General features: G+C 36.7%; 2 protein-coding genes across 3 annotated transcripts; both read right to left on the reverse strand.

Moving 5' to 3' along the window:
* Positions 1-18,097: 18,097 nt before the first annotated feature.
* Positions 18,098-42,293, reverse strand: papola (poly(A) polymerase alpha). Of its 2 annotated transcripts, none has more exons than XM_067417319.1 (23): positions 42,107-42,293; positions 40,507-40,677; positions 37,045-37,111; positions 36,870-36,951; positions 36,665-36,774; positions 36,529-36,582; positions 36,307-36,418; positions 33,813-33,902; positions 33,328-33,466; positions 33,142-33,214; positions 27,624-27,744; positions 26,981-27,065; positions 25,096-25,149; positions 24,843-24,962; positions 24,644-24,753; positions 24,412-24,536; positions 23,478-23,611; positions 21,994-22,073; positions 21,079-21,314; positions 20,842-20,904; positions 20,658-20,711; positions 20,525-20,560; positions 18,098-19,661 (listed from the first exon to the last, which is right to left on the reverse strand). In XM_067417319.1, the coding sequence occupies exons 1-23, from the start codon at positions 42,112-42,114 to the stop codon at positions 19,566-19,568; spliced, it is 2,220 nt and encodes a 739-aa protein (XP_067273420.1). In that variant the 5' UTR covers positions 42,115-42,293; the 3' UTR covers positions 18,098-19,565. The 2 variants fall into 2 exon arrangements, with proteins under 2 accessions (XP_067273420.1, XP_067273419.1); XM_067417318.1 differs by having other exon boundaries at positions 21,079-21,317.
* Positions 42,294-46,245: 3,952 nt separating this feature from the next.
* ak7a (adenylate kinase 7a) lies at positions 46,246-59,267 on the reverse strand. The gene is made up of 18 exons (XM_067417320.1): positions 59,181-59,267; positions 58,947-59,099; positions 56,434-56,542; positions 56,137-56,231; positions 54,988-55,098; positions 54,797-54,880; positions 54,595-54,683; positions 54,394-54,484; positions 53,909-53,986; positions 53,677-53,826; positions 53,290-53,418; positions 52,183-52,288; positions 51,938-52,066; positions 51,792-51,857; positions 50,735-50,932; positions 50,376-50,578; positions 47,150-47,308; positions 46,246-47,047 (listed from the first exon to the last, which is right to left on the reverse strand). The coding sequence occupies exons 1-18, from the start codon at positions 59,259-59,261 to the stop codon at positions 47,012-47,014; spliced, it is 2,067 nt and encodes a 688-aa protein (XP_067273421.1). The 5' UTR covers positions 59,262-59,267; the 3' UTR covers positions 46,246-47,011.
* Between the last annotated feature and the right edge of the window lie 1,681 nt (positions 59,268-60,948).

The raw sequence follows: 60,948 nt of genomic DNA on the forward strand, positions 1-60,948 counted from the left end.
AGTTATATGAAGAACCTTTAAAGTGGAAAGTAGGCAGGCAGTAAAGTTAAAGGTATAGGGTAGGCAATTTTCAGATAAACTAGCAATAGCATTCTCACTATCTATTCACAGCATCTCTCCCTCGTCTTAAAGGTTTGGAACGACATGAGGGTGAGTAATTAATGACAGAATGTTTGGGTGAAATAACTCTTTAATTGAGTGATTTGCTATTGTTACGAACCCCTCTTTAAATTCAACAGAAAGGGGAACATAACAAGGAAACGTGAAACCAAATTACGAAGTGTAAACATTTATTTAAATCACAAAACTAACTATAAAACAAAAGGAAATGCGTATTGTAAAAACAAACACATCATCTAAAGAACAATAACAAGATATAAATAACTCTAACGTATTAAGACAACAAATTTAAAGAAAAACCCACTTAAGAAACTGATAAGGGAAAAATATTATACAAAAGTAATACACAACAAAAACACTTGTTTGCTAGTGAATCTCCTCTCTCCTGCCATGCTCCACTTCAGCGTCCTTAATAGCCTAGTTAATCAGCAACGACCTACAGGGGTGCAAGGCAGACCTGTATGGAGGACCAACCCTGCAAAAATTAAAAATAAATGAATGAATGAATGAATGAATGAATGAATGAATGAATGAATGAATGAATGAATGAATGAATGAATGAATGAGTAAATAAATGAATAAATAAATAAATATACACATATGTAAATTAATAAAAACATAAATAGATAAATAAATGTGATAATAGGAAAATAAATAACAGAATAAACGACTTGATAAAAAAAATATGATTCATTTTTAATCAAATACAATTTTGTATTATCTTTCCCTTAATTTATTATTTTCTGCTTTTATAAAAATATATCTTTTAACTTTTATTTATTTGTTAATTAAATTTAACATATTTTTACATTTATTTTTATATTTATGCGTTCATTTATATTTTACATTTATTTTTCCCTCATGTATTTATTTTTACATTTATTGATCGATTGATTCATTTCTTTTTCTGTGTGCAACATGTAAATGAGGAGGGTAGTCCTTGTGTAGCTTCAGCACATCATTGGTTGAGAGCTCACCACAGTCTATGAAGAGAATCAGACCAGTTCTTTCCATAGACAGTAAAAGAAATGGACCGAGCGATCCCATTGACGTCAACGGCGAAATAATGAAGTCAACCTAGGAGCTCTCACTTCCTGATGGCTGAGCGAACTGCGCAGGCTCAGACTGAGCTTTACGACGTAGATGTGACGTGAGCCTCCTGTCTGACAGCTGTGAGTCATCTAGTAGATGGGGAAAGTGAAATCTGAATCACGTTGTTTAAATATTTTCTCCCGTTGCTTTTGGCTCACTATGGGCTTCTCCCCATTCTTCCCCCTTTACTTTATCAGACTTTATGTCTCCACGTCCCCCCAACGGTCTCATAGACAGTAAAAGATTGCCTGCGAGTGTCTCCTCGGGTCTATACGGTAATTTCTCAACTGTGCGACAGAGTCGCGTTGGTTATGACGCAATCGTTAGCCTATTTTTACAAAAACAGCTTCTGCGGGGCGATAGTGTAAGATACAAGGTAATGGAGCCTTTTATACATTGTCGTGTTTCTTTAGAAATAAACAATGGACAAATGGAGTCTTTAAATGTCTCAGATGTAAAGTTATTCACTGTCAAAGTGACTCAAAAATGAATGGGAGTCAATGGGATGCTAACAGCAGGTGATGGCTTGGTTAGCAATGGCAGCCCCTAGGGGTGGAACGCTTTCCGAGCGCGGTTCTTTCACTAAACAAACGTACCGATGTTTCCAACAGTTTGACCCATTGAGAGATACGTTTCAATGGTACTTATCAGAAGAAAGTGCGATGGTCGTCCCACCTTACTACCATCTGACTCACGGGTTTTGAATGTGCTGGGACATACAGTGTTTTGCAGCGTGTCTATTAATTATCGTGGCAACATTTCAGTCTTTACTTCCACATCCATATCGGAATATAACCCTCCTAAAACATTGATAAGCACATCTAGTTTTAACAACAGTAATTTGATGCGTTGTTTTCGACTTCATTCGCTAAGTAGCGCAACTCTCTAACTAACGTTAGCTGTTTGCGAAACGTCCGCCATAGTATACACACGCAAGAGCTGAACTTACAAGCTGTCGAGTTCAAAATCACTACTATAAAGACCACTGGAACTTCTCTCAATGGGTCAAATTGTTGGAAACATCGATACGTTTGTTTAGTGAAAGAACTATGCGGCCGTCATTTACTGACAACTCTCCTCAGCTGGTCTGATTCTCTTCATAGACTGTGGTGAGCTCTCAACCAATGATGTGCTGAAGCTACACAAGGTACATAAATATAAAAATAAATGTAAAAATAAATATAAAAATAAATGTTAAATTTAATTAACAAATAAATAAAATTTAAAAAGATATATTTTTATAAAAGCAGAAAATAATAAATTAAGGGAAAGATAATACAAAATTGTATTTGATTAAAAATGAATCATATTTATTTTATCAAGTCGTTTATTCTGTTATTTATTTTCCTATTATCACATTTATTTATCTATTTACTTTTTTAATAATTTACATATGTGTATATTTATTTATTTATTCATTTATTTACTTATTCATTCATTCATTTATTTATTTTTAATTTGTGCAGGGTTGGTCCTCCCTAGACCTGCAATCAGACTCAAACGGGAAAAAATTGCGTCTGAGTCATGACGTCATGAGCGAGGACAACGCAGACAAGTGCTGCGTTCCAATCATAGACCGTAAAAAAATATGGACGACTCGACATCATCCGTTTCCGCTTGGCAGATTTGAAGCTTTTAGTCGGCCTTGCATGGCGCGGACATCTTGGGACCGAGTCTGCGCAGTAGCGATTTCGGGACCGGAGTTGCGCAGTAGAGCGCAGGAAGTAGAGCAGGAAGTACAGTCGCGATATCAAAAGCCCGCCCACACTCTCGCAGATGTAGAACAATTCATTATGTTGGTGTGAAATAAACAGTTATGGAAATGTAGAAATTAAAGCTAAAGCTCCAATCTGCTCCCAAAAATTTCGAAAAAAGTCCGTTAGTGCCTCAGTGACAACTTCACTAAGAAGACGTCAGTCTCAGCTGTCAATCATGACGTCACACCCCCCGTTTTTATAGCATCAAATAACTAACTCAAACTAAACTTATTTTTAAAACGAACACCAGAAATGAAATCATTGTGATGATAACTGCCTTCAGTGACATAAACTAACTTTGGGGGAAAAATTTTGAAGTGTAATTTTATTATTTAGTTTGCCTCGCGTCCATTAGAAAACACAGAGGGGCGGCTATACTGGGACCAGTCACCGGGGGGCGATCGAGGCGCGAAAGCTTCAGTAAATGAGAGGGAGACTGTAGGCTTGGTTCCACTCATACCCTGCGTCCCAATTCGCATACTATCCATCCTAAATAGTATTCGAAAATAGAATTAGTATGTCCCAAATCGTAGTATGTTGAAAAGAGTATTCCAAAGATTCCCGGATGGTTTACTATTTCCGGTCTGAATTCGAAGTATGAATCGATGGGCACTGTCACTACTCGATCCGTACCGGAAACACGATTTGTTCTGCGCATGCGCAAAAATGTTTCTACTTCCTGTTTGACATGGCAAAGCAATTTACGGCAGTTATTTGAATTACTACCACTCGATCCGTACCGTGATAGTTTTTTATTTATTGCACAACTATAAATCAATACAAAATAAACAATAAAGAACAATGAATATGTGATTTTTGAAGAGTTGATAATTGTTAATTGTTGTGTTTGTGTATTTGTCAGGAGATGGCGCTATAGTTCACATGTTGTTACCTATAAAAAGGGTATCGTAAGAATGAGAGTTGTTGCACCTGTTGTTGCAACTTTCTTGTCCTCATGCTTACCTGGATTTAAACATAACATTAATTGCCATGCACCCCCACCACCTTATTTCGGTTAAACATCACATTTTTAATAGCAATAACTAAATACAAATATCCTCTGTATATAAGAAGAAGAAAAAAATCAACATTTCAGTTGTAATATATATACAGCATAGAGTTAGGGGGGTTCGGGGGCATGTTCCCCCGCAATTTTTTTTTAATTTTCTGATCTACATATGAGCATTCTAAGATATTTGAAAGACAAAAAAATTATGAGAAATAGCTTTAAAACTAAGTCAGTGGGCAGTAAATTATTTGTCAATTCCTGCTCTCTCCTCATCTCCATCACTCCTTATTTTGCCTCTTCCCCTCCTAATGCATTCAACAAAACATAGGATAAATTTATAGTTAGAATATTTTTTTTATCTGAAGAAAACATATTCATTAATGTTTCTTGTCATCTCACATTGACAGTACAGTATAGTATATCACATTAAATCACATTATAAATTAAACAAAGGTTTATTAGTTTGCCTGATTATTTCTATCTGTAATTTAACATTTTAATCCTAAAACAGCTGCCAAATATGAAATGCTTAGTTTAGCTACCACACCATACCTGGAGGAGGTCCATATTCCACGAGTAGAAATATAGTGTGGCCCCTTTAAGACATGCGCGTTCCCCATTGAACTGCCGGAATTTTGTGTGTGCGCCGAACTGTGCCGCAATTCACGTAAACAGTGAGAGAAACGCGGACTCGAGAGCACTGTTGTTCAGAAAAGTAACCTATTAGTTTTAGCCGATTGTAATGTATTTAGTTCAATAAAACACATGTACTGTAAGCGGTGATGTTGTTAATTATTTACCTCAGTGAGAATGAGCTTGCAGTGAATCGCGCTCGAACTGCAGAGATTGTGCTCAGTGAAAAAAATTCACTTTTCTTTCGACCTAAAATAAAAAGGGCAGGGCTTTGACGCAGACGCGCTTGTAAAATTAAAAGAAAATATGATTTACTGTAATTTACTAGCTTGTAATGTGACATTTTTATTTATCAATAATACTCTGACATGTGAATTTTATCCAAGTTAGATACGTAAAATAAAAAATAAAAAAAGAGACATAATAAAATAATAAAAAGCATAATAAAAATGAACTGGAACAGACTTTTAACCAGCATAACAAACAATTCTGGAGCAAATTGGCACACAAATTGCCAATACAACACAATACAATGTGATTTATATAGCACATTTAAAACAACCGAAGTTGACCATAGTGCTGTGCAGGGTATAAAAAAAGAACGCAACAATAAAAACAGTAAACAGTAATCATCCGTTGTACACTGTTGAAAAAAAAAGGTCTCCAAAAGAAAATGTTTTAGTTGGACTAATTAAATTTCTGTGAATTAAAGGGTTAGTTCACCCAAAAAGGCCTCCAATGTCATTCAGTATATTTCCACTGACCCAATCACAAGACCCATAAAAGAAACTAAAGACGTCGTTACAAAGTCCATCTCACAGGGGCTGTACAATAATATTACGAAGCAACGAGAATATTTTTTTTGGGCAAAAAAAAATCTAAACAATGACTAAATTTTTCAGTTGAAATTTGGCCAACTAAAGAATTTAGATGTGATCAATCACTAGAAAATTTTCCATTGGAAACCTTTTTTTACAGTGTAAAATGGATAAGGTGCTAGATGTAAAAACTCAAACACAGCGAATCAAGAATTATTATAGATACAGCAATGAAAAATAATGTTTTAAATGAAGATTTAAAAATATAGTTAAGCCAGTTTTAATGTAGGCCAGTAGACTATTCCATAATTTAGATCCAAAGACTGCAAAAGCAAAATTAGATTTTGTCCTGGGAACATAAAGTAATTCAGAATCACCAGATCAAAGTGATCTCGAAAGTGTGTTGAATCAGGTAGTACCTGGGTTGCCCACACTAAACCCTCATTGGGGCCCAAACGGGCAGAACCGCTATGTGCCCCACATTGGCTAACCCACCCGGGGCCCGTGAGGGTTTTCTGTGGGAAAGCCCAACGGTGGGCTTGCCCACAGTAAGCCCACGTGGGGCCCCAAAGGGTTTGCCCTTGCCCACACTGCCCCACAGAAAAGCCACACTTACCCACAGTGAGCCCACACTGGCGTGTTTGCTGGGTGGGTGCCTGTCTCTGATTTAAATACAAATAGCAAAACTTTAAAATCCATTCTATATTTAAAGGGAACAGGGATAAAACATTGTTCTAGTGGGTTTTTGGATATTTGAATCCAAAAATCTTATATATTGTGCTTTAAAACAAGATGTTTTGTATCCAGGTAGCTGCCATCTTTCAGTACTACAACTGTTATAGTGACATCACGGGGTTTGTTGTTGCATTCAACAGAACTTGTTGGTAACCGTGTACAGCAGTGGAGGACAGATAGTGAAAGTCACAGGGCACCAGAAGACTAAAGCATTGCCTTGAATTGAAAAAAAGAGAGATTTTAAGTGTAAAAGAAAAAGGGCAAAGGAGTACATTTTCATCAACTGCAGCTGAAACGGATAACAGTGCAGATTCAGTTCCCACTGAAGTCCCACTGCCTCAATTTCCATACTTAATATCATGTTACCAAAAATTAGTGTCAGAAATGGAAATGAACCACAACCACTACCGCTTGTCAGTCAACATACAGAGATCAAAGCTGATGCAAACCGCAAAATAAATATTTCTTATCGTGACTCTATCTGTTGGATAATATTTAAATGTTATTCCTAATCCAGTCATCTTCCTTGCCATCATCTTTTTCATCCTTTTGCATTCCATGCAACAAAGTTTTAAACTACTTTTGCTTTTCTTTTACTTGAAAAGCTGTTTTGGAACAATATTGTACAAAACGATATAAATAAACGTGACGACCACTGGCGGTGTTATTATTTTTCGCCTATTTTTTGTCAGCCCGGAATTGCCTTGCAGATAGTACTGGCGCTCTCTGTTGGTCAAATTTAATACTTGCGACAGATATTATGAGAACGATCACAGCAACTACAGAGAAATAAAATAAATAACAGAATAAAATCAAAACAATCTTCATTATTTTTATTTTTATAGAGTTGGGAGGGTTACTTTAAAAATGTATTATTGCTTGATAAAAAAAAAAAGGTATTCCAAGCACCACAATATGAAAGTAATGTAATCTGATTACTTTTGGATTCCTTCAAGGTCACATATTTAAATAAAGTAAAATAAAAAATTAAATATCTACATACAGTGAAGTCACTTTTTTGTGCTGTCATGTTTCTACAGTAGCCCTAAACAGACAAACTGCCCTACAAGGTGCTAGCTACTCTCTGCTGTCTCAGACAATGACATCTTTGTCTTGTGTAGGCCACCTTCTCAATATGCTTTGAAAGGCAGGGGTGAGTGGTGGACAGTTGCAATTCGCAAAATTACCGTTAGACAACTTTAAATGAATATTTATTTAAAGTAGCCGTTCTTCTTTCGCAAAGTTACATTTCCCTAAAAGCCTAAACACAGGTTTCCACATGGTTTACTTGAAGAGATACGTTGTTTAAAATGAAAGAGTGACATGTGTTTGTTGCATTTTAATGTGAAATGAGAGTTCTGTGTCTTTATTGAAAACCGCATGAATGATTTATCTCATCGACCCGCGATGCCCCTGCAATTAATTTAAATGTTATTATTTTATTACTTGGCCGGTCTGACCCGCAGATTATCTGCAGTCTCCATGGATATAAACGTGATCCACGCATCATTACTGTCAATACAGCATAATTATGTAAAAAAAACTAATTTATTTAGTTAAGTGAAATTGTATTCCTATTTGTTACAAAACGTAACTGTAATCTGATTACTTTAACAAATTAGTTACCATATTTTTGTATTCTGATTAGGCTACATAATGTGTTACATGTACAGTGTTTTTCTTTTTCTCAGGTAACTCCCAGTGACCGGTACCACCTCATGCCAATCATCACGCCAGCATACCCTCAACAAAATTCCACTTACAATGTCTCAGCATCTACTCGGGCCATTATGGTGGAAGAATTCAAGCGGGGTCAGTCTCATTTCTGAAGATCCCTAGAATCGCATTCTGGTAGAATAAAGAAGCGTGCTTTGAAAAATGTCAACATTTTCTCACCATTGTGTTGTTCAAAATCTGTATGACTTGACTTTCTGACTTGAAAGTTCACCCTGATTGTTTCCATACTCTGAAAGTGAATGGAGAAAAAAGGACCATATAAAACACCCACATGCAACTTGTGTGCTATATTCAAGTTTTCTGATGCTTGTTTTAAGGAAAAGAACATTTTTATTCAGAAGACAGAATCGCGATTGTAAATCGTGGCAAATGACACAACTACATCTCGGGAAAAGGAGAATTTTTTTTTTTTTTACCGTGAATTCTGATGGAATCGGCCGATAGGGGGTTTAGGGTAGTGGAGCCAGGAACTGCCAGAAATGCCGCCCATGCTGATAAACTGTCAACAAAATGGAGGTAAGACAGCTGTGTACACCCTGTTTTGTTGATTAGCTGAGTACTCTCCACCTGTGTCAGCTCCTCCCAAACTTATGTAGTAGCCTGCTACAAGGTTGAAATCCATTTACTAAATAATATTAAGTTGACTGACTGCTTCCTTTCCACTTTAACATCTTTGGAATCTTTCCATTGCACAGAAGATTATTTAGAGTCGAAAAAAGATTCTTTAGATTTTTCAAATGAAAAAAATAAATAAAAATAAAAAATAATTTGGTGACATGTTTTGCACAAGTAAGCATCCTTTACTCCAGAAAATGTCAAAAGATAGCTTTTTTTAAATGAATGAAAATATGGTACACATGGCCCCCTTCAAGAAAATTCTGTCTGGTCCCGAAATGTGTGACAAGTGATTGAAAAGAAGATTGACAGAATAAAATGTATGTGGAAATAAAATGATTAAAGGTTGTTAAGGTGGCCTTAAAAAAATCAGGTGTACACAAATAAATCATGGATGAAAAATGGAAGATTAGGCTATTTGGCTGCATATACTTCAGTACTGGTGCTCAAGTCCTTAACTTCATCACTCTAAATGGGTATCTTAGTGTAGAAAAGGCTTAAGCTAGTCTCAGACTAAAATGTATGTTTGAGCTGTTTAAACTCAAAGCAATTTGCACTGATATAACGTAAAATATGTCAGTTCCATTGTTTTGTATCAAAATGCACATAGTAATGTTTTTCAAAGGCATGTTTATAAATGTAACTTAAATGTCATAATTCAACAAAGGTCTAGGCCTGGCTGTGAAACCAGGCCTATAGCAGATATTTGCTGAGTTTTACTATCCAAATCCAGTCTGTAAAGTTAACTACATTACCTTGACTAAACACATGGCACTATTTTAATGTGTCATTGTTACATTTACTATATTAATAAAAGTAAATTATGCATTATTTAATTACAAACAATACCAAAAAAAAAATTCTAACCGTAACTCTGTAAGTGCATGATGCTAGTTAATATTGCATGTGTAAATACTCTTAAAAAAACATTTCTACTGTCATTTCCCAGAACAAGATATTTAATTCAACACACCCGAAGTCCAAAACAAGCCCTCAGCAAGCCACAAAAGTGCTGGAAAATATATGCAAATGTGTTACACGGCAGTTGGCCGATAACTTTATGACTGTTTTGAGGACATGATATTACTTTCAAATCACAAAGGCTTATATCTGAATACATCTATAGCAGGTCATACAGAAATTAAGAATACATGTCTAATAATAATAAATAAATATATTTTATATATGGAATTTTTATTTATTTATATTAGACATGTATTCTTAAAGGGTTAGGTTAAATTGTCATTAATGACTCACCCTAATGTCGTTTCACACCTGTAAGACCTCCGTTCATCTTCAGAACACAGTTCCCAGATATTTTATATTTAGTCTGAGAGCTTTCTGTCCCTCCATAATGTATGTGCGATATACTGTTAATGTCCAGAAAGGTAATAAAAACATCATCAAAGTAGTCCATGTGACATCAGTGAAATTTTTAAAGCATTGAAAATACATTTTGATCCCAAAATAACAAAAACTACGACGTCAAGTCAAGTAAGCTTTATTTATATAGCGCTTTTACCATGACAATTGTTTCAAAGCAGCTTCACAGTGTTAAACAGGACAATATTGCAACAGATTTTGATTTGGCTGTACAGTCGTTCTGGAGAAAACAGTGATGTTATCAGCTTATTTTAATTTATCATATAGCGACAATGTTGACAGATAAGTAGTTTATACAACTAACTTGGACCTAATACATTTATTTTGTTTGAATATTTAGTTGAATATCTTGCATCAAAATTTTTGTGTCCCTAAATGAGCAAGCCAAGCCAAAGGCGACAGTGGCAAGGAACCAAAACTCCATCAGGGCATGATGGAGAAAAATAAACCTTGGGAGAAACCAGACTCAGTCGGGCTGCCAGTTCTCCTCTGGCCTATTATCAAACACTGTATGATTATTATTCTCGCAACGTTACAAGTCAGAAATCATATTCAGCATTGTCTTCTCTTCCGGGTCTGTTGTCAATCCGCATTTACGGCTCCTGATGTAAGACGCTGCTGAAGTGTTATCTTGTTTGCCAGTGTATTCGGGCTCAAATAATATGGCTGAGCAAAAAAATGCAAGTCTTCCTCTGTTTCGAAATCCTTAGACATGTTTGTAAAGGTTGTTTTGTTTACAGCGTGCATCTCCCTCAGACCATTAAAGTGGTTTGGCTTTTAGCTGTGTTCATCGCCATAGTAAATTTCGGCTAACTTTCGGCTAACGTTCCACGACTAATGTTCTGGATAACAGATCTCAAACTGAAATTGGACCAATCAGCTGTGAGTAAAGTGACACACTTCTGATGCAATAAAGTCACTCCCCCTGTTTCTACTCCAAATTAAAGGTCATCAAATGTTTTTAAAGGTGACATGAACTTGATTTATTTATTTTTTTCTACTGTTGTCTGAGGTCAACTAATGATGTTTGTGTGGTTTTTACATTCAAAAACATCATAACTAATAAGTAATAGGCTATTTTCTACACTGGTTTTGAGGCTGTCTTCTGAATGCTGGGTTTTGATGGGCGTGCCGCAATGGAGACTTGGAAGTAAACGCCCACGGCTAGGATTAGATAAGATAAGCATATTTAATGAGCTTCAGCTCCGCTGTCATATCTATGGCCCTGTCAGTTCACATGAGGGAGAGATTATTAAAGCGGCAACTGCAATGATTCTCTCAACCACAGGGCTTGTAAACTAGCCTGGCTCTGCCCTCCTACGTACTTCCGCTCAATTTTCATTTTCCTTCAGTACTACGTCTGGGACTGCGGTGTATTCTTAGGTTTTCTCTGAACATATTTTTACCGGTCCAATCAGCGAACAGAGAGAGTGGCTGAGAACGATGAGGTTGATGTTGTGCGCTAGTTTGAGTTGTAGTTCAGTAATGGTGGGGTAGAAAGATGCAAACGAAACTATTCATTCCGTTGTGGCACCGCTGCCGAATATCCAGAAGTTAAAGCCGGAGCAATAACAATCTTTGCTGCGGTTTGTTGGTGACCATGATGTTGTGGCCCTTCCCCCTTACAGGGTAAATTCGGCAAAAGTTTAATTATCCAGCTCGCTCCGTATAATGATGAAGGAGTTGGCTGAAGCTATTCGGATGGTAATTGTTTCTCGTGGGTTCGGAAGGTATTGCCATCATTTAAGTTACAGGTGCTAGTCAGTTATTTTATTGCCATCCGTCTCTCACCACCCATGTAAAAATCCCTGGCCAAGTTACTGCATTTGGCAAACGCAAGATCGTGTGGTGATGTAATAGCCGTCCAAATACACATGAGTTTTCAAGAATATATCATTTAAAAATTTCCTGTTCATAATCATTTTTGACCACTGCAGAGCACCGTACGGTTAATTGCGCTTTGCTCTTATTTGGATGCATTTCTAGACTTCCAGACTTCATTATCGCTCAAACTAATTTAAATAAAAGCACGTAAACATTTGAAATGGTCTGTTATTTATAGCAGCATTTATTATTATACCAAGCATATGACATTTTATTTACAGTATACAATCATGTTACGGACCACGTGACATGTTACGGCGTGTTCCCGATCACAAAACTCTCCCCTCTACCGTGGCGTGCATAAATCACAATCCGAATGCATGAGTATTAGGTTTTATCCTATTGTTTTATCACTGAGGTGGCATGCACAAGTGCACATTATTTTGTCGGATTTCCATGAGTGAAACAGGCGAAGGGCGCATGACATACGTCACAACCAAACGTTAGCGATTGGTTATGGCAGATCCAGAGTGGCTCAGGGCAGATCCAATAGTTTTAAACCTCAACAGAGTGCCCGCCTTCGCAGAAATAAACCCTTGTCAATGGAGAGTGGCCAGACTCTATGTACAAATAAAATGTACAAGAGTCTGGTGAGACCAGGCTACTCGTAAACGTCTTTATCAAGCAAACACAATGATTTATTTCTCATTCACCCTCGATTGATTGGAATATTATTTCTATATTACATGGCCCCCACGATCGGTTGATAAGCACGAATGACCACACACGTGTGCGCCAAGATCAAGAATTAAAGAATTTCTGCCGATGAGTGTACGTTTTGGTAGCCAATCTAGAAACCACACAGCCCCGGGACTACTATTAGCCTACATATAAAAAATATGTTTTAGTCACATCTTCTTCCACATGTTTATTGCTACTGGCTAGTGATCGACCGAACAGCTCCATGAGTCGGTGGGCGGGGTTAATGAATTAGACGTGCTGTGTAGACGCGTGTTTTGTAGCGAGATAGTTTAAGGATGAAGCCCACGGTTGTTTTCTGGGCCTGGTGTTTATAAAAGCTTTTCTTTGACTAAAAAGGAAGTTTTCAGCTCTGAAACTTACAGGATAATGTTATATTACCATGACCTTTTATATATCAAAAGCTCAAGGGAAAGGTGATTTCTCAATTCATCACCCCATCTAATTTTGTTGCAATATTATCCTGTTTGACACTGTGAAGCTGCTTTGACACAATCGTGATTGTAAAAGCGCTATATAAATAAAGTTAATTGATTGATTGATTGATTGATTGATTAAAGACTAAAGCGTCTGACTTTTAAAAATGCTTATTTATAATAATAGTAATTTTAAATGATATAGATATAATTTATGTAATTATACCCTTAATCAATTACACAATTATCATTTCAGTTAAACAATTATTAATAGGCACTTTTGCAAAATAAATATAAATAGCCTAGTCATAAAAATCAATAAATAAAGCTATTAAAAAATAAGCGTACTGAGCTTAAATGTTTGATTCTAAACTAATTTCATAACTTTTACTTGCATTGACATATATTTTTTTCTTTAAGTTGTTCTCTTTCATAGACAGCTCTTTTCTTCTTCCAGTGTAAATTGTTTTAAATTCTTAAAATTTTTCAATCATGTAATATTCTGCAGAAGAGAGAAATGAATCTCCGTTCCACTGATCCACAGCGTGTGATTGGCTGTTCACAGCCTGAGTTGACTGAGAAAGCTGATGACCAGCATCATGGTACCAACAAAGTCTGAATAGATTGGTTTGGTTTTGTCAACTTGAAACTAAACCTGTAACTCAAGTTTGTTAAACTATCATGTTATCATGGTACAGGCCCCAGATAACCCGTCAACAGCATCACTGTGGAGTCGTGAACGCAGATTGAAAACAGCCCCAGAAGAGAAGACAATGCAAAGTCGTAGTTTTTGTTATTTTTGGACCAAAATGTATTTTCTATGCTTCAAAAAATTCTAACTAACCCACTGATGTCACATAGCCTGACAAGCCAGACCCACATCAAGATGTTTAATCTGGAAACTCATTGACAGGGCTCAATCTAAGGGGCGGGATAAAGGGTTGTCTTTCACACTCCCTCTGCACGCGACTGGATAGAGCTACAACCAACCAGAGCAACGTGAAGCGGAACTAGTTGACAGATTAAACATTCGCTGTATCCGGTCGGCAAAACTCTGAACACATCTTCCCTTTTTGAGAATGACTTCAGTGCCGTTTTTTGTTCTTTTCTCAGAGAAAATCTGCACTAGCTGCACACTGGATAAAGGTGCACTATGTAGTATTATTGCAGTAAAATATCCAAAAACCACTAGGTCAGTGTTATATATTTTGTTCAGTTGAGTACTTACAATTCCCAGATGTTTCCAACTATTTGTAAATCGTGAGAAAATTGCTCTTTTAACTCCAAGTCTTCCACAGTTGCGGTCAAAGCTGATTCGAAAGACTGTGTTTACTAGTAGCACGCAAGCGCAACTCTGCCGTCACTATGTTAAGCCCTGCCTACCTATACACGATAATAATAATAATATATTTTATTTATAACACACTTTTCATTCCGAAGAATGTCAAAGTGCAACAAAGGAAAAAAATAACAAAAAAATATAGAATAATACAAACAATCAACCAACACATAATAGTTAAAAGCTTGTGATTGGCCTGACTAGTTTGGTCTTTACAGCTCAGAAGTGTATTGAGTTGCTAGACAACACTTGTGGCAGATAAGATTTGCTGCCGCTAGGGTGCGTCTAGATTTCTAGGCTAGATGTCACATGGACTTCTTTGATGATGTTTATTACCTTTCTGGAAAGGGACAGTATACCATATATACGTTTTCAACGGAGGAACAGAATGCTCTCTGACTAAATATAAAATATCTTAAAGGGTGTTCTGAAGATGAATGGCGGACTTACGAGTGGGTGTGGAATGACATGAGGGTGAGTCATTAATGATAATTTTCGTTTTTGGGTAAACTAACCCTTTAATTTCTGTATTTTCATTCATATGAAAACTAGATAAGACAGGAATACTATCAATAAAGGTTAAAACATTAAATTAATAAACAGGAATCATTTACAATAGATACAGTGCCTTGCAAAAGTATCCAGCCCCCTTGAATTTTGCAAACTTTTGCCACATTTCAGGCTTCAAACATTAAAGATATAAAAAAAATTGTAATTTTTTGTAAAGAATCAACAACAAGTGGGACACAATCATGAAGTGGACCGAAATTTATTGGATATTTCAAACTTTTTTAACAAATCAAAAACAGAAAAATTGGGCGTGGAAAATTAATCGGCCCCCTTAAGTTAATACTTTGTAGCACCAACTTTTGCTGCGATTACAGCTGTAAGTCACTTGGGGTATGTCTCTATCAGTTTTGCACATCGAGAGACTGAAATTTTTGCCCATTCCTCCTTGCAGAACAGCTCGAGCTCAGTGAGGTTGGATGGAGAGCGTTTGTGAACAGCAGTTTTCAGTTCTTTCCACAGATTCTCGATTGGATTCAGGTCTGGACTTTGACTTGGCCATTCTAACACCTGGATATGTTTATTTTTGAACCATTCCATTGTAGATTTTGCTTTATGTTTTGGATCATTGTCTTGTTGGAAGACAAATCTCCATCCCAGTCTCAGGTCTTTTGCAGACTCCATCAGGTTTTCTTCCAGAATGGTCCTGTATTTGGCTCCATCCATCTTCCCATCAATTTTAACCATCTTCCCTGTCCCTGCTGAAGAAAAGCAGGCCCAAACCATGATACTGCCACCACCATGTTTGACAGTGGGGGATGGTGTGTTCAGGGTGATGAGCTGTGTTGCTTTTACACCAAACATAATGGTTTGCATTGTTGCCAAAAAGTTCAATTTTGGTTTCATCTGACCAGAGCACCTTCTTCCACATGTTTAGTGTGTCTCCCAGGGGGCTTGTGGCAAACTTTAAATGACACTTTTTATGGATATCTTTAAGAAATGGCTTTCTTCTTGCCACTCTTCCATAAAGGCCGGATTTGTGCAGTATACGACTGATTGTTGTCCTATGGACAGAGTCTCCCACCTCAGCTGTAGATCTCTGCAGTTCATCCAGAGTGATCATGGGCCTCTTGGCTGAATCTCTGATCAGTCTTCTCCTTGTATGAGCTGAAAGTTTAGAGGGACGGCCAGGTCTTGGTAGATTTACTGTGGTCTGAAACTCCTTCCATTTCAATATTATCGATTGCACAGTGCTCCTTGGGATGTTTAAAGCTTGGGAAAACTTTCTGTATCCAAATCCGGCTTTAAACTTCTCCACAACAGTTTCTCGGACCTGCCTGGTGTGTTCCTTGTTCTTCATGATGCTCTCTGCGCTTTAAACGGACCTTTGAGACTATCACAGTGCAGGTGCATTTATACGGGGACTTGATTACACACAGGTGGATTCTATTTATCATCATTAGTCATTTAGGTCAACATTGGATCCTTCAGAGATCCTCACTGAACTTCTGGAGAGAGTTTGCTGCACTGAAAGTAAAGGGGACGAATAATTTTGCACGCCCAATTTTTCCGTTTTTGATTTGTTAAAAAAGTTTAAAATATCCAATAATCATTCCACTTCATGATTGTGTCCCACTTGTTGTTGATTCTTCACAAAAAAAATTCATTTTTATATCTATGTTTGAAGCCTGAAATGTGGCAAAAGGTCGCAAAGTTCAAGGGGACCGAATACTTTCGCAAGGCACTGCTTAATTCAAAGTATAATAGGGTTTTTAATGGCTTTCAGCTTAATTTTAAAGGGGGGTGAAATGCTGTTTCATGCATACTGAGCTTTTTACACTGTTAAATGCCCATCCTAAACATTGACAACGTTTCAAAAACTAATGTTGGACGTTTGATGGAGTATTTCTGTGTTAAAAATACTCCTTCCGGTTTCTCACAAGTTTCAGAGTTTTTTTCGAGTATGGGTCGGCTTGACGTTAATAGATCGGAAGGTCCTTGTATGGGCCGTACGGGCTCTTATCCCGGTAGGGTGCGCGCACGCGTGTGACTAGAGCGAGAGAGGAAATGCACGCCCATAAACACTCTCTCAGGTGCAGATCCAGTTGTTGTTATAGTCCGCGCCACGCTCCACTTTATTCCTATAGGTGACATCAAGCGACTTCAACGCTTAAGCACAGCATTCCGGGAAGGCAGCGCTGCATTTGAACCGATTTGAACGCAGAAATGACAGGAAGCGTCACAACATCGCTTCAGTCGCATCACAAAGTGGATCTCCACCGTTCACTGCTGTCAGGACTTTACCAAATGATACCAAAGAAGTGTATTTTTGACGGAGCGGTCCCAGCAATAAAGGTTCGGCCCTGCTTTGGAAGCAGCCGGTGAGTAAACTGCTTCAAATGTCTGTGCTGTTGGCTATCGTCAAACATCAGTAAACGACACGATCGCGTGCTTCGTCATTCAAATGTGCTAAAGGTTAACGTTACTCCATTGTTGTTCTATGTATAACGTTACACTAGTCTGATGTGCAAAACCGTTTTGCTTGCTACTGCTAAGGTTTAGTCGCATACAATAGTCCATAAACCGAATCATGTCCTCATAAACTGCGAGTAGACACACAAATGTTGACAGGCCACTAAATACAGTACATACCACAGAGACGGACGTCCTGATGTTGCTGTTTCTCCTGTTCACTTTATTCCAGCCTCCGAATGATTCAGGATCTTATATTAGCTGAGATCGATAGCCATGAGTTTCTCCACGCTTGAGGATGTCACCGCTTTGCATGCTCATCATTCTTTAGCTCCGCCCACACGATACGCCTCCAGGCGCTCTTTTTTTTTTCGGAAAGACTCGGTACAGCCTATATTTCTTTTATAAATATAATAAAACTAAAGACTTTTCAGAGATATGAAGGATTCAATACTACTCTATAGGTACTCAAGATTGACATGAGATTGACTGAAACTGAGTGTTTCACCCCTCCTTTAAACAATTATGGGAAACTTTAAATTTTTTTGTTAATCAAGACATTGCTTTGGCCTATAGAAATAGTCATGGCTTGTGTAAAATGACAGCATATAAAACATGAAAAACTGGATAATTTTGAGAGAAAAATATTTTTCTTTAATTCCAGTTTAGAATCCCTGTATTGTTCATTTAACCAAACACTTTCACTATATACATTAGTTGATATATTTATTATTTTACATTAAAAGTTCAAAAGTAGCATTTTTACAATTGGACCTTAGACTCAAGCCCATAACAATTTTCTGGTTTTAATATGTGCAGTGTGAAGAAAAGCATTAACAATCACTGTTAACCGGCGATACAAAGTAAAACGACCACACAGATTTCTTTTCGCAACAACGTAGACTTTTATTTGTGAAAAAGTACAATACCTTGTCCTTACAAATAAGCGTATGAAAGAACTGAAAGAACATTGCAAGGCCATAGGAGGCGTTTCACAGGAGTGAATCTGTGCCGAGACGAGTGTTCCTGGGGCGGCAGCTTTACCGTTACACGAATCCACAGTCAACACAGACCATCAAGACAAAACACGGAGTAAGAAAAGTTTGTACAGATTTCAAAAATGAACAAAATCGCTCTCCTACCCCAATAAACCATCATTCGTTTGAAACTTAAATCAATCTTTTATCGTCATTACGCATTCGTGTCCATATCCTCAAAATCAGGTCAACGGAAACAAGTTGACCTGCCATTTTAAATCACATTTGAAATGCATCCACATTAGGAAAATCCCAGCATATAACAGGAAAACCAAGCAGTTGTAAGCAAATAAAAGTTTCAATATTGTTGTCTCTCTCTATATATATTTACACATGGTAAAACAAGCTTAAATGAACGGCCAGCACTGGTCTCCTCAGAGCACGAATCAAAGCATGCTGGGAATACTAGCTATTCCACTCCTAACAACACCCATAATTAATGCCCTGCTAAGACGGCGGAGCAAAACGATGGTGTTTACACTAATCTCAGACTGATTTGGTTAAATTACAGCTGCATTAGTGAGCTAGAATCATTTGGATGAGCTAGCCATGTCCTCTGCTGTCAGATTAGTACTGTCATTAGTTCAGGTTGATTCAATGCATCTCCACCTACTGAGCACGGTTTGATGCTCATCTGCACCTTCAGCTCTGTACAATATGGTGGATTGGTCTCCAATAGACCAACTGTACCCTGGAATATAATTACATGCCTCTTTATTGATTTACAAAAAAAAAAAAAAAAAAAAAAAAAAAAGCAAGAAAAGCAAAGCGTCACTGTTTTTCTGGTCAAAACAGTCAAAACAGAAGGATATGACCGGATTTACAAAGCATGTTCACCAAAATCACACAAACACATTAAATCACATTGAGGTTTTTGTGTATGACATCTTTTTTTTGCAGTGTACGGAAAGTGGAGGAAGAGAGAGGGAGGGAGAGCGAGAGAGAGAGAGAGAGGGATAGCTAGCGAGAGTGTGAGAGAGAGAGAGAGAGAGAGAGAGAGAGAGAGAGAGAGAGAGAGAGAGAGAGAGAGAGAGAGAGAGAGAGAGAGAGAGAGAGAGAGAGAGAGAGAGAGAGAGAGAGAGAGAGAGAGAGAGAGAGAGAGAGAGAGAGAGAGAGAGAGAGAGAGAGAGAGAGAGAGAGAGAGAGAGAGAGAGAGAGAGAGAGAGAGAGAGAGAGAGAGGATAGAGAAAGGGCACAGGGAAGTTTGTGGAAGAACAGAGCTGCCCCCTTGTGGAGAGCCGCGTTGCACATGGGCAGGAACCGAGGGAACTTTCACCCCCTGAGTACGAGACAGGCAACTATTGGGCCGCTTCTACCTGCTGAGTCTTAGCTTGATAGAATTTTTGACCACTGCGATGGGGTTGGACGGGAGGATCTGGACGTCTGACAGATCAGTGTTGGATATTTTCTGTGGAACATGAAGCACAGATTGTCAATGGAATAATCTTAATTGTGAAATGGACTGGAATCATTGTAAAGGCCCATTTACACCAAGAACAAAAAAGATATCTATATGAGTGTCCACACCAATGCACAATATTATTGTTTTTTCTAAGCAGATGCTGCGGTTTATGTCGTCTGCCACTTTAAACGCTCTTTAAAGCTGGAAGGATTCTGATGTTTTTGTCATTTATCAGCTGGAAGAAGAACAAAACACTTCGAAAGTGATTCCAACGATATAGTTTCTCAGTGTCATTATTGTTATAGTTGCTATTCTTTTATATTTGTAATGATTTTTAGAACTACATCTATCATTATCGTCTTTGTTGTGAATGTGGGGCCTAAAGTGACACTAACTGACAAGTTATCATCATGTCTCTTCTATGATAAAACTTTTTGTTTGAATCAGCCATGTCTTCAAGACAATTCGTTTTTTATGTTGCATTGCCCTGGGCAATCAACAGTGAAATATCATCGGCCCAAAATTCTGTTTGTTAACCTTAAGAAGAATATGACTTAAATAAAAGTGTCCCTTAATATATACGTTTGTAATTTGCTCAAATTAAAGCCTCTCTCTCACCAAGGCTGCATTTATTTGCCTCAAAAATACAGTAAAACCAGTAATTGTATTGTGCATCATAACATTATAGCTATCAATGCATAAAGATATGTTCAATAATTCAGTAATTATTGGTTAGTGCTATGTGGAGTATCAAGCTGAAGCTATCATAGAAAACAGATAAATGACTTGAGTCGTGGACATGGTAGAAGGATAATAATCACGCAATAATCTTCTTATGTAATAAAAAAATCAATTAAACATGTCCTGACCTGGGTAAGTGGCATCTTCTCTGCTGTGTCCACCACCTGAGAATGACAGTGAATAACATCAGCATTTAAGTTCTCACAAATTCACTCAATTTATGATTATAACTAGCATAACCTATTTTTATTATTAAGGTACCGTTATTTCGGTCTCCGTTTTCAATTCACCATCTGAAGGAATCACTTCTACGATCTGTAAAAGAAAAAAAACAGAGACCGACACACTGAGCGATGAACAACAAAGATTATAGACAAACTGCCTACAAGTTCAAGGATGGAATGGGGATAAAAATTGTGGCATTTTTGTAACAAAGTAAGAGTACCTCTGGATCCACAGCAACATGGCCATCAGTTTCACCTGAGGACTTTGCTTCTGGGGTTGAGAACTGGAAGAGTAGGATTTTCAATTTTCAATAAAAACATTTTTTTTTATTGTACACAACATATGTACTGTTTTGTTGTAAGTTTGCAGCCTTTATTGTGCATGCCATGTGAAATTGCTCAATGCTGAAAATACATTTTAAAAAGGGCTTGACATAGCTGAAAGAGCGTTGTCTTACATCCTCTACTTTGGCTTTCTTGGACGTCTCATTCCCAAGTGGCGAGGCGGGTCTCTTACTGGCAGGGCTAACAGATAAACATGGACTAGTATGAGGGTTCTGTTGTACACTTTCCACTTTGGCTTTCTTCTCCAAATCTTGCTGAAGGGGTGAGGCAGGACTCTTCAGTGCAGCTGCCTCTTTTTGCGAGGCATTGCTGCTGGAAGTCCCAACATTATCAGGTTTAGCTCCATCCACTGCTATGACCAAAAAACAAAAACTAATCAGTAGTAGTATTAAAAACTTAAATTATCAACAACAAAACTTTCCCTTTAAGTTAATTTCATTTGTCTCTGTATTATATTGTATTTATCTGTGCAATCATTTGCAATTTGTTTATTTGTTCTTATTTGGTTTGTCTTACTTTTCTTATATATTCAGTTCAAAGTTTCAAATAAACCCCCCCTGTGCTGTCAACTATTGCAACCAATTTAAATGATTAGATAAAGATAAATCTAAAATGCTATTAAATATCAATATTTTTCAAGGTATTGTATTGAAGTTAGAAATTCCAGTATTGTGATAACACTAATGAGATCTAATGAGAACTGATATTTATATGCATTTTTTGTCACATTATTTAGATCTCCAAATAATGTACCGCAATACACAGTGATGACAGTACAAATTAACGTTCCTCGAAAGCCTGATGCATAATTTTTGATACTAATGTTAACATGATTTTCCTAAAACATGACATACAGAGATAATTAAGTAAACCTAAGCTGCTTCAGTCCAGTAAGTTTCCTTTGTGAAATGTAGATATGCATGTAGTTGTTGTTAAGCAAAGTTGACTATGTTAATAATTTAGACGCCTTAATGTCTATCAAATATAATACAGTAAGCTTTATAGGGTTGAGATCCCAATGGACATACCACCAGCCAGGAGCGTGCTTCCACTTGAAGTGTCTGTTTTTCCCTGCAAATCTGAGCTGTTTGTGGACGTCCCAGTGGAACTACGCTCAGGGAGAGGAGAAGAGGAGATTAGAAAAAAAGCATGTGTGTACAGGTATTCCCAAAAGACAAGAGTTACAGTACGGTAATCGGCCGATAATCACATTCTATGACTCGATCAGGAGTCACTAAAATGGGCCGATCTTACCAACCGATCGCAAATTGGTGATGTCAAACTTTAGCGCAGCAGTCATGTCATAACCAGTGTGGCGTTATTACGTAGTCTCAAGAACAAAGTGGGGTTTTTTTTTTAGCCTAGTGGTTTAAGAACAAGTGATTTGAAACCGCTCACACACAGTAAGCAGCAAAAGTGTTCATTAGATATGCATGCGTAGTGTCTGGGAGACGGGTTCTGGGCGCAGTCAGCGCACACACCTGGAACGCACGCATATAAAGCTGCTGCTTGCGTGAGTACTTATCTTTCTGGGCTTGAATGCTCAAATACACACACTTGTGTCAAGATGCCAGTTTTTGCGAGAATCTTTGTAAACAGTTGTTTATGTCTTAAGAGAACACAAACAGTGCATTCTGTGTTAAAGTGAAAGCAAGCTAATAAAGCTGCTGCCATCCTTGCCAATCATGTCAAATCAAACAGTCTCTCACTGCTCTTAACCCAATCCCTTTTGTGAAGATTATGCACTGTTTCTGGACATTTGATTACTTTATACAATTTATGTTGTATTTCTATTTCTAGTGCTTTAAGTTTAAGCGCTTAAGTGTTTAGGGTGAGCAGCTATTCCGTACAGCCGCATATGTTGTGGATGGATAGAAGAATAGCCCTTCTCAAAAAAAGCTTGAATTTATAAAGAGAATCCAGCATCACCTACTTAAGTAGGATGAAGGACGGAAAGACAAACACTTAGCACTTGCAGAACAATATTCCTGATCGATTTTGTCTCAGACAACTCATTTTGTTAATTTAGGAGTTGCAATGTTTTTATCCTCAGTCACATAATGGACAATGTTTAATTATACCTTTCGGGATGCAATTATGTTCAGTTTGACATTAAATCTAGAATAAGCCAGAGTATCCTAATATGGATAGTGTTTTGCATACGCCCTGCTTTTAAAGGCCTATTAAAATGTTCATTGTAAAATTAATATTCGTTGTGCTTATTTGATTCTCAATTAAAACAATCTATAACATTACTGGAAATAGCTTATATGGTATTATCTGGAGAAAAAAAAAAAACACTGACATTAATTTCACTGAGCTTAATTTAATTATATAATGCTTGAATGATTGGGAACGGTACTGGCCGATCATGATGACAAAAAACTGAAAAAGGTAATCGATATTGGCTGCAAAAATCCTAATCTGAACAATTCTAATCCTAAATTACAGAAAGTCATACAAATGATGTAAGAGAAACAGGTGAACAGGTGAAAATGGTTTGCTGTTTTACCCCTGAGGGCTGGAGGCAAGGGCGTTCTTCGCAGCTGAAGGGCCCGTGGGGGAGGGCACTGACATGCTGTTGTCACTGTCAACTGATAGGTCGAGACTGCCTTCATTCATCACACGAAGGCCATCAGATGAATGCTACAGGAAAAAAAGAAATAAAAACAAAACAGTAAACAAAACAAAAAAATAGTACATACTATTGAGTGACATAATGCCGTATTTTTTGTAAGTCTGTTAAGTCACCACTAGTGTCACAAAAAAAACGACATACTTAATCATTAAAGTTAATTAAAATGCACATTTTCCTTAGTACGTTTTTTTGAAGGACATACAGAATGGTAATTAAATATACCAACAGTCCCAGTTTCTGCTTATAAGGCTTGGAAACAAGCAGCATTGTTATAATTACAAGCATATGAGCAAATATGGTGGGTGGGCCTTTAAATACTTTAAGTCAAAAAGATTGAGAACTTAAGTTCACTAGGAAAAAAAAGAAGAATCTAGCACAATCTTTTAGTATATTAAAAATAGGCATGGAGGCTTTGGTCCACTAAATCCAAGTCACTGTAGTGTAAAAAACACTATCAACCACAAGACAAATCATCAAGACAACAGCATGATTTAAAAAAAAAACAAAAAAACAACACATTGTTCCTTAAAAATTAACTATTAAACATGTACACTTGATCCTTACACCATGAAAACATGAATTCAGGTTGATTGGGACACTTTTTGCCATTGAGAGGACTGGGAAAAAGTGTCCCATACAAACTAAATTAAACCCATGTTATTCCTTGGATACACTGGACATTTAGATCTGTTACAAATCAATACATTTAAAAATAGATATACATGAAAACTACATTAATACTAATTTTGGCACATGTCTTTTAATGTCAAAGCGATTGTCTATCTTGTTTGCAAAGAAACAGACTTGCCTTTCTCTTGCCCCTTTGAATGGCGACTTTGGGAAGTAGTTGATGCAGTTGTTTCCTCTTCACATGCATGGCTGTGATTTTCATATCTGGCTCAAACATTTTGCTAGTGATCGCCTGCCGGTAAACTACGGCCATTCAAAGAACACATGTTGATTACTGGAGACACCCAAAGAACAATGTCGACCCTGCCTGTGTGTACTCTTTAGAACTGCCAATAGACAGGAAGTCTTACCTGTGTCTGTGAAGGACTGGATGTCAAACGTCAGGTCCACGTTAAGATTTTCTGATCCCTCCATTTTTTTGAACACAATACCTATTACCCACATTGTGCTGAACTCCTCCCTGTACGCACACAAAGGTAAGAGCGAGTAAAGACTGAGAATGGGACTATTGACTATTCTTAGGGAAGGACAAAAGCATCTTAAACTCACTTGTCAGTTCCCTCTTTTGGTCCCGGGAATGACTGTGGATTCACATGGGCAAGTGTGATGAACTCATTCTTCTCCAGGTTTCCCACCAGGATTCGGATCTTTGATTCCACGAGGCCCACCCTGTCAGATAAACAGTATATTTAGTCCTAACTTAGTCCACCACTTTTTTTAAACAGATGCAGGGGAAATGAGCAGAACATCGGTCCGATAAAGCATGTGACAGTGCTGGATGAAGACTGTAAGCTGTACTCACCACTCTAAGTGCTGCTTCTCTGTCTGTGCGCTTGCTAGCAACACTATATAATGCCTTGGGACATAAAAGACAGAACAATGCCATTACATCCTTTAGACTAGAGCTTTTCAATCAAACCCGGCAAAACTTACAGGGCCGACCCGCCTCCATCTCACTGAAAATGTACTGCTACACCTCTCTCCAAAGACAAATATATCTTTACAAATTTCAATCAAAAGAGCAGGGATTCCTCTAATCATATCCAGCCATGATTGTTATTTCACACACTAAAACACTCATCTTTAACAGTAGATTCATAGCACTTTTTACAACTAATTAGCAACACGAAAAGATCTAGTCCTCTTATGCTGATCAATTATTTCAGACGGTCTCAAAAATGTGTTCTTAATATTTTTCATTCCATTTCCCAATTCATAGTCACAAGATAAATGTATTTGAATCAAAACTGCATCATTTTGTCCAAAGTGACTGAATATGGGTTACATTTATTGGGTGTCCTTTAAATAGTTTGAATCTGTCTAACAGAATAGTGTACAAACTATTTACCGGTATTCTATTGTTTAAAAAAAGGAAGTGGAATAGCTCCCCATCTCTCAGATTAATCAAAGGACCCATGTAAAACAAAGATGTGTGTATACTTTGACCTCAACATAAAAGTTAAAAGCAGCCTAAAAAGTTCACACTTTATCATTTGTCGATTTTTTTTTGTTTGTATTTATTTATTTTTTGCAGAGCACCACACTTTTGACATTTGACATTTCGGGGCTTGCCTGGACAGAAAAGAATGAGAAACCGCAAATGAAACATTTTTAATTCATTCTTTGAAACCAGCTAATTGCTACATGTAAGAAATAATGGTGGTTATGAATTGAGCACCACAATGAACTGCATGCAGTCGCTGCATCCTCTTGTGGGGTGGGAAGATCAAGTCGTAAAGTAAAAGGGTTTCCAAAACATTTAAATGAGCTAAAATTAGTTTTTTTTTTTAACCCCACTAAAAACCCCCAAAATTTAGCAGCATCAGGTTTCAAGCACAATGGATCTTCAATTAATAGATGGCAAACAATGAGCAATTTAAGACAACTATTATTCATAGAAAATATCAAAATGTTTTCTTTTTTCAGCCTGAATTCTGTATCCTTTGACTGGTGTGCTGGACATGAAGCTGCTTTGCTCAGACCGATCGGCATATGACATCAGTGTACCGTGGGAGAGATTAGAGGGCAGTCGGCTTTGCATGCTTTCGAATCACTCTCACGGTACTATGACGTCATCGGTTTGAGCAGCGCCGCTTCAAGTCAAGCTCACCTATTGACCAAGTCATAAAAATGAATTTTAACTAAAAATGAATAAAAACACATAATACAGACTAAATGCTTAACATTGACGGAAATTGAAAAAAATTAAATAGAAAATTAGGAACACTATGAAAACACAGACTAACAAGAAATACATTGTACGAATTGTGAACTAAAACATTTTATTTTTGAATTGTACACAAATTAATATAGCACAAGAAAACCATGTTAGAAAGCCACTTTAAACTGAAATACCTACCTTTGAAAAAAATATAAATCGAACTCTCTCTTACATTTCAGGCATGCTCTACAGTTGTAATTTGATCAGCAGGACTATCACACATTTTAATTGTCAAAAACGTTGAAGTGCCATAAAAGCCATTGCGTTATACTCCATATGTATAAACTGATATGCAAATCGATGATATGCTTTTATTTCAAATTGATGACACTGATTACAGTACAAGTAGTACTTGTGAAAGGGCTATGTGTGAATGTGCGTGAGTGCAGTTTTGAAAAATAAATCTTTATTGAAATTATTAAATCTCACCATGAGTGTCCAACAGGATATGCAGCTTAATACATACTTGTATTTCTGAAAGAAGTTTGGTGCTTCAAATAGTTTGGACCAATCTGCTTTATTCTGCAATATTTCATCCGTGATTGCAAGACCTGTGAGGAGTTAAACAATTGGAATGTGAATCAAAGAGTGGCATAATAGCCTTGCACGGTATCTTCAACTTAAAAGGAATTGCTCACCCAAAACAATAACATTGCTGTTATTCGAAATCTGCTGTTATTCGAAATCTGCATGATTTTTTTTAAGCAGTGGAGCACAAAAAGGCATGGGCACTGTTGTTAAAGGACACTAAAAGTACACTATACAAGTGGTGCGCTATATTTCTTTTTTGACGACCTGAATCCCTATTTAAATCTACTTAAACGCAAATGAGATAAGAGCTTTTCACTGAATAAAAATGTTCTTTTCCTTAAAACAAGCATCAGAAAACTTGAATATAGCACACAAGTTGCATGTGGGTGTTTTATATGGTCCTTTTTTCTCCATTCACTTTCAGAGTATGGAAACAATCAGGGTGAACTTTCAAGTCAGAAAGTCAAGTCATACAGATTTTGAACAACACAATGGTGAGAAAATGTTGACATTTTTCAAAGCACGCTTCTTTATTCTACCAGAATGCGATTCTAGGGATCTTCAGAAATGAGACTGACCCCGCTTGAATTCTTCCACCATAATGGCCCGAGTAGATGCTGAGACATTGTAAGTGGAATTTTGTTGAGGGTACGCTGGCGTGATGATTGGCATGAGGTGGTACCGGTCACTGGGAGTTACCTGAGAAAAAGAAAAAAAAAAACGGAAGAAAAAAATAGCCTGAAGTGAATAAATGACACCGAAAAAAAAAAGAAAAAAAAAATGAATTTTTATTTTTTCTTCTCAGGTAATAATCACTGTAAATAATATGCTAAATATGGCAGTCTAAGAAGTCTGTGCAGAATATATGTAAACATAATTTATGTCTGATGACAGTTTTTGATAGTGCGCGCTAAAAAAAAAAAAAAAAAGATTTAATAGAAGCAATTAGAGAACAATATCAAATTAGAATTAATTTTAAATCATTTTGTGAAATAAAAGTGCTGATTTTAATGTGTTTGTTAGATTAACATTTCCTCATTATCTATATCATGAAGCAAGCCATTTCGTCTCTTGATCCTAATCTGAGGTGCTCTCAAAACATTGCTTGCTTTATGTATACCGAGTCACCTGCCACATTAACAACCTGTTTAAAAATCATTTAGTTCCCCTTTAGTATTACTAGCGCCATAGATTATTCATTTCAGCCAATAACCCTCAGTACCAAAAAATGCTTTGAAGTTTGATTAATTTTCACAATTCTATAAATATTTTTGTAAAGTTTTATTATATAGGTTAATACTGTTGTTTATTAATATGTACCCCATTATGCTGGTGCATATAAATATAATTAAATCATTCTTCCTTCAGTTCATTACCTATATTTGAACTTCTAATTTTAAAGGGTGTCCATTTTGGGGTGAACTTACCCTTTTAAATACTTAATTTACTTGCCAAGAATGGATTTTTGGTTTAAATAATTAGCTTGAGGCAATCACATTAAGCCAAATCAGACCAAATACATTCATGAAAATACTGAAGATTGTCAAAATATTAGGATTGTCAAGTGATTTTAATTAATTGAATGAATTACACAATGTGGTGATTAATTAATCTGGCTGAGAAATGAATTCCCACAAGATACATTTAAAGTCAATATTGTGTTACACAAGAAAACCATCAAATATACATTACAAAAAGTAGCTTTAGAAAAACAAAATATTTTATTTGATTTAACATAGAAGTTATTACACAACCTTTTACCCTTCAATGGCCATAAGGGTGAGTAAATGATAGAATTTGTATTTTTGGGGGGTAAACTAAACCTTTAATCGTTTTTTATTAATATGGAAATGTGAAAATTCTTTAAAGAAATGACACTAAATAATAAACTAAAACTGCCAGTAGGTGGCGGCATGTCTAAATGAGAACGGTAAAGTAATTTATTTATTTGATTCATTCAAACGGCTGATTTATTCAGGAATTATGTAAATGGCTCTCTTTATGAATGGGCCATTGAATTATTGGATCACCCGATTGATTCACTCAAAACGCAAATTCAGTCAGAAATGAAACTGCTGTTTTGCTGCTATGAGAAACTCATACACGGGCATTTTTGTCCTGATATCTTGAATTTCAGGGGCGTTCTCACTGCATTCTTTAGGCTCCATGCAGTGAGCTGTTGCTCTGCTTCATGTTTATCAATCAACTGTATGAAATGTAAGATGAACTAAGTATGTCTGGGCGGGTGCGTTAAATGCATTAATTATTCCTAGAGCTGGGATGGTATGGATTTTTTTTACCGCGGTTGAAAAGCAAGAAATTCCCGCGATGGAGTGGTAAACCGCTTTTAAACCAGTGATATTAAAAAGAAAAGAAAAAAGACGTGAAAAAAGACGCGCACCCCCTCTTGCGCGTCTTGTTGTGAGTGCCACACACATTAATCTTTTTCTATAGTTTGCTCTGTAAATTAAATTGAGAGTATAACTAATGCATATAAGCTATTTTAAATACTGTACTACTGTATTCCAGATATATATATTAGGGCTGGGCGATATGGCCCAAAAAAAAAATCCCCGATTTTTTTCACCAAAAATTCGATTTACGATTTAAAACGATTTTTTTCCCCTCCTACTTAAAATCAGTCTGCAGATGACAAAGAAATTGTTCAAAACAAGTTTTAACTTTATTTTGTTTAGGTAAAATTAAATATTTGCAGCTTGGTAGAAGTGCCACCTGGGGTGCAAAACTTTCCGCATGTGAATAACCCCCGACTATTCCACAGTATTAATGGGCACCATATCTTTTGCAATAAACAGTATACATATCAAAGGTTTATGAATTGATATGCAGATAAAATTAACTTTTATTAACAACAGTAATGTGCAAAAAAAGTATAGGGAAAATTTAAATGTAGCCTAATGCTCTTATTAAATATAGATTAGCATTGTTCTTCAATAGTCTCACACTGAACTGATCGACAGCTTCAGTGATTATTAAAGGAGCTCTTTACTTTACTGTAATTTAGTCACAATTTGAAGAAAAGTTTAGTTTTTCCTGAGACTGTGACTTCGTACTTTCCATGCATTAGGGAGTGAAAATCGCTAATAAATCAATAAGTGCTCTTCTGCTGGTTATAGTGGTGGGCATTTCATATCTTTTTTAAAATAAAAATGCTACAAAATGGATTACACATTAAAAAAAAATAAACTAAAAAAAACATTCGACTATTTCTTTCACAAGACCCCTTTAAACTTTTAGTTTTACAAACCATCACATTAAAAATAACATTACAGTCGGATATCTAGAGCTTTGAAGTGCTGGAAATAAGTGTGAAGCTCTTGAAAACCATTGGAAAGTGCTTGAATTTCAATCTCAAAAGGTTGTACGAATCCTGAGATAAATAATGACAACAACAACATTAAATCCATGTGGTTTTACTACAGTACAATCGTGGTAAATGTTGGTGATTTGTGACTGAAACCCCTGACCTTCGCTCAGCTCTGTTTGATCTGATATCTGTGGTTTATAACAGAATTGTGCGCCGACCGCTTCCACTAGATCACAGTAGCGATGGTGTGTTGATTTAAACGGTCTCTCACTGGATCACCAGCGCTGTGTATCGTGTCTGTCACGAGATTGGCCCGTGTGTGAGCTCGCGCTGCGTTCGTGTCAGCGCAGCTTTAAATGAGTATAACGCCTACCGCGGTTCCGTTCAGACTTCAAACACACTTTGCAGCGGGGTATTGTTAATTGTTCTGTGAAAAACTGAACCAATTACGAATGACACGGTATGTTGTTAGACGCGATCCTTGTTGTTTGTGTACCTCTGTGGCAAACGCGCGCGGGGAGGGCTGAGCCATTACGGGAGCTCAGAGGGGAGCGTCGGCGGATTTGAAAGAGAAAACCGATTTTCATTCACAAAAATCGTCGTAAACTAAAAACTCGAATTAATTCATAAAATCGATTTATCGCCCAGCCCTAATATATATATATATATATATAACAACACACAGCCTACAGTCTGTAAAACATTTAAATGATTATAAGTAAATAATGGTAATCTTAAGAACATAAGAAAATTAAATATTTGTTTTATAGCCTATTGCCCGGCAAAGATGTGTCATGCCGCTCGGCACTTTGAGATGAATGTGGGACACGAGCTGGATACACACACCGTCTCGACTATCTTCGTCTTCATGTTTTCTCCTGATGTTGCAAAGCGAAACTTGTTGTAAAATGTCTGAAGAGCGAATTTTATCTTCCACAGGGTCAAGACATTTAGGCCATGTTTGATAATTCACTGCTACTGCTAAAACGAAAGTAAAACTGCTGGGAGCACGTGAACTGCGCTATTCAAATAAACTTGACGCGCCTCAAGTCTAATAACAAGCACAAACTGTGCTAAATAATATTTCATCCTACAGTGTTTTTACTTTACCACAGTAAAAGATGTGAACGGGTGTAATAGATAAAAACGAAAGCAAACGAAAGGAAAAAACTTTTATAATTCCCTGCAAAAATGAGTGCGCCGCAAGTGAAGATTTGGGAAAAGAAACGAGATGCCCCGTGGGATAAAATGGACTAACGTTAGGCCTATTGTTAAAATTCAAGGAAATCGAAATTCAAGAAAATTGCAAAACAGATTTAAAAAGCTGCCTAATCTTAAATTGGGCTCAGCCTCCCTCTCTCATCCGGCATAAATCAGGCCTGTTTTCGTGGCTGCGATGTAACATTTGCCAATTTATTTCCTTTAAAAGCTTTGTGCTTCACCCCTATGGTAAAAAACAGCGTTCAAATAAAAAAACGCTGGGTCAATATTATAGTTTTAATTAATTTAAGTAAAAAAAATACTATGAAAGGAGATATTAAAATAAAAAGTGCACAACTCCTATGTGGAAGCAAGCCATTTTTTCCCCTCACGTGCAAACTAGCGTGGGTTAGTCCTTATTCGGGCTAGTAAAATAAAATGTAATTTTTAAGTAGAAAATATATTTATGTAAAGAGATAAAATATAGCCTGGATGCCAGCCGAACTTAGCCCCACCCACAAAATGTTTAGGTCGGGCAATTCGGTCTGGCCTCGCTCCATAGAGGAGTAATTATCCCCGAACAGAAACTGTTCGGACCAATGAGATCATCAGGGCGGGCTTTAGACGATGACGGACAGATGATCAATAGTAACGTAATCATGCACGTCATCAAAGGGGCTTGGATTATATTTGTTTGAATCCTAAACGGAGAGCTTGTTTGGATATGCATTCACCTTCACAATTTCTCTCAGAAATGATGATCATGTTGGGTAAGTACTCTGTGTATCATTAAATTATTTTACAACACTGGCAGAGATCGTGTATTCCAGCCTGATTTCAGCACGTGTGCAGACAGGGATGCCAAGTTTTTACAACAAACCACGCCAACTTAAAAATAGCTTCTCGGGGGGTTCTCCAGGGAAAAAATGGCTTTTGGGGGGTAAAATGTGTTATTTTGGCAAGGTTGCCTGCTAAAATTCGCACTCATGGGACGCACTCATGGGACTATATATCACATAACAGTCGCTTCAATCCGCGGACATAGAAAACAACCCGCGGAGAAAACGCGGACTTGGCAACACCGTGCAGTTGACATTTGACAAAGCGTTGCTTCGTTGCTCTGATTGGTTGTAGCTCTATCCAATTGAGGTCTTTCCTGGTTCGGTTGAAACACGCCCCATAATCACAGCCCAATGGAGCAGTTTCAGACTCATATTCTGACTAGAATTGAGTATGACCACGTCAGGCTAGATAAAATACAGAGTAGCATAGTAAATTATATATTTTTATACAAAGATTTTTTTTTTTTAAAGTGAACATGCTAGTTTTTCTAGCCAAAAATATGAAGACTGGAATGTAAACCTTTCTTCTTTTTTTTCGGTGATTCGGTGATGGCGTGACCGCGATATTTCGGTAAAACGGTAACCGTCCCAGTCCTAATTATTCCCATAACTAAATTAACGCATTATATCAAAAGCCCTACACAATACATAAAGTCCTTTTAGATATATTGCATTGCAATAATTAAAAAAATGAATAAAAGACAGATAAATGAATGAATACAGTACTCTGGGATCCCAGACTGGGAGGTTTAGATTACAGTCTTCAGGCTGCTTCAGAAGGACAGGGTTTGGCCATTCCCTGAAAACATGAAGAAAAAAATAAATAAATGAAATTAAAAAGAATGACTTTTTGAATGCAAAGACCAAGAGTTCAGATTCAGTGTTATGTCAATATCCTTTTGAAGAACTCACCACTTTGAGAAAACCAAGAAGAATTTGTGGACCAGGGTGGAAGCCACAGCATTGGGGTAGAGTTGGCAGGTTCTTGCCACCAGCATGGCCCACGATACACCCCCGAGAAAACCAAGGATATTTGAGTAGATATTATGACCTGAAGGCATTTCAAATAATGCAATTTATTTCTTCATTTTGTTCTGTAAACCTGCAAATCAACCTCACAAATGAACTGACCAGAAATTTTTCACAATGAAGCATTTCTAAAGGCCAAGTGCCAAACAAGAATCTGTCATTTGTTCACTAAAGTGCAAGCATGAGTGGACTTGGTTCTAGGCAGCAAATGCAAACCAAACACATTTCCTGAGGCACAATGCTGCAGTGCTGCTTTTCTTTGACTGCACTAATACCCACAAACACAGCAGGTCATTGTGGGGGGGTTTTTTGTACCATGTTTCACAAACAAAATGCAATGCAAGGCTGACAGAGAAACATTTACTCACGTTTGGCCCACATTTTGATGGCTCTAAGAGTCAGCCTGAAATTCTCAATGTTGGGCACCAGGTGAAGAATCTCATCAGTCACTCTGCAACCTGTACGTTAGCAAATTGAGAAATCAGAAATAATTTTTTTAAATACATTTTTTATTTATTTATATATTTTTAGTATATAAATTGAGATTACATGGGAAAAACTTCATTAAACAAGCAAAAAAGCAAAAAAAAAAAAAAAAAAAGTGTAGGGCTGGGTTGACTATATTGATTAATGGATTTTATCTCCATTTTGATAAATTGATTTATAAATTCAAATATAATTTTTTTAGTCTCTGCTGTTTTCTGATGGTGTGGAAAAAAAACTTACATAAAATTACTTGCTTTGTGACAAAAACTAAGTGTCATCTTTCAAATTCTGTCAATTTTATCACTAAATTCAAACAAATACCATTTTGATGCTCTATAATGTGGCCAGACAGATCGCTGTAGTGCCTTCGTTTTAAGCAGCAACGCAGAGCACAAAGTCATCTCTTTCCCTTTATAACTACTAGTTATAAAAAAATAAACATGAATGAACATCAGAATTTTAGATACCAGCAAAATGTCAATTCTTGATATCAATTGTGATACCCGTTTTAAAAAAAGTCCTCAAATTATTGAAAACAACAGGACAAAAAGATAATAAAAAAAGATTTAAAAGTTTTTCATGCAAGCCTATGAGTATTCCGTTCTACTGCAGAAATTTTCACTTTAAGGGGGGATCTAATGCTATTTCGTACTTCATTCGACTTATTTGCACTGTTAAACAGTTGGATTCTCAAACAACTAAGCATTGCCAAAAGTAGTATTTCTTCTCCAAATATGCTCCTTCAAGATTTTAATATATGTTTTGGAAAGTTTGGTTCCGATATTTGCGTCATCTGAGGATTTTTTGACCAGAGGCTAAAGACTACAGAGAGTAATAGGAGCTATTTCCACATGTTTTCAACCCGTCCATGGGGGGTGGGATCACACTCACAGCACTGGGCTTGGGCAGCTGCGGACATTCATGTAAACAGAGCAGTATGGAGCAAAGTGAGCATTTCAACTTTTTTACGTGAAGAGCTCTACACTCTTTTAATCTGGCTCTTGCTGCGTTTTTGTGCTGTGACACTTGCTCGGCTCACTCACATTATATTAAACAGACACATTAACGTTTTAATTGTAGTGTGTTTGTTTCTCTAATTGAACTAAATGAACAACGGTGGGGGCAGTGCCACGGTGGACAAGTGATCCAGTAGCGGTGGCTTTGGGAGTGGCCTCGTAGGGCAGCGAAGCAAGTGCGTTCTGGGAGTTGTTGTCTTTCATCCACGAGCCAAAAATACATTTTCTGGCTTTTCTCAGTCTAGAAGGCACCAAATTCAAAAATAATTTCACATTTCTACAACATAAATGACTTTACGTAGTTTAAATACACATTCATCTTCCCAGCGCTGAAGTACCATTTTAAGACATAACTGACTGGGTTTGCATTAAAGGTGGGGTAAGTGTTATTTCAAAACCGTTTTAGAAAAGGGACTCAGGCCGAGTGGAATAAACTTGTAGCCAATCAGCCGGTAAGGGGCGTGTCTATGGTGAGAATATAGACCCTCTGTGTTTCAAGCGTCAGCTCACAAAATGTGTTCGACAGGTACTACTTCTAATATATGTTTGTTTCCTCTTTACATCTATATTACCCATCCTGTCATAATTGTAATATATGTCGTTAGCTGGACTGTCAAGCTTGTATAGCCTACTAACTTTATCGAGTTGTTCATGAGAACTGTTCGTGTTTTGTGATCGCTATAACTCTAATCATGTCATAATTGTAATATGTTCCTTAGTTGGACTGATGGCTCATGTTTTATAGAGTTGTTCAAGAGAACTGCTTGTGTTTTGTGATCACTATAACTCTAACCATGTCATAATTGTAATATGTCATTAGCTGGACTGTCGGCTCGTGTTCTATCGAGTTGTTCATGAGAACGGTTTGTGTTTTTGTGATGGAAAGGGTGACTTTTTCATTGAATATTTGACATAGATAAGTTACACACAGATTCTGCCATAGCTGTTGCCTGGGTTACGTATGTGTGGGGCGGAGCTAGCAAAATAGGGCCGAGACACTTTTTGGGGGTAGGGGCGTGTTTGTTTTGGTGATTTGAAATATATACAACGGTTACCAAATAGCACTTACCCCACCTTTAAATTTGGGCTTTTAAGCAGGAGCAAAAGCATACCGGCGGCCTAATAATCAGTGTATCTTGATTATTGTATTTTTTTCATAATTGTTGAAACCCAAAATCTAAATTGAAACTCAATTTCAATTAAATTACACAGCCCTAATTAAATCTAAATTGAAACTCAATTTCAATTAAATTACACAGCCCTAATTAAAACAAGCCAATGTTAAATCTGAACCCAATCGATTCGTGAAATCACTGTCAATACCCAGCCATAACAAGGTTCATCAATTATGCCCAATTACCGTTCAAACTCCGGATGCAGCGAATGTCAAGGTTCCTTAATAAGCCATCATCTCGCAAATCCAGGTTCTCTGGAATGGTTTGTAGTGCCAGTCGGGCAAAGAGTATGTCAATCTGCCACAAATATATAAACATATTTTAAAACAAAAAATTTTTTTTTACAATTTAAATCTGTCACGAGCCATCCACTTATGTCATATGCATGTAAGTAAAATAAAAAATACCTCAATGCCATCAAATGCCAGCTTTATCACCGGTACAAATGCTTCCTCCACCGCCTAGAAGGCAAAAGCAAAGATCAATAACTTAGCCTCACAGATATTGTGATGTGAGGACATTCAAAAAAGGCTTGCTCTGTACCCTCAGGTCTTTGACTTCCTCCTGCTCCTTTAATTTCTCATAAAACGAGGAAAAGAAGTCTGTTCTTTCCACATGTCGAGGTGCAACGCAGAGAGCATCAATATCAGCACCTAAACAATTAGGTTAGTGAATGAGATATTACAGACACAGAGATTATGTGAAGTACATGTATGGATCTATCTAGCTCTGATCTATGAAAACTTACCCTTGGTATGAACTCCAAGCCTGTAGGATCCAAACGTAAAGATTTTGCCACCAACACTATCAATCACTGATGCTGGAATATTCTGTAAATGTATGAAAATATATAAGAATTTGTATATGCTAGCGATAATTCAGAAATGTATGCATGCATTAAAATTAAAAAGACAATAAGATACCTTAGCTTCACTGACTTCACGAATCCACACCTTAACCAACATATTTAACTTCCCAAGCACTAGGATTCTGTGGGCAAAAGAAACATGTTTAGAAAAACAGCAATTTGATGAAGCCTAAATATGTGTCAAGATTATGCTGTACATTTGGATATGGATAAATACATTAAACTAACAATTTTAAAACAAAAATAAATTATAAAAGTGAACACTACCATTTAAATGTTTAGGGCAATAAGATTATCTGTTTTAGAAAGAACTCTGTTAGGCTTAAAGGCTGCATTTATTTAATGGGAAAAAAAAAACTTTTATATATAAAATAGTTTTCCATTTAAATATTTGAAATGTACTTCATGTCTCATCAGCCATGGAAACCATGATGCACATTTCTTCAGGATTCTTTGAAGAAGTCCAAAAGAACAGCATTTATTTGTAATAAAAAATCTTTAACATTATAAATCACTGTCACTTATGGTCATTTTAATACATCCTTGTTTTATTAATAATTTAAAAAAAAACCTTTGTTGCCATCGCGGTGCGAAGTTTTATTACAAACTGCTAAAAATAAGAAATAACCTAATTGTCTTCAGTTTGTCAAAACTAAAGATGACTTCTTGGAGATATTGTTAAAATTATATAACAATTTATATAATTTTACCATGTCTTCAGTATCATTTTTTTATTATGTTAATCTTTTGAAAAATCTCTTTAACAAGCCAGTTGCTTAGTGGGACATCATCCTCCAAGAACAAAAAAAACTGGTGGGACTTGTCTGGCTATCACCAGACAGAGCTCAATTTAAAAGTGGTCTGGGGAGTCTGCTATGTATTATCTACTGCAAAAGAGGCGTGATAAAAGAGCATTATACAAATGTATCTGTACGCAATTGAATATTCCTTCAACCAATCACAAGAGGCGTGATCAACAGGCAACGGCCCATTGCTTCTCTATCTGTCATCGTGTTAAACTGTTCTGTGATCTGCTCTGTTCAGACCGTTGAGGTCAGCTGTCCACAAGTAAAACATGAACATACTGGAGAACTGCTTTATTTTAAACAATCTGTTGTAGGGGTGGGAGATATATTCTCAAAATAATATCACGATATTTCAATAATATTTATGACGATATAGAAAAAAAAAAAAAATTTCTATATCTATATATATATATATATATATATCTATATATATATATATATATATAAAAGTTTTATTGGTGATTACAGCTGGTAGCAACATCATTTGTTAGTGCAAAACAAAAAAATAAGGATTTTTCCAGTGAGCTACTGTTACTGATGAGTAGTGAGAAGTCTCTAAATCTAAATAAATCTATTCTGATAAGGTGGAAGCAGCAGCATTATAGTGCAATAGTAGTGGTGACACATAGCATGAGTCAAACGCAAGCAAAGTGACAAAAGTAGTATTTTCACTGGAAATCTTAAGTAAAACTCCTTAACATTTTAGTTTAACAATAACTAAAGTAATTAATGTCATGGGCTGTCTGAATATTCGATTCTGATTGGCTGGAAGTTGTGCAATAAAATCATATAATGCACAAGTAGTAGCAAGTCAGTTTAATTACCATTCTATATTAATGTGCTGTTTTCATTGAAGCCCGCACGCACACATGTACACGTCACTCACATAGAGAGAGCGGAGATCGCACTGCGCATTCAGAAGCACAGAAACTTCTTATCACCGCCGGCCCACGAGTTTTTAAGTAATAAACATACATCTTCATTGTTAGGCGCGACACTGAACAGACACATTCAAGAATCTCTCGCTCGATAATTAATTAAAATAAATGCTATGATTCATTCATTCATATAAATGTAATCATACGCACTACCTTATCTCTGTTTCTGATTCAGAGCGGACAGAATTCTGAGTTGTAACTAACGAAAATGCTCCAGCAGGGCCTGTTGCTCCCTCTGGCAGCGGCAGGTCGCAGCGCCACTTCCGGTGGCATCGGAAGCTGCTATGGACTTCTTCTGGCAGATACCTGAATTCGTGGCAACTGCCACGGTCTTTCTCGAAGTTTGTCGCCGTTTGTCAGCTGCCAATAGTACTATGCATGCGCGCAAAACACATTTTTATTTAATGTAACGCATTAGCTAATAACTAGTTTCTTGTAGGGCTGGGCGATATATATGGGCAATATTGTCGCAATAATTTTGACGACGATGTAAAATTTAAAGAAATATTGTGAATATAGAAAATCCATTCAAACATTTTTTTGAATTACCATTATCAATACATTTGTTACTGTATTTATTAATCTTTGTTAATAAAAATACAGCTGTTCATTGTTTGGATGTTACTTCACAGTGCACATTAACTATATAAACAAACAGAGAGCAATTTGAGAGCAAGACAGTGCTTGTGTTGTTTAGACGGTGAATGTGTGCATGCGGCCGGGACGAGCACTCTCTCTCGCATATGCACCCTAACAAGAGCAGCAGTTATTCTATTCTACATCCCTCACCAAACAAATATGTCTTTGGCGGCTAAAAAAAAAGGCAGAACGGGAACCCATGCAGTCTTCTTGAATAGCTTGATTTGCTCAATGATGTGCATCAAACCTGCCATTTACCTTTCTGGCAGTGGTAATGTGGGTTTGGAATGGAATGATTCATAGCATTTTTATAATTGTAAAACGTAACTACGCAGCAAATAAAAAAAAATAGAGTAAAAGTATCATACTCATCGAAAATATGTACTGAAGTATAAGTAAGATTAAAAAAAAGAATACTCTAGTAAAAGTACAGATACCAGCTTTTAGTACTCTTACAGTAGTGAAGTAGTTCTACTTCGTTACTATACATCTCTGCTTGTATCTTACTATATTAGCTGTTTATAAGTACTCAAAGCACATAATGCGTTATTATGAGTAACCATATTCTACATCTTACCCTATACTAATAGGGCATACTAATTTTATATATATATATATATATATATATATATATATATATATATATATATATACACTAAATAATTAGAAGTTTGAGGCAAAAGTCAATAGTTAAGTGAGAATTAGACCCAAAACTAAAGTGATACACATACACGTCGCTATGATCGGATGCTTTCATAATTGCTATTTTCTCACCAGTCATTTTTGTTGTGTTTATTTTGTTACTGAGAGGAAAGCGCACAGTACATATTCAAATATTCATCTAAACGCCGCTCTCAGCAATACGGCTGGCGTCAGGATATTCGCTAACAGAATATCGCTATTTTTTTTCCCAAAAGAAGAATGAAAAATTAGTATATCAGGGCCTTATGTAGGAAAACAAACCAAAAAAAAGTAAAGCATTGGATTTGATGAACTTTATGCATAATAAATTAAGAGGATAACTTTAAAAGTTGTGTACCGGTTAAAGAACCAGTTGATGGTCTTAAACACAAACTAACTGTCATGAAGCAGATCAACATACATTTGTGATTTAGTAATGCATGTTTCATTTACCTCCGCTGCAGCTCCATCTCCTCCTCAAAGACGCCAAAAGGTCGGAGCGTGTCTGTCAGCTTCCTCGCAAGAACCAGATCGGCCTCTTTGGGCGGTGCCAAACTGATAGGAGACGTGATCCCATAATGCTTTGGGGTCTGCTGTACTGTTTGCACCTGATTGGTAATTGGACTGTGAAAAAGTCAAACATTAATTGTCAGATTTAAAAGAAAAACATATTCTATAGTAGTAGAATGTAGTTACAGGACAGTTACAACATCTTTGTTGAGCTGGTAATTATGAGTTTAAAATTTTGCAAAATTAAGTCACAATTTCTGCCTTCAACCACCTGACCACAAAAAATGGCTAATGATTAAAGGTGCATTCCAGTCCTACTGGAAAGTTTGCATTTTAATTACGAGTTGTGAAGTCATAATTATAATATGACGTCTTCCCTTGGGCGGAGGATGACGATGAACCTTTTTTACAAAACATTCAGCAATTTTTTTTAACTGTACCTCTATCTAATGAATGCGCATCAAGAGTGTTTTTGCTTAAGTTTTTTTTATTTGATTTACAAAATAATATGGAGCATGAATAAAAGTGTATTAATTTCACCAAATTTACTGTCAACACATTTTCTCATTGACACTGCTCAAATCTGGGGAAAATAGCTTCCTTCATACTTGTTTAACTCAAACTACACACCATAAGTTAAAGATATTTAGGAAGCTACCTTTATGTTACCATTTTATGTCAATTTATTGTTGACAGCCCTACTTAGTGAACATTTTGTTTCATTAACACTTTGCAAGAGAATTTATGAAGTGAAATACAGAGATTGTTTGTATACCGGTGATCAAAAACAACAGCACACATGTACCTGGTTTAGTGCAGACGTTCCCAAATAAACAAACACTTTCTGAGTCCAACGTTGTGAACAGCTCATAGTAGAATACATATTTGAAGTATTTATTGCACTTATTGGCGTTTTTTCGCATTTCACACGTGACGTAATCACGTTTAAGTTTAATAATGTATGTAAGCTACGTGTATCTGACAATTGCGTCATGACTCGCTGTTTTTTTTCCCCCCAGGGTCTCGCGCATTCAGCGTCCGCAGACGCCTATGCCAATATAAAAATAGTTTAATAAACGCGTCTAGGGGTCCGTGCCTTCTGCTTCGTTCCGCTTCGCCCGTTTGTTTTGTACGCTAGAACTCTTGTGTGAACGCCCCCTTGAAGGGTATTAGTGTGAAAATACTGACCTACATCAATAAGTGCACTACTAATCTACATCTGAACAAAGGTCAACAATTCTTGAATCCTATGTATTTAATATATATATCGTTACATACAAGTCGGCGTGCTTACTATGAGCGCAATCACTACATCTGACGGCCTTGCGATCATGTCATCTCATTAACGTTACTAGCTGCATACCGACAACAAGGTAGTTGACAAAATTACTACATTGTGGACTAGTTCAACATCTAAACGGAACCATCAAATGTTTTGTTTAGTTTTTTTTATTAACGCGTCGAGCTTTCAACAGATTCGTGACACAAGGCCCAGGACCTCGCTTCGACCACGTTTGTCCTTAAACTCCGTCGACATACTTACAAAGGCATTGTGAAAATCTCCAGTTTATGAGAAGCTGAGAAGCAGGTTATATTCCGCCATTGTGTTTCAGCCTGCCATGAACTGTTACGAAGGCAGTGAAGTTGTTTCTTTTGTTTGAAATAACATGGCGCTCCGGCAACAGCAACTGCCAATTCTTACGGGAAGTGACGCCATGACGCATGCCTTGCTGACGCTGTCTGACATACGTCTTGTTTTTGTCATAGACGGTTTTTGTAACCTATTACGAAATATAATTTAAAGGGGCAGCAACTAGCTACAATTCAGTGTATGTTTTGTCATAACATCGTCACGATTCTTTTCAAAACGTGTTTTTATTATATTACATTTGCTATTTTGTATAATTTACAGCCGGCATACGTTGGCCATTTTATTTATTTTTATTTTTTATTTACTGAGTTATTGCTTCATAAGGGTCGGTTTGTTTGATTGGTTGATTGACATACCATTGAAGCATTTAGTACTGCATACCGTTTCATATATTATTGCTATACTGTATTATGTTTTGCAATACAGTGTTCAAAAGTTTGGGGGAGTAATTAACTGAAATTAATGAGACTACAAGGCTGCTTTCCATAAACAATTTACAGTACAAGTAATTGCTGTTTTTCACTTGCCTGAGGCACGAAGGCGGGGCAACCTGTCACTCATATGAGATCGACCAATAGCAAACCACAACCACCCCACTGTAGTTCTGCCAGCTATACCTCCTTGGCAGCCAGAGACAGGGCTTAGCCTCCTTGAATTGATGAGAGATGTAGGCTACATGGGGGAAATTATAAGATCTTTAATTCATACCTCAGAAGATATGACCACAGGTATTAACACATTTATACAGATGATTGTAAGACCCTAAGACAGGTAGAACAGCAGCAGCAGTAGTAATCCCTGAGTTGGGGGGGGGGGGGGGGGGGTTCAGTTTCAGTCAATCTCATGTCAATCTTGAGTACCTATAGAGTACTGCATCTGTTGTGGCAAAATGTAAATCTTGGTATAACCATATGTTTACCTTCCCATGGTGTGAGATATGCAGTACATGACATACTATGAGCTATACATGGGCTACGTGACATCCTGACTTAAACAACGGCCTTTATGGAAATGTACTGAGGGGGGAGGATGCTGCCAACAGTATAAGAGATTGTGACTTCTGTTATGACTTCAGTGTACGCTTGGTGTGGCCTAGTGGTTCCGTCAACCGTGCCTCTTTCTTGCAAGAAACTTTTTTTTATTAAATAAACCTTTATAATTAAAATTGGCCAATGTTTGTCTATTATTCAGTGAAGCGACGGAGTTAATTATTTTGCCATTACACATCCTTAATATCTCCGAAAAGTCTTTAGTTTATTATATTTATAAAAGAAATATTGGCTGTACCAAGTCTTTCCGGAAAAAACCGAGCGCCTGGAGGCGTATCGTGTGGGCGGAGCTAAAGAATGACGAATGCGCACAAAGCGGTGACGTCCTCAAGCGTGGAGAAACCCATGGCTATCGATCTCAGCTAATAGATGATCCAGAATCAAATTCGGAGGCTGAAATAAATTGAACAGGAGAAACAGCAACAGCAGGACGTCCGTCTCTGTGGTATGTACTGTATTTAGTGGCCTGTCAACATTTGCGCTTGTCTACTCGCAGTTTATGAGGACATGATTCGGTTTATGGACTATTGTATGCGACTAAACCTTAGCAGTAGCAAGCAAAACGGTTTTGCACGTCAGACTAGTGTAACGTTATACATAGAACAACAATGGAGTAACCTTCAGCGCATTTGAATGACTAAACACGCGATAGTGTCGTTTACTGATGTTTACTCATGTGACGGTAGCCAACAGCATAGACATTTGAAGCAGTTTAACTCACCGGCTGCTTCCAAAGCAGGACCGAACCTTTATCGCTGGGACCGCTCCGTCAAAAACACACTTCTTTGGTATGATTTGGTGAAGTCCTGTGACAGCAGTGGCGTGGAAATCCACTTTGCGACGCGACTGAAGCGATGTTGTGAAGCTTGACCTTTCCCGTCTGCGTTCAAATCGGTTCAAATGCAGCGCTGCCTTTCCGGAATGCTGTGCTGAAGCGTTGAAGTCGCTTAATGTCACCCATAGGAATAAAGTGGGGCGCGGCGCGCGATGTAAGTGTTCACGGACGAGTGGATCTGCACCTTGAGACCAGTGTTTACGGCCGTGCATTTCCTCTCTCGCTCTAGTCACGCGCGCGCACCCTACCGGGAGAAGAGCCCGTACGGCCCATACAAGGACCTTCCGGTCTATTAACGTCAAGCCGACCCATACTCGAAAAAAACTCTCCAAAACTTGTGAGAAACCGGAAGGAGTATTTTTAACACAGAAATACTCCATCAAACGTCCAACATTAGTTTTTGAAACTTTGTCTATGTTTAGGATGGGAATCCAAGTCTTTAACAGTGTAAAAAGCTCAGTATGCATGAAACAGCATTCCCCTCCTCCCCCCCCCCCCCCCCCTTAATTTTGAGTGTGGAAAGAGACTTAATTGCTTGTGTAATGATGGCCATTGTTATTGCCCTGCAATGGGTAGAGGCAGTCAGGCCAGAGAGTGGTAATTGCATCAGATTAATATGCAGCATTAATGAGTTTTAAATTGTTTTGCAACTCCAGAAGTAGAGAATATTTAATGTATGAAATACTACAATCATTATTCAGAATTCAACAAATGCATTTGTCTTTAAGATTTGTGTGGATCCCTGCTAACCCTGCTGATAAAGCAGCAAAATTGGCTTTGAAGTGGAATAAGCACATACATGTAAATATCAGTAAGTCAGAAGCTAAAGTGATGATTAAAGGACAAATAAAAAAAAGATGTGGTAGAATCAATGGAACCAAGAAAGTAAAAGAGGATATCTGTTTAAAAACAAGCAATTAGTTGGGACTAGGAGTGGTCTGAAAGATAAAATATAAAATAGGTTATTATGGTCTAAACAGTTCTCTCTAAGTGATTGGAAAGTGTAAATATTGTGGAGAGGAATAAACAGTGGACCATGTCTTATTGCATTACCAAAAGTATGATTCAGAGAACTAAAGCAAAATATCAGTAATATTTTAAAAGGGTTAGTTCACACAAAAATTCAGTCATTAATTAGGCTACTTACCCTAATGTTGTTCGACACCCGTGAGACCTCCGTTTTTCTTCGGAACACAAATGAAGATATTTTTGTTGAAATCCGATAGCTCAGAAAGGCCTTGATTAACACCAATGTCATTTACTCTCTCAAGACCCATAGAAGGCACTTAAAATGTTGTTACAAAGTCCATCTCACTACAGTGATTCTACAATAATTTTATGAAGCATCGAGTATAGTTTTTGTGTGCAAAAAATGATTAATAACATCAGGACACGTTTTGCATTTCCCCTTGAATGTGTAGGCTACTTGTATTTTAAGTTCTTTACAGATCGTGTTGCATTGAACCTTGAGGATTAAAATTACTTGACTAATTTTTCCTTCCACTCAACAGCAAATATGACTAGAATATATTAAAATTTAACTGTTTTGCATGCATGTACAGCGAAATTAGGATAATTTAAGTATCACATTTATGAAAAGATGATTTATTCATCAATAATTATTTATCAGTACTACAGCTACACAGTTTAGAACATCTATATACAATACTGAACATATGCCACTTAATACTAGCACATACGCATTATAAAATAACCGAGAGATTGGTAGGCTATGACATCTCCTTAACGGTCGATCCACCATCCAGAACGTATTCGATCTGATCCAGCTACGTCATCGTGCTATACAAGCTGCAGCGAGGGGTGTCTCGATTGACAAGCGATCCAAATCATGATTTGATACGCTGATTCATAATGGTTAGAAATTTTGTTTTGAGAGAGACACACAAAATGTGAAGTGGTGAGGGGTCCCCAGGACGGGTTTGAGAACCACTATACAGATCAGTCCACACTCCAGATCAGTGGGTGGCGGTAATGCACTCATAAATTGTTTGCCAACCACCAATAAAGCAATAGAAAAAGAAGAACCACAACCATCCAATCAATACCCAAGGACAAAATCGTGCCCCACATCTTGGCTGCGTCCGAAAACCTAGGCAGCTGACCCGTTGCCTCATCAGACAATGACTCTGCAGGCAGCGTTTTGTGCATGAAGGCACCTTACGAAACTAATTTCGGACAGACTTCTAAGGCAGTGTAACAGTTTAATGATCTACAGCTAAATAGAGAGAGCTTTGGTGAGAACTAAAGACATATTTAATTACTACAGTAGTGATTTCTCGCTAGAAATGACATCAGAAGTGTAATATTTTGGTAAAAAACATGCATTTCATACATTTACACACAAACGATACGCAACTTGATACGCAACTTCTGGACGCCATCTTTTTCCCCCAGCTCGACTGTCACTGAATGGAAAGCACAGGATTGTGGGATATCAAAGGCAGCGAAGGACACATGTATGCTGCCTTCAAAAATCGATCGGATGAAGGGATCTCAGGAGACAGGAAGTGAAGCAGACATTAGATTCGGACATGGCTTGATGCCTTCTTGCCTTCAAATGTGTCCTCCGAAGGCAACGCAGCCCTTGTTATTTATTTTTTAAGACGATAGAAACTTCCATTCAATACCGATTTAATTTTTTTTTTTTTTGGAAAATGCCTTAAGCACGGAAATGCACCATAGAAATTTAACTTAATAACTTGGTCAAATTACAAAGCAAGGCTCATCATGTGACTTGGCCCCATGTCAAGGTTTTGCAAATCTATAACTAGCACTTGTTCTTACTGTTTTTACTGTTGTTTTATAGAAATACAAAACAAAAAGACAGCACACCTTTAATTCCACTTTTCATTTTAAATGTATTGTTAATTATTAGGCATATAGCAGAATGATTTAATCATCTGAGTTGTTCCTGAAGAGGTATTCAGCCTGAAAAGGAGTAAAGAGGACATGACAGCAATTAAGTTAAAAAAAAATGTTTAAAAAACAAAAACAAAAAAAACATAATATGATCCATAAGACAAGTGTTACCAAAAAGTCCACAGGGTCATCAGACTTGACCTTACAGCAGTCCACCAGTCCTTGTATGACAGTGGGCATGACGTATTTCATCAAGTAGTGTCTCATGGGGACAGATCGTGTCTCTAATAGCTCATGTTCCTGCTTCTTCACCTCGGCCAAGTTCCTGTTCTGCAAAAACACATCCACAAGCTGAACAATGTAGTAGTTCCAAGGGAAAGAAGATGCTTGTGCTGCCCATTCACACACTACTGTTCAAATGTTTGGGGGCAGTAATTGTCATGTCTCTCATTTGAACTTTTATGTATGTTTTTATTTAATAAATACACTTGGCAATTACGGAACCAGACACAGGTGAGAGACATAAGGGCTAATGACAGAGACTAGAAAACTACAAACTGTCTACAAACAGGCCTGCAAAACTAGAAACAGGAAATGAACCAAATAAAATATAAACATAAAGGACTTTTAAACATAAAAGACACTGTCACAAAAATTATATTTCAAATAAATGCTGTTTTTTTTGTATTTTCTAAGTATCAAAGAATCCTGAAAAAAATGTATCAGGGTTTCCCCAAAACCCTTTTGTTTTGTTTTTTGTTTTTTTACTTTGATAATAATAAAAAATGTTACTTGAGCAGCAAATGATTTCTGCAGGATTATGTCATACTGAAGACTGGCGTAATGATGCTGAAAATTCAGCTTTAAATTACATGTTTAAATATATTGAAATATAATAATTTATTTAAATTGTAATATTTTGCAATTTCTCTATTTTTACTGTGTTTTTATAGTGGTGAGCATAAGAAAATAATTTTAAAAACATTTAAAAATCTTACTGACCACAAACATTGCACATGGACCTTTGAAGCTTTAATAATATGTGTAGTCATCAAGTATTGTATAACAGCCAATTAATAAGAATTACAGGAGAAAACTGTGATATTTCTCTAGGGAAAATATCCATTTGTTACTACATTTGTGGTTCACCTGTGGTGTTACACCGTGTCTACACCAGATGTGAGAAGCACAGCATGACGCCAATAGAACCCATTATAATGGCAACAGACAGTAGAGTCCATTATAATCAGTGATGCTCTCTACACTGTACGTGGCCCAGCGCAACACGTCAAATCTTTAACAGTAAACAGATGTCCGTTCTAATTCTGATGCTACTTCTGACATGAATAACATCTTAGGTGCATCCCGATGCGTGTTCTTGTGCACTATTATAATATTTTGTAGTAGATAATTTGCACTGAAAATTCCGAAAAGTAAAACTGCACTTAAATCAGATAAGAGATACTCAGATAGCACACTTAATTCACCCAAAAAAACAGCGGAGAGGGAGAGGGGCTGCCATGTTAAATGACAAAATAACCATGTCTCTATCCACTCCGTAGCTCCCAAGCTCGTGAATCAGTAAATTGTGTTCATGAATTCAGGCACTGGTAAGGACAATAAAGGACGCTGGTCCATACACATGGGGACACTGACGACTCTTTTTCGACGAGTGACGAGACAACATCCCCATTGTACAATATCATTACTGGTATTTATGAACAACAGCAGAGCTGATATTTTTTTTGACATTACTTGTAATGTTATTTAAAGTAGATTATGATAAATACTTTGCTTGTTACATATATGTGCAAATTTTCAGTCATAAATAGATTATAAATGTAAGCTAGATTGTGTTCATTACCTGTGTAACAATGTATGTTTATGCTACAATATAATAAAAATGGTTTCTATTTTAAAGGGGTCATATAATGCTACTTTTAGTTAATATTATTCTTTAGTGTCTAAATGAAAACTTTGTAATATACTTTAATAAAAAATTCTCATTAGTATTGTAAGAAAACACTAATTTTACCTGCTCAAAAATAGCTGTTTTCACCAAGCCATTTCAGTACGTTAGTTCATTGACAGATTGATGTTACACCTTATGCCAATAAAAACTTTTATTTCTGTTAATGTCGGTTTGTCAGCGATGTGTAAAGTTATCTATGCAATGAAATAACTGTTACAACACGATTTGTTAGATTTTTACAGTAACAGACACCGTTTAAGCCATCTACATAATTAAGCTTAGTGTTACCACATCCACGTTAACTTTAAAACCAGCGTACACAGTTTGTATTAACACAATAACCATAAAGGGTTGTTTATTATAAACGTTAGATTATGAATTATATTGAGAATGTCATACATAGAAAGCATGCCGTAATTTAACTTACACTGTAAACTTTAGCTGCATTCATCGTGAAGTGTGAAAGCATTCAAACTACACTCACTTCTTCTGGAGATGCAGCAGGAACATGAAGAGCTGGTTCGGATCTTTATCCAGGAGCAGCTTCTTAGCAAAACCTGTTTTATACTGACTCTCGGTTTTAAAGCGGCCTGGTGAGAAATGCTTCGAGGTTCGTGCAGACATAAAAGCATCAACGAAAACAAAACTCAGCCACTGCGTCTTCAGCGGTTCGGATTTAGGAACATCAGAATGACTGCTGTTCATTATTACACCCAAAAACAGGACACCACAATCGGACTGTGCTGATGACAGAGCTCACTCAGGGCGGGTCTGAGGTGAAACGCTGCTTGTCACTCAACAGTCGTAAGAGGGGCGTCCGACCGTGTGACGTCACGTGAACGGCTCGTTTTGAGACAGGGGAAAACATATTAGGAGATTAAAAATAAAAAATAAAAACTTGATGAATTTTTATCATTATAGGATGGTTGTGTACAGGCTGTGCCAACACACATTTCCATACAATCAGCTTGTAAAAGTGCATGTACCATTATATGACCCATTTAAAAACATATATTAGTCATTATATGTAGTGAGTTGGCTCACGTGATATGATCAGTGCCCTGACTACTGAACTAGAGAGCTGTTTGGGACACACCCATTATATTCATACACTACATAGTTCAGTACAAAGTGCATAAGTACATAGTAAGTGCATAGTGTATAGTACGTCGTTTGGGACGCAACTATGGTTTTGCAACAGTCGCTTTGTCATGTCCAGTGTAGACAGCCTCAATAAGCTGTTGCGGCACAATGCTACACAACAAATCTTTGACAGCTGACTGATGCCCTGTTCTGTTTCTGTCGCACTCACACAAAGAACAAAAGGATTTGCAAATGTCGCTTTGCAACAACAGTCGCATCCGGTGTAGACACAGTGTTAGGGGAAAGGATTACATTTTTGTTTGAATATTAGGTGCAATTTACCCATTCCTCCAAAAGAGCAGCCATTTTCTTATTCTCCACTATTTTCCTGAGTTCCTTCTCAACTTCCTCCTGTTTCAGCTGCTGGTGCCATTCAGCTTCTTTCCTTTTCCTCTCTTCCTCCATTTTCTCTGGACTCAAACCGTAGTTCATCGGCTGCCCCACTGTCTCAATAATTTTCTCCAACGTGGCCACATTCTCACAGTCTGAGAATGACATCATAAAAACACTATTCTTATTAACAATACCACCCTGGTTCATAACAATCAGCTTATCTATCAATTAAGTTAACAATTTGACAGAGTGCCATTTTCTTATGTGAGCATAAAAATAAGTGATAGTTTTAGGTAAAGGGTTTTAACCAATGTATTCCGGGTGGATTTCCAGTTCATCGAAATAGTCAAGCACAGACTCGTCTTTTGCCAAAGTCTCCCTGAATTTGGCAAGACTCTCAGTAAACTCATCTTGAGTGTAGTGCATTTCCTCTGCTACATTCTGTGGAAGACTCCGAACCCGCTCTTTAAGAAATTCATCAGTGGCATCCAGTGAGAAGACGAACTCTGAAGGAAAAAGCAATGGTTGTTAACATGAAACACACATGAAGCACAGCATTCATCAACCCAGTTTTACTTCTGTAATATGACACACAACGTTCAAAAGCTTAGGGTCAGTAAGATATTTTGTTTTTGTCTCTTTTTATCATTTATTGCGTCATTGTGGAATAAAAGTTGCAATTTATTTATTAAAAAAATCTTGTATTTATGGGTGAAACAGGATATTGACACATGGAAGTATCCTCTCAATAGTAATAATTATTTTCTAATGTATCATTATTATTGCCATAACTCATTTATTGCATGAACATTAACAATGTGTAGTAAGTTGGCTCATGCGTTTTAAGTTTTGCGCCTCAGAACTTCCATTAAGTGAACACTGTGAGCATTGATGCACAGATGCACCCTGGGTTTTCCAGTGACTTTTTGCACTGGAATGATTCTGCGATTGAGACAGGATCCGTGCCCTGACTACTGAACTAGAGAGCTATTTGGGAAGCACCCAATATAGTCATATTGCCCCATATATGACAATATAGTCATTTAGTCATATAATCAAAAGTACATCATAAATAAGTCAATAGTGTATAGTATGTCGTTTGGGTTACAACGATGATTTGCAACAGTTACCTTGTCGCGTCCAGTATAAACAGCCTCAATAATTACTTTACTCTTTACTTGAAAAAGCAATTATTATTGCCAACAACACTTTTATTGCATGAACATTAACACACATTCAATTATTGTGATATTACTAAGATTTTTGAAGGCTGCATAATGCAATTAAACAGCTTTACAAGCAAAAGTAGTAATATAATAAATATAATAACAAATATATCTGTACGTATGTTCTGAAATTACTAACCTGGAATCAACACTTTGCTATACTTAAGTATTGTAGATCTGGTATCTTGTACTTCCATGTTTGCATCTGGAAATTTCTTTAGGTTAGTTCATTCAGGTTTATATCATTTACATTTTGTTTTTTTGTTTAAAAGGAAGATAGCTGACCATGAAAAAGCTCTTTAGCCTCTGTATAGGTCTTTGGGTATCCATCCAGAACAAATCCTTGGTTTCTGCAAGGCATTGAGTTTAGCTTCTCCCTTATGATATTCCTCACATGCTCCTCATCCAACTGGCCTGTGAGAAAACATAATCACTTCTGTTACACATTAAGTAACACTTACTATATTAGGTCTATTATACAATCATAATTTCTAGATACATAAATCTATATAGAATCATTCAATTTATACCATCATTCTGAAGCATGTTGTTCTGTAGAGTTTTAAGCTGGTCTTCAGCATCAGTGAGCATTTCCTCATTCTCCTTTGTCTTCTCACTTCTCCCAAGCAGTTCCTCCTGAAAAACACATACTGTACATTCAAAAGACAGCTTTACACTGGGGCCAAAAAGTTTGAGACTGTTAGTGAAAATGCTACTATTTTATACTTTTTAAAATATATTACTCTTTATACAATAAGCTGTCAGTAAAACAATATTGAAAAACGTTTTACAATGTTCAAAATCCTAAAACTGTCTGTTTATTTCCAGGAATTTGTGTACAATATAAGGTCTCTGACCATACACGTGACAAAATGAGTACTTTTTTAAAATCTTTTTTTATTTTTTATAAACCAAACAAACAGCAAGCTGAGCCCAGGTGAGAAAAAGTAATGCAAAAGTAACTAAGTAGTGCAATTAGTTACTTTTTTTAGGGCGTAGCAATATTGTAACGCATTACTTTTAAAAGTAACTTTCCCCAACACTGGTTATAAATAACATATTGTACATATAATAATCATACAATGTTTGTTAATAGCCCAGAGGAGAACTGGCATGCCTACTGAGTCTGGTTTCTCACGAGGTTTATTTTTCTCCTTCATGACCTGATTAAGTTTTTGGTTCCTTACCACTGTCGCCTTTGGCTTGGCTTGCTCAGATGGGGACACTAAAATTATGATCCAAATTATTCAACTAAATATACAAATAAAATTAAAATTAATTAATTAGGTCTTATTTAATTCTATAAACTATAATACTGATCTGCCAACATTGTCGCTATATGATAAATTAAAATAAGCTGATAACATCACCGTTTTCTCCAGAACTGTACAGCCAAATCCAATTTCGTTTCAATATTGTCCTGTTTAACACTGTGAAGCTGCTTTGAAACAATCATAAAAGCACTGTATAAATAAAGTTGATTGATTGATATATTTCTATTTCATTATCTAAAAAAAATCTTTATTTATTTATTTTAGTTTATTTATGGTTTGTATGTAACACAGAAATTGTTCTTTATTACTGTATACATTGTTAAGATACCAATAAAAAGGCGCTGTTATGTAGCCCTTACTTACCAGTTGTCTGACTTTGTCACTGATGGCTTCATTGACAATAATATGATGGAGTGTGTAATATCTGCACAGCTTTGCAGCAACTGAGCTTTTGCCAACAGCAGGGGGCCCAAGAAGACAGATTTTTATTGGCTGAAGGAATTAAAAGCAAAAAGCATGTAAGCATGTAAACTGTTAAATATGTAAAATAAAATAAAAAGTTTTCTAAAACTAAATTGTTTCAAAATGTCTTCAAATTATGAAAATAGAACAAATGATTGCCAATTTTTCAAAAATTATATATATATATATATATATATATATATATATATATATATATATATATATATATATATATATATATATATATATATATAGTGAATAAGTACTATATATTGATTTGAAGCTCACCAACAGTTGCCTTGTCTGTTTGTATTCCTCCACCACACGAGATATGTTATCAACTATTCCAGATTCATAATCCATGCAGAGGTTTAATTTGTCCTTTAAGAAAACAGACTCGGTCTGAAGGTGGACACTGAGGTAAAGCAGGTCGGTGTTCTGTGAAAATAGTCAACAATGTGATATATATAACCACATATTATGACATGGCAAAAATGTGAGTTCAGCTAAAAAAAACAACCGTAATTGCCTTAGTGCCATAGGCATCCTCCTTTGGGACTTTTTCTATTTGTCCAGAACCCAGGGCAGAGGCAATGGCCTAAAGAAATAGACAGCAGTGTGTTTACTAATGATTTTTAGGGTTGTTTTCTCAGTGTTGTGTTGCCACTGATTTCTTCAAGATTTACCAATGGGATTTTATAATGGGGTGTTTGGATTTATGTGTAAAATAAAGCCTGTGGTAAACATAACTTGATGATACTTTGGCGTTCCTTTTCTACAACATACACAGCACACACCCCGAGGAGTCTTATCTTGTTAATTATTAAAAACGTATGCTTTCAAAAGTGAACATAATTGCTTCAAAATTTACGTTTTTGTTATGGGTCTGTGTAATTAATTTAGTATAGTTATGTTTATATGTTTAGTTAAGTTACCCCATTATAAAAGGAACCAGTAAGTGAGCATTACAGTCAGTACGTCATGAAGTGTGTAATGCTTTAATACTTTCACAATGTCTTCAAAAGTGTTCTTGGAATCATCCACAGCAATGAAGTAGTGTGTTTTTGGTTTGTGATCGATGATGTTTTGCACCACTCTGAAAGGACAAATGATGACAAAAATATGAGATTAGAAAAAAAGTAAAAAAGTAAAAAAACAACAACAATCAACATCTGAGAAAATGGCATAACTGCAGTTTCTCAAAACCTTGCAAGGTCGTGGATGTGAATGGCAGGAATGATGTTTGTCCCAGGTCCAAAAATAGGAATGCTGCTAAGCTCTCCGAGCCAAGCTGTCTGGGGTGGGGTGGGGTTGGGTGGGGTGGGGGGGAGTGAATAAGTTAGGCAAAATGTGATTATAAATTCATATTGACAATTATGATGCTCTGATACTGTTGACATTTCAGTACTTTAAAGAAGAAGTGAAACATGTTCTCGCCCATTCCATACTGCAGCCCAGATGTTACAACATAAGTAGACAGCTTTGACTTTTTCTGAAAGAAAAATACTGGAAGTTTGTTTCATTTTTTAAGATATTAAACTAGCGTCATATAATAAATTATTTGAAATGTATTAGGCCTGATTCTGGATTGATCATTACAGTCTTCCCCAGTTTAAGCACAAGTTTCTCTGTGCTTGTGTGTTCTTTAAAATTTGGATGTGGCCTTCTTCTTTTGTAGTCATCTTCAGTCAAGGGAATGTCAGGATCATCCTTAAGATAAAATCAGAAAAAGTAGCAAAAGTCATGATGTCTGGTCTGTGTATGGTCACTGCAATGTACAGCACATTCTAACTGATAATGTAAGCATGATTAAAAAAGGTGTACGTTTTAAAATGTGTATTCATTTCCAACTATTTTTTCCTTACAAATTTAAAATAAAATAAAAAGACTTTTTTTTCAGGAAAGGAATTTCAGTGTGGTGTAAAATTTATGAAAGCTTGTTTCCGACAAAGAAAAAAAGGTAATTGTAAATCTCACAATTCTGACTTTTTGCTTGCAATTGTGTATACATCACACAAGTATAACTTTTTCACTCAGAATTGAGAGTTTATATCTCGCAATTCTGTCCTTGTAACTCGCAATTGTGTGTTTATGTCTCATAATTCGGAGGAAAAAAAAGTCTGAATTGCAATGAATAAACTCACAGGTCTGACTTTGTAACTCACAATTGTAAGTCTCATAATTGTGTGTGGGTGGGGTGGGTGGGGGGGGGACTTGCAAATGAAAAACTTGCATTTTTTGCGCAATTGCAATTTTATTTGCTGCAATTCTGACTTTTTTCTCAAAACTTATAACTTACTTATAGAACTATAACTACATAAACTGACTATTTTAACTTTAACTTACAACTGGGAGTTATAAAGTCTGAATTGTGAGGTATAAACTTGCAATTGTCAGCTCACAATTCAGACTTTCTGAGTTTATATCACACAATTTCGACTTTATAACTCACAGTCACAACTGTGAGATTATGTCTCATAATTCTAAGAAAACCGTCTCAAATGCAAGATATAAACTCGCAATTCTGACTTTGTAAACTCGCAATTGCAAGTTTATAGCTCAACTCAGAACTGAGATGTATACTCACAATTGCAATTTTTAAAAAGTCAGAATTGTAAGAAAAAAAGTAAAAATTACCTTCTTTATTTTTAATTTCATGGTGGAAAAAAGTTTCAATACAAATTGGAGAAAAAAAGAAGAAGAAAAAAAACCTACTGCATGATATAAATATTTAAAAGCAACACTCACAGGATCAGTTGATTTGGTCATTGCCCATGTCATGATTGTTGACAGCAGGATAAATATTTTTGAAGACCCAAAATTATCAATTTCAGAGTGCAGAGCTGTAGGAAATTTAGATTGAATACAGTTTAAAAGATTGGTATGAATAAAGAAAAAAACTGAAAAGAAATGAAATATAGCATTAAGCCTGTATCCCAAAACATAGTGAGCATAATGAGGGAGAATGCTGGTAATCTGAACATGCCTCACTTGGTTTTGAGATGCAGCCTAAATAAATAGTCTGGAAATCTGAGCAATTGTTACCTGAAATGGCCCATGTTGCCTCATATATGAGATCAGTGTCTTCAGTGATATTATACACAATGACGTCACACTGCATCAGACACTTCAGGAGCTCCTCTTGACTCACAGACTGAAATATGATGAAACAAGATGCTCAAAAATGCTCTATAGCCAGCTTGCTGTTTTAAGACACATCTGAGAATTGTCGCAAGTGTTGCCTTGTCATAAAAAATGTCCTGGTTTTATGAGACGTATTGAGTATAAACAAGGTATAAACTTGCACAGGGGTCATCTGAATTTTCTTGATCAGTGTTTTTTTTTTGAGTGCTTGTGAATCAATATAGCATGTACATGATTTCAGGCACTATAAGTGTAACCTGTTCCCTGGGTTTGTGTCCATTGATGTTTTCATATGGGCTCTTATTTTGAAGTTATTTTCTAGTGCACCTTTTTCCTGTTCTCTGCCTGTGTTTAGATGCTGTTTGTCTTGTTGCCTTGTTTGTCTCTGTAGTTACCCTCATTAGTTTCCATAGTAACTTATCATCTATACCGGTTCATCATTAGCCCTTGTGTTCCCTGTGTATTTATACCCGTTTCGGTTGTCTTTTGTCAGTCGTTGTACTTCCATAACTCCCTTTGAAATGTTGTTGTGTTATTGGTTTCCACTGTCTGTATTACGTCTCTGGTTCCCTTTTGCATTATGTTTCTGTCTCTGTTTTCGATTATCTCGGTCCAGGGCTCGACATTAAGCCACGGAGACCACGGAGGTCGTCCCTGAATTCCCTGTCTGCCTTGACAAGACCACGGAGGTCGTCCCTGAATTCACTGTCTGCCCTAAAAAGACCACGGAGGTCGTCCCTGAATTCACTGTCTGCCCTAAAAAGACCAAGGAGGTCGTCCCTGAATTCACTGTCTGCCCTAAAAAGACCACGGAGGTCGTCCCTGAATTCTCTGTCTTCTCTGGCCAGACTGCGGAGGTTGTCCTTGAATTCCCTGTCTGCCTTGACAAGACAGAAGAGGTTGTCCCCAGTTTCTTTTGAAGCCAATACAGAAGTAACTTAAACTGCAATTAATCGGCCACTAGGCTAGGGGGAGGCTCCAGAAGGGAGCAGAATCTCATTGAGCCCCATGTTAAAATTCCCAACTTTAGAGCAGAAAAAAAACATGTTTACAGTCTGGTACAAATTGTGGTTTTGGTCTATATTGCTAATTTTGCCCTTCATGACAACTGTGAGGGGGGTGATTTTTTTATAACTCATTTGTGTACATTATATAAAGCCTTACATTTCTGCATTATTAAGGATGTAGTCACTTTGAGTGACAGGTGGATAGACATTTATCTGCTGTCTGTTAGTCACTGCGTCACCTAAGTTCTGCCCATGTCCTGCCTCTTTGCACATTTTCTGTTATCCGGGAGTGACACGTGATGACCCGCTGGCAAAATGGCAACGGCCAGTTCGTCTCTACTTTACGCTTCAGAACGGCTCTTCGGAATCCTATGGGTGACCTCACAGACACTACGTCCATATGTTTTACAGTCTATGCTCACTACACATAGTGCCCCTGTGTACAATGTAAGTGGGGGGACTGAATGAACAGTGCTCTCTTCACTCTCATTACTTGACAACTAAGGTGCCCTTGACCAATTGCTCCCTGGGTGCCACAGCAAAAATGACTGCCCACTGTTGTGGGGTGTTCAATACTCTCCTCTGTGTGTGTGTGCACTTGTATGGGTGAAATGCAGAGCGCAAATTCGAGAATAAAACCCCATACCTAGCTACATGTCACTCATATTCTGTTTGTACAATAATTATTATTAAGATAAATCATTTGATTGTTACATATAGGCTATACCTTGAACATTTCAGCTGTAGTTTTTAAAAGTAGCTATGTTCACTACCTGTCTATAAATGTTTGTTTATGCTGATTTAATTATAATTAAATAACTTTTTTTTCAATATATCTTGTGTCATGGTGTATTGAGCTGCTTCAAAATTTCCGTAACAGTGAGCATTGACACTTAATGGTTTTCCCAGTGCATTTTGGGACTTTTTATGGAACACTGAAAGAATTTGGCATTGAGACGGCCCTTAAAATGGCAGATTCCTTGATCAGTGCCTTCTGGCTTGACTGCTAAACTAGAAAGATGATAGAGATGCAACTTTTTCATTTTCTAAATGTAAAGTGCTTTATAAATAAAATGTATTATTATTATCATATTGTTTGCACTACATGACTTTGATTTTGTGGACAAACGTTTTTTGCTTCACTGTTTATTTCTTATTAAATAATAAAAAAATGCTAAACAGCTTTTATTCTTTTAAGAATTTCATTCTATAATCTTTTTTATTTATCCAATAAGCACGTTGTAGTCTTTCACCTTAAAATGTTTTTTTTTTCTTTTTGCTTCCGAAAACTATGAATTTTAATTTATAAATTCAAGTTTATTGTGTGCAAATCACACTTAAAAAATAGAACGGTAGGAAAGTGCATCTATCTACAATATCAGAAAAACAAACGACAAATTAACTAACCCTGTATTCCTCCAGTGCAAAACGTTGTTTTTTTGCATCTTTATTCGCAACTGTTCCGACTATCTGAAAATGTGCGCCTTCTGAAGCCTGTTGGTGTTTGTCGTCCTCCTCTCCATCCGTGAGAGACTCTCCGACGACACATGATGACAAGAACTAAACAAAGCAAAATGAAACCACAGCGATTATTATATTCATGTACGTTGTGTAAATGACTCGGTCAGTAGACTCGTTTACCTGTGCGATATATTTGGACGAGTAAGAGTCGATGTTGCTGAGAAAGACTCGTTTGGAGCGGCTTTCGCTGTGGTTGGCCATGTTTGTGGTTTGGTTGCTATGGAAACTTGGAAAGATAACACAGCGCGCACATTTGGATGGCACGAAATATCAACGCAATGTATTTTATGGAATTAAGGGAAATTTTCACTTAAGGTGTTTTATGCAACCGGGCACTTGTCCTAAACACTTTATCATTATTATTATTATTATTATTATTATTATTATTATTATTATTATTATTATTATTATTATTATTATCATCATCATCATTATCACTATAAATGCCTTAGACAACAAGACAAAATATGTAAAAGTTATTTTAAAAGAGGAACATTCATATAATTTGACGGAGCTTGTGGAAAAAAGCAAAAACCTTAATGACTTTTAAATGTAACACTGCATCATTCCCAAATGCGTGCTTTGTCAGAAATATTGCAAATGTTTTTCTTTAATTTATTATAATTTTGATTATAAATGCTAAGTCTGATTGAATGTCTGTCATTATTAGTTTCAACTCATTTGTTTGCATGTATATTTACTTATTGTTTTCGAATAAACGTGACAAACATTTCATTAAACAATACATAGCAAGAAACCACACTCAAAATCCCCCGCGTTCTGTTCATCAAAATTTGCTTAATTAGTTAATCGTGTTAACGCGATTTTTTTTTAAAAGATTTTTTGTAACATTGTCACAACTTAAATTCTGTTCATCCACCGTACTATATTTAAAGCTGAAATTTACTTAATCCATTTGTGTTAAATACATGAATCATTCTACATAACTGGGCAGTGGATCTGTTGTTTCCAGCATGCTTTGCAGGGGACTGCATATTAGGAGAGAAATTTAGAGATTCAGAAACGTGTGCCCAATTTCACTAAGATCTACTTCTGGCTTAATCTAAGCCCCATGAAATCTTTCTCTAAGGACCAACCAAGCCCACGTGTAATTAATGTTTATTAGTGTTATCTGTAGATTTCCATTTCTGTAGGCTAGTCTATTCTTTTGCTTTTGGTTGTTGTCCTGAAAAAACCTCAAAACAAATGGTATCTCCGAAAAGCTGTGAATATGTGCTCTTTTGACCACGGGTATATTTCCAGTTGTCACTGATGATGTCATTTGGGCCTTTCTGGATTACGATTCCGCCATTAAAATGATGTTTAATTATTCCAGATGCTGTGTGAAAAGACTATAAATGATTCGTCACCTGCAGCATCCTCACATGCGATAGCCGGAATCCTTCTTTATATATAGCCTACAGACTTCACGTTAAGTATGCTTGAATTTCCTGCAGAATGCTACCAGTACCACTCAAATTAGGTATAACACATTATAATAACCTTACCGTTGTGAATCGGGCTAAGGTAAGGAGATACTTTTGAACAATGGCCGCATTATGTACTAATTAAAAAAATGATTACAGATTTTTTTTAACCCTAAAAATACAGACAGCAGCTTTACGTTATGCATTCTAAGTTAAGTTATGTGGGTAAAACCCTACTATCTCTATGCGTCTATGCACATTTTCTAGGCTACCATTGTATAAATCATGTCTTTTATCATTTTATGTTCTATATCTGTTGTAAACAGTACCAAAGGAGTCATTTCTATTGAAAATAATTCTCACATTTTAATTCTGTATAAAGACGACAAGATTTTTAAAAGCATGTGAAACAAACTCCAAATAAGTCCAGACTTTAAACTGGTAATGTATGTCACTGTCTA

This window comes from Pseudorasbora parva, chromosome 15, assembly GCF_024679245.1.
Source record: "Pseudorasbora parva isolate DD20220531a chromosome 15, ASM2467924v1, whole genome shotgun sequence".
NCBI classification, from domain to species: domain Eukaryota; kingdom Metazoa; phylum Chordata; class Actinopteri; order Cypriniformes; family Gobionidae; genus Pseudorasbora; species Pseudorasbora parva.

Excerpts from the sequence above, each read along its gene's own strand:
- papola (XM_067417318.1), bottom strand. Across the intron at positions 33,215-33,327 it reads TTCTTGGTTTTCTCAAAGTG|GGAATGGCCAAACCCTGTCC; the intron begins GTGAGTTCTTCA and ends TCATGTTTTCAG. Across the intron at positions 24,754-24,842 it reads CCAAAAGAGGGAACTGACAA|GGAGGAGTTCAGCACAATGT; the intron begins GTGAGTTTAAGA and ends GTGTGCGTACAG.
- ak7a (XM_067417320.1), bottom strand. The coding sequence starts at position 59,261 with ATGGCCAACCACAGCGAAAGCCGCTCCAAACGAGTCTTTCTCAGCAAC. Across the intron at positions 59,100-59,180 it reads CGTCCAAATATATCGCACAG|TTCTTGTCATCATGTGTCGT; the intron begins GTAAACGAGTCT and ends TGCTTTGTTTAG. Across the intron at positions 54,684-54,796 it reads TGTTTCACTTCTTCTTTAAA|ACAGCTTGGCTCGGAGAGCT; the intron begins GTACTGAAATGT and ends ACCCCACCCCAG.